The following is a 72089-nucleotide window of genomic DNA, read 5'->3' on the forward strand; positions in this document are numbered from 1 at the left end:
TCTTTGCAGGGAGGGCAATGTAATGGTGCCCAAAGAGAGCCTGCCAACAAATGACTCCTTCCTCCCAGACCTGGACAAGCTAGACGTATGACACACAAACACCATGCACACTACGTCTCTTTCCTAACGTTTAAAAAAGAATAAGATAGCCCAAAAACATCCCCTAGCCTTTAACCCCTTAGCCGATTGCATGTCTGAAGGAACCAGATAGGTGTAAACAATATTGCCGAAACTCCCTGTATCCCGTTGGAAGGCTAGTTGGAGCTGCCTCCATATTACTTACACCGGTCCAATAATTGCTGTTCTTCAAACACCAAAGGGTTTGGGGCTCAGTGCAAGAAAATTGGAGTTGTTGTTGGACCAGGCATAACACTTCTCATTCAAGTGTCTCATTCTGACAGTTAATTTTATTGTCTAGAAGGGGGAGACATTGGCTGAGGTTGATTTGGACCCAACTCCAGTGCCTCACTGTTCCGGTAAGGATTGAAAAACGAAGCATTTTGCCACAGTGCAGGTGCTCTGTGGGAAAAAAAAAAAGGTGATTTATAAGTTCGCATACTATTATGGGTGTAAACCTGTATGACCAGAAATGTGGTCAAAGAGGATCAGACCAAGAAACGAGCGGTTCTCTGTCACTGACACACTTCCTTTTCACCGAACCGAGTTTCCTGTGTAGGGGCGGTTGCCATGGAGACGGCGAACAGCGGCTTGGAGCCTACCGGCTGGAGAGCAATGTGAGGGTATGGTCAGACTTCTTGAGGAGCCACCTGCACCCTCACACAATCTGTCATCCACGAGTACAACCACGATGGGTGAGAGCAAATAGTAACAGACAAAGATGCTCACCCAAAGAGTTGACGAGGTTGAGAACAGATAATGGACTTGAAATATTATTAAGAAAGTCACATACGCTACATTATTCTCAGTGCCTTTCTTAGGGTACATAGTCATATTGTGTGGCTGGGTCGATTCCAATTATTTTACAGAGTACGTTATCCGCCTACCGTAGAGCTAAAAACATTAAAGACAGTGTTGTCCAATCAGACATCAGCCAAGGCGCAAACAAAACCAGCCTCCTGCATATTCCCCCGGCAACAACAGATGTGGCAATTGTACTCAATGCCAGTACACCAAACGTATGACCGGGTCGAGACATACAACTCTACAGTACCATCCATTGTAATTCTCGCAATGTGATCTATGTGATTCGCTGCTGTGATTCGCTGCCTGTGCGGCTTATTTTACGTTGGAGTTACGCACTAGGTGGCAACATTGGTACCAACCTGTATGGTCTACCAGGCTGTCTCCCATTAGCACCACCAGCTGAAGAGAGTTTTCTCCCTAATTGTCTTCCCCATGCATGCCCTATATGAACTTGTCCATTCCCTTTGTGATTATTTTGAAGGTCTTTTAATTTTGTCTAATAAAACGATGTATTGGTAAACGAGCTGTGCGCCTTTTCCTGTTCAATGATGTCCACGCAGAGTGCGTTTCCCATATACCACAGCAGAACTAACTTGGAATTCTTAGGAAAATAACTTCATTTTGGCATTGTGTCGCTAGGGAGGCCCACAATCTGGAAGTGTTTGGCCAGGGGGAGGCTCTGCTTCAGGGCTCAGTGCTGGAGGATCTATATGACAGACTCCACTTCTTCATAGAGGGCTATCTACAGGTAACTGACTGGTGATCCTCTACCATGACTCTCCATTATGGGTTATCACCAACCCTCATTCTGCAAAAGTACAAGACTGGAATATCTAAAAAAGATCCATATCCACCCAAATATACTTTGTTCTTTACAAAGGCCCCATTTGGTACAATCACTCCTTGAATGACTGATTTTCATCAGTTTGTCATCTCTCCTTTCTCCCTTCCTTCTGCCATCCCTCTCCCTCCCAGGGGTTCCAGGTGCTGTGTGACCTGGCCGATGGCTTCTCCGGCCTGGGTTCAAAGGTCACTGAGATGCTGCAGGACTCCTATGGGGGACGGGGCATCCTGAGCTGGGAACTTGCACCTGTTAGTCACCCAGACACAGTGAGTGACAAGAGGGAGGTTGTTTGCAATGTATTTTCAGGCAGTTCCTCAGTTAGCGCTGTTTTTTTCGACAGGGTCAAGTTCATCAGGGCAAACAATGAAAAACGCTTTGCAACGGAAAATGAGCATTTCTTATTGGCCAAGTCCAGGTCATCCCTTCCTGTTTCAATCAGCTTTCTTCCGTTTGGTGCCTAATGAACATGACCCAGATGTTTGGCATGTAATGCCATTGGTCTTATTCTCTGTAAGCTTGCAGATAGAAATGTCATTCATAGAGCTCAGCTGAGATCTGCGGTTGTCTTGTTTTTATTTCACAATTTGCTACAGATTTAATGGCTATAATGTAATAAGGTTGTCCGTCTCATAGAGTAATTGTGTTTTATGCACAACTATTGTCTGGTGTTGTGAACAAGTACAGCTGCCAAAGCGCTTGTATAGTGCTATGACATTGTGTAGCTTTCCTCGGACCCTGATGAAGAAGCTCTACCACCTGTTGAACTACTCCTTAGGCATGGTCCACATGGCCAATAACAGGTGACAGGTGTATAAAATTGAGCACACAGCCATGCTATTTCCATAGACAAACATTGGCAGTAGAATGGCCTTACTGAAAAACTCAGTGACTTTCAATGTGGCACCATCATAGGATACCACATTTACAACAAGTCAGTTTGTTGAATTTCTACCCTGCTAGAGCTGCACCTGTAAGTTCTGTTATTGTGAAGTGGAAACGTCTAGGAGCAATAACGGCTCAGCCGCGAAGTGGTAGGCCACACAAGCTCACAGAATGGGCCCACCGAATGTTGAAGCGCGTACGAATCGTCTCAACACACTACTGAGTTCCAAACTGCCTCTGGAAGCAACGTCAGCACAAGAACTGTTTGTCGGGAGCCGTATGAAATGGGTTTCCATGGCCCGAGCAGCTGTACACAAGCCTAAGATCACAATGTGCATTGCCAAGCGTCAGCTGGAGTGGTGTAAAGCTCGCCACCACTGGACTCTGGAACATTGGAAACGCCTTCTATGGAGTGATGAATCACATTTCACCATCGAAGTCCGACGGACTAATCTGAGTTTGACGGATGACGGGGGAAATGCTACCTGCCCCAATGCATAGTGCCAACTGTAAAGTTTGGTGGATTAGGAATAATGGCCTGGGGCTATTATTCATGGTTCGGGCAAGGCCCCTTAGTGAAAGGAAATCTTAATGCTACTTTGTGGCAACAGTTTGGGGAAGGCCCTTTCCATTTTCAACATGACAATGTCACTGTGGCCAAAGCGAGGCCCATACAGAAATGGTTTGAGATCGGTGTGGATGAACTTGACTGGCCTGCACAAAACCCTGACCCTATCGAACACCTTTGGGATGAATTGGAACGCCGACTGCGAGCCTGGCCCAATGGCCCAACATTCGTGCCTGACGTCAATAATGCTCTTGTGGCTGAATGGAAGCAAGTCCGCGCAGCAAGGTTCCATCATCTAGTGGAAAGCCTTCCCAGAAAAGTGGAGGCTGTTATAGCTGCAAAGGATGGAAGAACTCCATATTAATTTTGGAAATAGATGTTCGTTGAGCAGGTGTGCACATACTTTTGGTCATGTAGTGTATATAGACTCGATTGAGCTGTAGTGCAAATGATTGACATCGCTCTCTCCCCTTGTTGCTTGAGAGGATTTTTTTTGTATGCCACCCCTAAGATGTCCGACAACCCCAGAAATGTGTCTTTTTGTCTCCTCCATCCGTCACTCTGGTACCTCTCCAGCTCTGTGCTAGCTCTGGCCCTGGACTCCCTCACTGTGCCCTACCGGCTGAGGTACAACAGCGCCTCCATGTGGGAATTTGTGGAAGCACTGGCCGTGTCCGGGAGAAAGGAGAGTGCTGGGTGTCTGCCGCCATCACCTCATGTTTCAGCATGATAATGTGCATAGAGTTTTGAAACATGAGCCATTTTGATGATCTGTTTAGATGTTTGTGCGTGGAGTTGTGAAAATGTACCACACTTGTGAAAATTGCACCAAAGTGAAACTTAGCGTAGCCTAGTGGTTAGAGCGTTGGACTAGTAACCGGAAGGTTGCAAGATTGAATCCCCGAGCTGACAAGGTAAAAATCTGTAAGTTGCTAGCTAGCATTAAACTGATCTTATAAAAAACAATAAATCAATCAATCATAATCACTAGTTAACTACACATGGTTGATGATATTTCTAGTTTATCTAGCGTGTCCTGCATAACCTGACTGAGCATACAAGTATCTAAGTATCTGACTGAGCGGTGGTCGGCAGCAGCAGGCTCGTAAGCATGAATTGAAACAGCACTTTCGTGTGTTTTGCTAGCAGCTCTTTGTTGTGCGTCAAGCATTGTGCTGTTTATGACTTCAAGCATGTCAACCCCCGAGATGAGGCTGGTGTAACCGAAGTGAAATGGCTAGCTAGTTAGCACGCGCTAATAGCGTTTCAAACGTCACTCGCTCTGAGACTTGGAGTGGTTGTTCCCCTTGCTCTGCATGGGTAATGCTGCTTCAAGGGTGGCTGTTGTCGTTGTGTTCCTGGTTCGAGCCCAGGGAGGAGCGAGGAGAGGGACGGAAGCTATACTGTTACACTGGCAATACTAAAGTGCCTATAAGAACATCCAATAGTCAAAGGTTAATGAAATACAAATGGTATAGAGGGAAATAGTCCTATACTTCCTATAATAACTACAACCTAAAACTTCTTACCTCGGAATATTGAAGACTCATGTTAAAAGGAACCACCAGCTTTCATATGTTCTCATGTTCTGAGCATGGAACTTAAACGTTAGCTTTCTTACATGGCACATATTGCACTTTTACTTTCTTCTCCAACACTTTGTTTTTCCATTATTTAAACCAAATTGAACATGTTTCATTATTCATTTGATGTATTATATTAAGTTAAAATATGTGTTCATTTAGTATTGTTGTAATTGTCATTATTACAAATACATTTTTTTTATACATCGGCCGATTAATCGGTATCGGCTTTGTTTGCTCTCCAACAACCGGTATCGGTATCGGCGTTGAAAAATCATAATCGGTTGACCTCTAGTATAGAGTTAAAGTGGAGTCGCAATTCAATGGCTCAGACATGAGACGTATGTGGCAGGGACTACAGACAATCACGGACTACAAAAGGAAAACCAGTCGCGTCACCAAGACCAACGTCTTGCTTCCGGACAGGCTAAACACATTCTTTGCACGCTTTGAGGATAACATAGTGCCACCGACGCGGCCTGCTATCAAGGACTGTGGGCTCTCCTTCTCCATGGACGATTTGAGTAAAACATTTAAATGTGTTAACGTTCGCAAGGCTGCCAGCCCAGACGGCATCCCTAGCCGCATCCTCAGAGAATGTGCAGACCAGCTGGCTGGTGTGTTTACAGGCATGTTCAATCTCTACTTATCCCAGTCTGCTGTCCCCACATGCTTCAAGATGGCCACCACTGTTCCTGTACCCAAGAAGGCAAAGGTAACTGAACTCAATGGCTATCGCCCCGTAGCACTCACCTCTGTCATCATGAAGTGCTTTGAGAGACTAGTCAAGGATCATATCACCTCTACCTTACCTGACATCCTAGACCCACTTCAATTTGCTTACCGCCCCAATAGATCCACAGACGATGCAATCGACATCACTGTACTCTGCCCTAACCCATCTGGACAAGAGGAACACCAATGTAAGAATGCTGTTTATTGACTATAGCTCAGCATTCAACACCATAGTACCCTCCAAGCTCATCATTAAACTAGAGGCCCTGGGTCTGAACCCCGCGCTGTGCAACTGGGTCCTAGACTTCCTGACGGGCCACCCCCAGGTGATGAAGGTAGGAAACATCCCCTCTACTCTGCTGATCCCACAAGGTTGCGAGCTGAGCCCCCACCTGAACTCCCTGTTCACCCATGACTGCGTGGCCAAGCACGCCTCCAACTCAATCCTCAAGTTTGCAGACGACACAACAGTAGTAGGCTTGATAACCAACGATGACAAGACAGCCTACAGTGAGGAGGTGAGGGCTCTGGGAGTGCGGTGCCCAGAAAACAACCTCTCATTCAACGTCAACAAAACAAAGGAGATGATTGTGGACTTCAGGAAACAGCAGAGGGCACACCCCCCTATCTACATCAATGGGACCACAGTGGAGAAGGTGGAAAGCTTCAAGTTCCTTGGCGTACACATCAGTGACAAACTGAAATGGACCACCCACACAGACAGTGTGGTGAAGAAAGCGCAACAGAGCCTCTGCAACCTCAGGAGGCTAAAGACATTTGGCTTGTCACCTAAAACCCTCACAAACCTTTACAGATGCACAATTGAAAGCATCCTGTCAGGCTGTATCACTGCCTGGTACGGAAACTGCACCGCCCGCAACCACAAGGCTCTCCAGAGGGTGGTATGGTCTGCAGAACGCATTACCGGGGGCAAACTACCCGCCCTCCAGGATACCTACAGCACCCGATGTCACAGGAAGGCCAAAAAGATCATCAAGGAGATCAACCCGAGCCCAAGCCCAAGCCCGATCCCCAAATCCAATTTATTTATATAGCCCTTCGTACATCAGCTGATATCTCAAAGTGCTGTACAGACACCCAGCCTAAAACCCCAAACAGCAAGCAATGCAGGTGTAGGAGCACTAATCACGTGTATGTGACCAAATTTTTATTTTGGATTTAGGCCTACTATTGGAAACTTGACTTATTTCATCTCTCTCTCTCTCTCTCTCTCTCTCTCTCTCTCTCTCTCTCTCTCTCTCTGTCTCTGTAATGTGCTCTCACACACACACATTTGCATAAAATATGAGATATTTGCACAGCTGTCCTGCCTCATTGCTCCACATACTTTTAAAACCCCAGTGTTGATCAGTGACTGTTCACTCCTTTCAGAGCCACTGCCACGCAGCACAATGATGATGTCACTGATTCTACTGCTGGGAACACTGGGACTCCTTGTTCAGGGTGAGAGACACTTTGACTAACTTTGATTTATTATGGGTTTGGCTTCAGAGATACACATTCGTTAATTTGACAGTTTTGTTTAAAAGGCTTTGCTTTTATGATATGTTTGTTGTTGTGATAACCTTACTAATCAACCTTTCTTCACCTTTGTTTATCTTTCAGAATCATCAGCAGATATAATTCTGACTCAGTCTCCTAAATCTCAGTCTGTTAGTTCAGGAGAGACTGTCTCTATCAGCTGTACAGCCAGTTCAAGTACTCGTAATTATCTCCACTGGTACCTGCAGAAACCTGGAGAAGCTCCTAAACTCCTGGTTCATAGTGCTACAACCCGTCAGTCTGGGATTCCAGGTCGTTTCAGTGGGAGTGGATCTGGTCTTTCTTATACTCATTACACTCTGACCATCAGTGGAGTCCAGGCTGAAGATGCAGGAGATTACTACTGTCAGCAGGGTTTGAGCACTCCGTTCACACAGTGTTAGAGCGTCGTACAAAAACCTCCCTCAGCTAAAGAGGAACAGCTCTGACTCAACAGCTGCAGAGCTACAGAGTCTCCTGTATTCTACAGTACTCTAAACTCCAAATAATCAAAATATGAAACTACGATACAATAATGTAATTGGTTAGACTACGGATTATGATACTGCACGTATCTCTCAATATATTAAGCAAACATTTTCAATCTTTGTTTACACACCAGGACCATTAAGGATACAGAGCTGTAAATAATATTTATTTTAGGACATGTTGAACACAATTCTGAATTAGGTTTAGATTTTGTGCCCATTTCAGTACACAATAGCATGAAAGTTGAACCTGCCCAAACCCAACTTCCCAACTATTCATGGCCTACTCAACTTCTATACCCCTCCAACTCTGAGAGTGAATATTGATTGCATTCAAGAAGTACTATTTTGACATTATGAGAGTGTATATCTGTCACAAGTAAATCTAGTTCACGCAGCCATATAAAGAGCTGAGAGTGAAGTCCACAATTTGCATGTTATGCAAAGTCCAGCGTGAAGTCTGGTTCCCCCAGCCCTAGTCAGACACACACAGCTGCCCTAGTCCCAGAGGGTTTGAAGCTGGGAGATTGTGAGCTGTGGTGGGGTTGAAACTCAGATTTGGATGAGCAGGGTGACACTCCCAGAATACAGCAGTACCATGGCCAGATGTTCACCTGTTCCCAGAGAGTTCCACTGAGCTTGGAGCACATGGCTTCAGTAATGGTAACATCCAGAGTCATATATTTAGAGACTTAGGCCAACTTTTAGAATTTGTAATATTGTTCTAATTAAGAGATAATGCTTGGGAAGCCGGTGTTTGGAGGATATTTTGGCACTAGTGTTGTTAGGGCCGAGATGAAGTTGAGATAACAATGCTGTGTAACTGTAATATTCAGTTACATAGCATTGTTTAAATATCCCCCATGTAATGTTAATGGGGAGCTACTATGCCTGCCACAGAATGTTGAAGTGTCATGTAAATAGATCATAATGCAGAAACCTCAATGTCCTCTCTAATACATGGCTCTGGTAACATCATAAAGACTGGGGAGTCTAGAGAACATGACTTCAGTATCAGTAACATCATAAAGACTGGGGAATCTAGAGAACATGGTTTCAGTATTGGTATCACTGTAGATATCATTTTGACTGGTATTATATTTGGCCCAATCAGCCAAGCTTTCATGGAGAGAGGTTCATTAACTGAAATGTATCAGTAATGTATCAGTAACATCATTTCCTATTGTCCACGATCAGCTCCTGTTTCTTGCTCACATTGAGAGAGAGGTTGTTGTCCTGGCACCACACTGCCAAGTCTCTGACATCCTCCCTATAGGCTGCTTCATCGTTGTCGGTGATCAGGCCTACCACTGTTGTGTCGTCATCAAACTTTTGATAGTGTTGAAGTCATGCCCGGCCATGTAGTCGTGGGTGAACAGGGAGTATAGAAGGGGACTAAGCATGCACCCCCGAGGTGCCCCAGTGTTGAGGATCAGCGTGGAAGATGTGTTGTTGCCTACTCTTACCACCTGTTGGCGGCCAGTCAGGAAGTCCAGGATCCAGTAGCTGAAGGAGGTGTTTACTCACAGGGTGATGAGATTTGTGGGCACTTTGTGGTGTTGAATGCTGTGCTGTAGTCAATGAACAGCATTCTCACATAGGTGTTCCCTTTGTCCAGGTGGGAAAGGGCAGTGTGGAGTGCGATTGAGATTGTGTCATCTGGAATGGGTCTAGGGTTTCTGGCATGATCGTGTTGATGTGAGCCATGACCAGCCTTTCAAAGCACTTCATGGCTACCGACCTGAGTGCTACAGGGCGGGAATCATTCAGAGAGTCTTCCATATTCTAAAGTATTCTAAACTCCAATTCTTTGAAATATGACGCATACTGTACTTTTCTCTCAATATATTCTCCCAAAAAATGTAAATCTTTGTAAACACACTGGGACCACTAAGGATACAAAGCTGTAGAAAATGCTTTCTTTTTAAGGACATGTTAAGCAAAATTCAGAATAGGTTTATATGTATGCTTTGACTTCTCTTCATATTGTAAGAAGCACCCATTTCAGTATGCAATAGCATGAATGTTGACCCTGTCCAAACCCAACCATTTATGCCCTACTCAACTTCTATACCTCTCCAATCTTGACAGAGCGAATACAGTCATATCGTTTCAATTCAAGAAGAACGACTTTGATTTCATCGTGATACAGTATACCTGTCACAAATAAATGTAGATCACATAGCCATATAAAGACCTGAGAGTGAAGTCCCCAACTTGAACATTATGCAAAGTCCAGCGTGAATTCTGGTTCTCCAGCCCTAGTCAGCTCTAGTCAGACACACACAGCTGCCCCAGTCCCAGAGGGTTTGAGGCTGAGAGATTGTGTTCTGTGGTGTGGCTGAAAGTGATATTTGCATGGGCAGGGTTACTGCAACACTCCCAGAATAGAGCAGCACAGTAGCCAGATGTTCCAGTGAGTTTAGAACACATTAATTCAGTATTAGAAACATCATGAAGATCCATGGGTTTATAATGTCTTCAGTATTAGTAACATCATGAAGACCAGTGGATTTAGAGCACATGGTTTCAGTATTAGTAACATCATGAAGACCAGTGAGTTTAGAACATGTCTTTAGTATTAGTAACATCATGAAGACCAGTGAGTTTAGAACATGTCTTTAGTATTAGTAACATCATGAAGACCAGTGAGTTTAGAGCACATGGATTCAGTTTGAGTCGTACTGTAGATATCCTTTTGACTGGTACCAAATTTGGCCAAATCAGCTAAGCGTTCATTGAGAGAGGTTCATTAACTGAAATGTATCAGTAACATTGTGTTTCATGGCGGAGCTCTCCATTCCTTATGAAAACTCAACAAATCATAAAGAAAAATGTCTAATGGTAAAACTCATTAAAGAATGATATCCAGGCACACAATTTAACGTTTTGAACGTCTTTATTAGCTCAACATGTCAGAACCAACAGCATTACAGTAATAAGGTTCAGAACACATGTGATATGAAAGCCAAGCAGATCTATTCAGATGTGTTTTGTTGTTTGTTCCACTATGCTAAAAGCTCCAGCTGGAGGAAGGATTCCCACACAGGATCCAGCCCAGCATTAGATCAGTGTGCTGGTATTGCTGGAACAGTAAGAAGGAGAGGTGCAGAGTAGAAACAGTGGAGTCAGAGGGGGGAGCTCATTAATCAGAACACTGGTCTCTCCTCAGTGTCTCAGAGAGAGGAGACTGGGAGCCCTGGGTGGCCTCACAGGTCACAGAGCCCACCTTCTTCCACTGGTCGACAGGGAGGGTCAGGGTGCTGCTCCAGCTGTAGTGGCCATCCTTCTCCAGGACCCCGGGGCTCCCGGTCACCTCCCAGGTGTTGCTGCTGCTGCCGTCCACCTTCCAGCTCAGCTTCCAGTCTGAGGGGAAGCCCTTGTTGGCTAGGCACATGAGAGTGGCCTTCCCCTGCTGCTGCAGCTCCACACTGGAGGGGGGCAGGACTGTCAGGGTGGGACGAACATCATCTAAAAGACAGGTGGGAAGTTATGGAGAGGGGAACTATCACTCAATCATCAGACTGATATGACACAATAATGATGCAGCAGTTTTACATCTTAGCTGTAAATTACATTTTTTTCCATCAGTAGGTTTCTGTTCCTCATACAGGCAGTCAGTTTATCACACTTCCCTTTGAGTAGCTACTGAAGCATATTATAACTACATGAGATGACTGAAAATACAATCAACTATCTTCAAAATTGTACTATTTAAAATGTGAAATATTCCTCCCTTACTGTAATGGAATAAACTCATAGGAATCAAACTGCATTTCATTATTAATTATTATGATTATTATTTTAAAGAACATTTCACAGAATGTATGAACAATTATTAAATTATGAATTAAATTACAATTGGTTGATAATATGCCTGTGCTGAAGAAATAAATTCCAGTTGACTGTAAACATCTAACAATGAAATACATTTAATTTAAAAGTCACACTAAAACATTTAAGTTTTAATTTATCGAAAGAAAATTAATAAAGTTATGTGTAATTTACAAGATATTGTATCAAATTGAAAATAAACCTATATTCATATGAACAGCAGAAAAGCTGTACTTCACAAGATAGCAAGTCTTTTCAATAGATAGCAAATCTAAGCAATACCTTGCAGCTGAATGCTGAAGGAGTGAATTAAGTTGAATATAACCATCTTACAACAATTATATACATTTAAAAGACACATTTAAATAAAATGAATAGTGATATTATTTACGAGACTAGGTCTGTTAACCAAAAATAATAGCTTAATATTTGAGGTTTAACCAAAAGATATTTTCACACAAATGGGGACTCTTATGAAGAGAATAACTCTAACCAAAAACATAACTATGCATAGCATTTATTTCCATTTTAATCTTAGTTTCTTCTCTCACAAGATCATCAGTGCATCTATATGCAAGGTCAGAACATTTTCTATATTAGAGGTAGGTAAACTTACTTCCAACATCCAGTCTAGTGCCTCCACCAAAAGTTAACCACAGTGATACAATCTCATTCAGCGGCCGTACAAAAACCTCTGACACTATAGAGACACTGCTTTTGCTCTTTGTAAAGCTACATTAATCTAAACCACTCTTATTTCAACAGTATCTCTGTTCCAAATGAATACACACCCTGTTTGATATATTACATCTTGAATAGGCATTTTGATTTAACTAAGTTTACTTTAAGGAAAATAAATTCTCAAAATATAAATATAAATTTCTACTTTCTATTTAAGGGAGTTGTAATATTGTTAAGAAAATGAATTGGGATTTTGATATCAGAGGTCAAGATCAAGAACTGAATACTTACTGCCAACACTCAGTTTGGTCCCTCCACCGAAAGTCCACCACAGTGATAGATTCTGATTGACTGGCTGTACAAAAACCTCTAGACAGACACAGAGGGGAATGGTAACAGAGACATGGAACTGATGCCCCCTACTGGTCCACTCTGGAACTCCAGTAGACTGGACACATTCACTTTACCCATTGAACTATCTACATACTGAAAACGGCTGTGGACAGTGTTGACACAAAGTTCCTTCAGAAACTATTCACACCCTTTGACTTTTCCACATGTTGTTGTCTAACAGCCTGAATTGAATGGGGACTTTTTAAGATAGTTACAGAGTGTGATGGCTGTGACAGGAGAAAACTGAGCATGGATCAACAACATGATACGGTAGTTACTCCTCAATACAGTACTAACCTGTGCGGAATACAAATATTCCAAAACATTCCTCCTGTTTGGAATAAGGCACTAAAGTAAAACTGCAAAAATGTGGCAGAGAAATTAACTTTATGTCCTGAATACAAAGTGTTATGTTTAGGACAAATCAAATAAAACACATTACTGAGTACCACTCTTCATATTTTCAAGCATAGTGGAGGCTCCATATTATGGGTATGCTTGTCATCGGCAAGGACTCTGGAGTTTTTTGGAGGGATAAAGGAAATGGAATGGAGCTAAGCACAGGCACAATCTTAGAAGAAAAGTTGGTTCAGTCTGCTTTCCACCAGAAACTGTGAGACAAATTCATCTTTCAGCAGGACAGCAACTTAAAACATAAGACCAAATATACACTGGAGTTCCTTACAAGACAACATTGAATGTTTCTGAGTTGCCTTTAAGTAGTTACAGTTTTGATCGTTGACAAAAAATATGACAAATAAATCCATTAGAATCCCATCTTGTTACACAACAAAATGTGGGAAAAGTCACAAATTCCACATTTTTTACATCATTATGAATAAAAATATCTGCCAGCGGCATTTTGCGGAAGAGTCACACTGTCTGGAACATTCTCCCTAGTAAGTGGTACCTGCTCCATGTGTACATGTGTACATGATTTGTGGCAAATCTGTTTTAATCATGTCTTTGGTTACTTTCACGTGGGTCAAACAAAAACACCCTAATGATTGGCAGACAATAGAGCCTCCCACAACGCAGGTGATGGCTGCAAGTTGCAACTGGTGAGGAGGAACTGCAGAAACTTGCAGTCAACTACAGTCAAAACTTCATGACCTTTGATCACATGGTTTTTGTAAAGGTCATGCAGTTGTTATGTAGGCTCAAGTCAGAATATGAGAACATATGAGAACTCATAGTTGCTTCCCACTCTTTATGCAAATGACCAGATATTGTCAATAGCTTCCAAATTAACACAACATAAGATAGCAGTCATGGTAGATTTAGGCTAGAATCTGTGTCAGGTAGGAAATTAGAAGTGCAATCATCCCACTGGGCAGATGTCATTTCAATGTCTGTTCCACATGTGTTCAACATAATTTCATTGAAATGACGTGGAAACGTGGCGTAGCGGTCTAAGGCACTGCATCGCAGTGATTGAGGCGTCATTACAGACCTGAGGTTGATCCCAGGTTGTGTCACAGCTGGCCATGACCGGGACACCCATGAAGCATCGCACAATTGGGCCAGCGTCTTCCGGGTTAGGTAAGAGTTTGGCCGGCCTGGATTTCCTTGTCCCATCAAGCCCTAGCGACTTCTTGTGGTGGAAAAAGCGCCTGCAAGCTGATCTCGGTTGCCAGCTGGACAGTGTTTCCTCCAACACATTGCTGTGGCTGGCTTCCGAGTTTAGCGAGCAGTGTGTCAAGAAGCAGTGCGGCTTTCCAGGATTATGTTTCGTAGGACGCATGGCTCTCGACCTTCACCTCTCCTGAGTCCATAGAGGAGTTGCTGTGATGAGACAAGACTGTAATTATACATTGGGGAGAAAAGGGGGTAAATCTACAACAACAAAAAACACACACACAGCTCATCAGGAGGAATCTGACCAGAGGTAGTAAACCCACACCTTTCACTTACTATCACTCTATGACATGAGATCAAGAGAAGAGAAAAACTTGTGAGGATTTCATGCACTCTGTTTACTAGTGTAGAGACTGTTTTAACAGTATACATTTTTTTTAGAAACAAATAATTAAATGTCTAAAGTCTACTGTCTTCCAGATATCTCTTAGATCTCTTATCTTTCATCGACCACGGAGCACCTGAACTCCTCCAGCACCTCCAGCATGGACCCCACCTCCCTGGATTCAGGTCGCCTGATTTCAAACATCGTCCTGGGGCTGTGCTGTGTGCTGGGCCTCCCTGGTAACATAGCTGTTCTGGTGGTCAAACTGAGCAGCGTGGCCCAATACCCCAACTTTACCGTGTGTCTCATGCTGAACCTGGCGTCCTCCGACATCTTGTACATGGCCACGATACATGTGTGTATCTATACTCTCCTGCCTGGCTGGATTCTGGGCCGCATGCAAGCTGCCTGTATAGCCTGTACTTTCTATGTATCTATAGGGTAGCCTAGATTTGTTCCTTTGGTGATCTAACCCCCATTCAAGCTTGACCTCCATTGGTAAAATCCATCTTTCCCATGCATGAATAAATTGATTTTGTTTTAATTAATAAATAGATGTTTTATTTCTCTTACAGTAGGCTACATAGAGGCTACTTCTGCTTTTGTTCAGAGGACCTGCAACTTGTTCAATTACTTCATCACACTTGTTAAGTTGCCTTAAAATCTTGACAGGTATTTTACTATTGAGCACAATGGAAAAACACAGATGTATGCAACATTTCAAACATTGCACCACTCTGATGCCCATCATGGGTTCAACTCTGTCCATTTCATTCTAAACCACAACAAGAAGTGAGACAACTTGTCAACACGGCCAAACAAAATGTTTCTGGACCAAATGAAGGTAGAACTTGTGGTATGTCAGATGTAACACATTTAGTACACAGACAGACAGCGTTATCCTCCCCCTAAGCACCATGTCTTTTGGTTCAAAATTAGAGAAAAGGCTGAATCATCAACATAAATTGATGCTGTAAACCATGTATTCAACAGCATAGGCTATATTTCTATACGAAAGAGAAACCTTCAACACCTCTTACATGAGGTATGACTGCTATGACTGTCAGTCCTCCCTCCTATCTTTAGTCCCCAGTGTCTTTAGTATGACTGCTATGACTGTCAGTCCTCCCTCCTATCTTTAGTCCCCAGTGTAGATGCAAGGTTTGACACACCATGAGATTAACATGATACTGTAGTTTAAAACATATTTTGAAACAATAAACAGTTTTTTGGGGTTATGATAGGATGGTGAAAAGCATGATCTGACGCACACCCCCAAAATGTTTCAATAGGTGCTGACTAATGGGAAGTAAACTGGATAAAAATAAATAAAGTTGTACACTACATATGCTCCTAACAACTGAATGGGTACGTGTTATTTCTTACATTAGTACCCCAGGTCATCTTAGGTTTCATTACATACAGTCGAGAAGAACTACTGAATATGAGATCAGCGTCAACTCACCATCAGTACGACCAAGAATATGTTTTCCGCGACGCGGATCCTGTGTTCTGCCTTACAAACAGGACAACGGAATGGATCGCAAGAGGGAAACGTAGCGGTCTTCTGGTCAGACTCCGAACAAGGGCACATCGCGCACCACTCCCCAGCATTCTTCTTGCCAATGTCCAGTCTCTTGACAACAAGGTTGACGAAATCCGAGCAAGGGTAGCATTCCAGAGGGACATCAGAGACTGCATCGTTCTCTGCTTCACGGAAACATGGCTTACTGGGAAGACGCTATCCGATGCGGTGCAGCCAACGGGTTTCTCCACGCATCGCGCCGACAGAAACAAACATCTTTCTGGTAAGAAGAGTGGCGGGGGCGTATGCCTCATGACTAACGAGACATGGTGTGATGAAGGAAACATACAGGAACTCAAATTTAACTCTGATTTAGAATTCCTCACAATCAAATGTAGACCGCATTATCTTCCAAGAGAATTCTCTTCGATTATAATCACAGCCGTATATATCCCCCCCCAAGCAGACACATCGATGGCTCTGAACGAACTTTATTTAACTCTTTGCAAACTGGAAACCATTTATCCGGAGGCTGCATTCATTGTAGCTGGGGATTTTAACAAAGCATATCGATTGCGCAACCAGGGGTGGTAAAACCTTGGATCATTGTTACTCTAACTTCCACGACGCATATAAGGTCCTGCCCCGCCCCCCTTTCGGAAAAGCTGACCACGACTCCATTTTGTTGATCCCTGCCTACAGGCAGAAACTCAAACAAGAGGCTCCCACGCTGAGGTCTGTCCAACGCTGGTCAGACCAAGCTGACTCCACACTCCAAGACTGCTTCCATTACGTGGACTGGGACATGTTTTGTATTGCGTCAGATAAAAATATTGACGAATACGCTGATTCGGTGTGCGAGTTCATTAGAACGTGCGTCAAAGATGTCGTTCCCATAGCAACGATAAAAACATTCCCTAACCAGAAACCGTGGATTGATGGCAGCATTCGCGTGAAACTGAAAGCGCGAACCACTGCTTTTAATCAGGGCAAGGTGTCTGGCAACATGACCGAATACAAACAGTGCAGCTATTCCCTCCGCAAGGCTATTAAACAAGCTAAGCGTCAGTACAGAGACAAAGTGGAATCTCAATTCAACGGCTCAGACACAAGAGGCATGTGGCAGGGTCTACAGTCAATCACGGACTACAAGAAGAAACCCAGCCCAGTCACGGACGAGGATGTCTTGCTCCCAGGCAGACTAAATAACTTTTTTGCCCGCTTTGAGGACAATACAGTGCCACTGACACAGCCTGCAACGAAAACATGAGGTCTCTCCTTCACTGCAGCCGAGGTGAGTAAGACATTTAAACGTGTTAACCCTCGCAAGGCTGCAGGCCCAGACGGCATCCCCAGCCGCGCCCTCAGAGCATGCGCAGACCAGCTGGCCGGTGTGTTTACGGACATATTCAATCAATCCCTATACCAGTCTGCTGTTCCCACATGCTTCAAGAGGGCCACCATTGTTCCTGTTCCCAAGAAAGCTAAGGTAACTGAGCTAAACGACTACCGCCCCGTAGCACTCACTTCCGTCATCATGAAGTGCTTTGAGAGACCATATCACCTCCACCCTACCTGACACCCTAGACCCACTCCAATTTGCTTTACCGCCCAAATAGGTCCACAGACAATGCAATCTCAACCACACTGCACACTGCCCTAACCCACCTGGACAAGAGGAATACCTATGTGAGAATGCTGTTCATCATACCCTCCAAGCTCGTCATCAAGCTCGAGACCCTGGGTCTCGACCCCGCCCTGTGCAACTGGGTACTGGACTTCCTGACGGGCCGCCCCCCAGGTGGTGAGGGTAGGCAACAACATCTCCTCCCCGCTGATCCTCAACACGGGGGCCCCACAAGGGTGCATTCTGAGCCCTCTCCTGTACTCCCTGTTCACCCACGACTGCGTGGCCACGCACGCCTCCAACTCAATCATCAAGTTTGCGGACGACACAACAGTGGTAGGCTTGATTACCAACAACGACGAGACGGCCTACAGGGAGGAGGTGAGGGCCCTCGGAGTGTGGTGTCAGGAAAATAACCTCACACTCAACGTCAACAAAACTAAGGAGATGATTGTGGACTTCAGGAAACAGCAGAGGGAACACCCCCCCTATCCACATCGATGGAACAGTAGTGGAGAGGGTAGCAAGTTTTAAGTTCCTCGGCATACACATCACAGACAAACTGAATTGGTCCACTCACACTGACAGCGTCGTGAAGAAGGCGCAGCAGCGCCTCTTCAACCTCAGGAGGCTGAAGAAATTCGGCTTGTCACCAAAAGCACTCACAAACTTCTACAGATGCACAATCGAGAGCATCCTGGTGGGCTGTATCACCGCCTGGTACGGCAACTGCTCCACCCTCAACCGTAAGGCTCTCCAGAGGGTAGTGAGGTCTGCACAACGCATCACCGGGGGCAAACTACCTGCCCTCCAGGACACCTACACCACCCGATGTTACAGGAAGGCCATAAAGATCATCAAGGACATCAACCACCCGAACCACTGCCTGTTCACCCCGCTATCATCCAGAAGGCGAGGTCAGTACAGGTGCATCAAAGCTGGGACCGAGAGACTGAAAAACAGCTTCTATCTCAAGGCCATCAGACTGTTAAACAGCCACCACTAACATTGAGTGGCTGCTGCCAACACACTGTCATTGACACTGACCAAACTCCAGCCACTTTAATAATGGGAATTGATGGGAAATGATGTAAATATATCACTAGCCACTTTAAACAATGCTACCTTATATAATGTTACTTACCCTACATTATTCATCTCATATGCATACGTATATACTGTACTCTACATCATCGACTGCATCCTTATGTAATACATGTATCACTAGCCACTTTAACTATGCCACTTTGTTTACTTTGTCTACATACTCATCTCATATGTATATACTGTACTCGATACCATCTACTGTATGCTGCTCTGTACCATCACTCATTCATATATCCTTATGTACATATTCTTTATCCCCTTACACTGTGTATAAGACAGTAGTTTTGGAATTGTTAGTTAGATTACTTGTTGGTTATCACTGCATTGTCGGAACTAGAAGCGCAAGCATTTCGCTACACTCGCATTAACATCTGCTAACCATGTGTATGTGACAAATAAAATTTGATTTGATTTGGTATATAGAGTGTGTAACTTTAATTTCATACGGATCTGGGGGAGCTTGTACAGAGCACCACTACTGTCCATCTTGAGAAGGTCTGAAACATACAGAGGCAGTAATTCTACTGTTAAACTTAATTGACCTTCTGAGCCTGAAAACCACTGTTGATGGACATAAACCACTGTGTAAGTGGGTCAAAGTAGGCCTCATTTAAGATATAGTTGTTATATTGTGTGGTTTATGATTTCAGTATTCTCAAATGTAATATACAGTAGGCCTGTTGACTTCTTTTGTATGTGTGGTGTATTTGCGTAAAATATTGGGGTTTTGCATATCTGTCCTGCCTCATTGCTCCACATACTTTTAAAACCCCAGTGTTGATCAGTGACTGTTCACTCCTTTCAGAGCCACTGACACGCAGCACAATGATGATGTCACTGATTCTACTGCTGGGGACACTGGGGCTTCTTGTTCAGGGTGAGAGACACTTTAACTAACTGATTCATGATGGTTTGGGCTTCAGATTGAAACTTTGTGAAATTTGAAGATTTTAATACAAAACAATCTGGTTTTGCCTGATATGTTTCATGTTATAATGTGTAAGATTATAAATGTCTATTTGTTGTGATTAATAATCAACCTTTCTTTACTTTTGTTTGTGTTTCAGACTCATCAGCAGATATAATTCTGACTCAGTCTCCTAAATCTCAGTCTGTTAGTCCAGGAGAGGTTGTCTCTCTCAGCTGTACAGCCAGTTCAAGTACTGGTAATGCGCTTAGCTGGTACCTGCAGAAACCTGGAGAAGCTCCTAAACTCCTGGTTCATAGTGCTACAACCCGTCAGTCTGGGATTCCAGGTCGTTTCAGTGGGAGTGGATCTGGTAGTTCTTATACTCATTACACTCTGACCATCAGTGGAGTCCAGGCTGAAGATGCAGGAGATTACTACTGTCAGCAGGGTTGGAGCACTCCGTTCACACAGTGTTAGAGCGTCGTACAAAAACCTCCCTCAGCTAAAGAGGAACTGCTCTGACTCAACAGCTGCGGAGCTACGGCGTCTCCCGTATTCTAAAGTATTTTAAAGACCAATTATTTGAAAAATGACGCATACTGTACATATCTCTCTATATATTCTCCAAATATGTTAAATCTTTGCAAACACACTGGGACCAATAAGGATACAGAGCTGTAGAAAATGCTTTCTTTTGAAGGACAAGTTAAGCAAAGTTAAGAACAGGTTTACATTTACGCTTCGATTTCTCTTCATATTGTAAGAAGAACTCATTTCAGTACACAACAGCATGAGTGTTGACCCCGTCTGAACCAAACTATTCATGCGCTACTCAACTTCTATACGCCTCCAAACTTGAATGAGTGAATACAGTCATATCATTTGCATTCAAGAAATACTACTTTGACATCATTATGATACAGTATATCACATGGTTTCAGTATTAGTAACATCATGAAGACCAGTGAGTTTAGAGCACTTGGCTTCAGTATTAGTAACATTATGACGACCAGTGAGTTTAGAGCACTTGGCTTCAGTATTAGTAACATCATGAAGACCAGTGAGTTTAGAGAACTTGGCTTCAGTATTAGTAACATCATGAAGACCAGTGAGTTTAGAGTACATGTATTCAGTATTAGTAACATCATGAAGACCAGTGAGTTTAGAGTACATGGCTTCAGTATTAGTATCACTGTAGATATCCTTTTGACTGGTATTATATTTGGCCCAATTAGCTAAGCGTTCATTCCGAGAGGTTCATTAACTGAAATGTATCAGTAACATTATTTTTCACGATACCTCTCGATACCTACTCTCCTGGACGACTGGACTCTGCAAGCTAGCCACCATCACTCCAGGTGCTCTACCTGCAGATGTGGAACCGGATGGGACGCAAGGGGGAGGTTGCACTGCTCCTGGCCCTGTGGGGGCTTGCATGCGGCCTGACTGGCCCCGCTGTGACCACTCGCGAAATGGGTGATGAATGCTGCCAAGACACGTGCTGGGGTTCATGATCCCATTCTCTGTGCTGGTCACATCCTACTGCTGCCTCCACGGACTGGTGAACCAAGTTGACGCAGCAGATCACAAGTGTTGTGGTTGCATTCTACATCCTCTGCATCCCTGTGATCCATAAGCGTGGTGGACATTGCCGGAGTGGTGCTGTGTCTGTCTGAAGTCGGTCTCTGCAGATTTGACTAAAGGGATGTGGCAGGCATGCCAACCCAAAACTCTAACCCTCACCCTACCCATAACCAAACCCCTTATCCCTAACAGTAACATATTAATAATTTCTTAGGGCTGTGATCCCGCTTACGGGATCGATATGACAACAGCCAGCTAAAGTGCAGGGCGCCAAATTCAAAACAACAGAAATCCCATCATTACAATTCCTCAAACATAGAAGTATTTCACACCATTTTAAAGATGCACTTCTTGTTAATCCCACCACAGTGTCCAATTTCAAATAGGCTGTACAGTGAAATCACCACAAATGATTATGTTAGGTCAGAGCCAAGTCACAGAAAAACACAGCCATTTTTCCAGCCAAAGAGAAGAGTCACAAAAATCAGAAATAGAGATACAATTAATCACTAACCTTTGATGATCTTCATCAGATGACACTCATAGGACTTCATGTTACACAATACATGTATGTTTTGTTCGATGAAGTTCATATTTATATAAAAAAATCTCAGTAGACTTTGGCGCGTTATGTTTAGAAGTTCCAAAAACATCCGGTGATTTTGCAGAGAGCCACATGAATTTCCAGAAATCCTCAAAATAAACATTGATAAAAGATACAAGTGTTATTCACAGAATTAAAGATAGCCTTCTCCTTAATGCAACTGCTGTGTCAGATTTTTTTTAAACGTTACGGATAAAGCACACCATGCAATAATCTGAGTACGGCGCTCAGAGACCAAACAAGACAAAAAGATATCCGGCATATTGTGGGGTCAACATAAGTCAGAAATAGCATTATAAATATTAATTTACCTTTGATGATCTTCATCAGAATGCACTCCCAGGAATCCCAGTTCCACAATAAATGTTTGATTTGTTCGATAAAGTTTATCATTTATGTCCAAATTCCTCCTTGTTGTTAGCGCGTACAGCCCAGTAATCCATCTTCAAATAATTCCGTTACAGTCCGTAGAAACATGTCAAACGACGTATAGAATCAATCTTTAGGATGTCTTTAAACATAAATCTTCAATAATGTTCCAACCGGAGAATTCCTTTGTCTTCAGAAATGGAATGGATCGCGAGCTACCTCTCATGTGAACGAGCGTCACGAGCTTGTGGCACTCTGCTAGACCACTGACTCAAAGAGCACTTAAGAGGCCCTCCTTTACAGTAGAAACCTCAAACAAGTTTCTAAAGACTGTTGACATCTAGTGGAAGCCTTAGGAAGTGCAACAGGACCAATATCCCACTGTATCTTCAATAGGGAATGAGTTGAAAAACGACCAACCTCAGATTTCCCACTTCCGGGTTGGATATTTTCTCAGGTTTTTGCCTGCCATATGAGTTCTGTTATACACACAGACATCATTCAAACAGAATGATTCAATTCAGAGTGTTTTCTATCCAAATATACTAATAATATCATATATTAGCAACTGGGACTTAGTAGCAGGCAGTTTACTCTGGGCACCTTATTCATCCAAGCTACTCAATACTGCCCCCAGCCATAATACGTTTTAAGGTACTCACAAAATAGAAAAAACATTTTATCTGGATTCAGCTGGTCAGTCTATGTCATGGAAAGAGCAGGTGTCCTTAATGTTTTGTACGCTCAATGTATACCAGTGTTGCAGTTGCACTAATAACACTTACATTGTTATCCCAGAAAATCTCAAGTGTTATTACATACCTCTGGGAAGAACTATTGGATGTAAAAGCGATGTCAATTTAACCATCATTACGACCAGGAAAACGACTTTCCCGAAGTGGATCCTTTGTTCGGACCTCCACCCTGGACATGCGATCTTATCCCAGCGGCCGACCCAAAAAACGCGGTCGCGGCAGGAGAGGAAGACGGAACGGCCTACTGGTCAGACTCAGAAGGTGAGCACACCATTCACCGCTTCCGAGCATATTTCAATGTCCAATCTCTAGACAACAAGGTGGATGAAATTAGGGCACGAGTTGCTTTCCAGAGAGACATCAGAGATACCCTAGACCCACTCCAATTTGCCTACAGGGAGGGGGTGAGGGCCCTTGGAGTGTGTCTGTGTGTGTGTGTGGGGGGGGGGGGGGGGGCAGCTCATCGGGAGGAATCTGACCAGAGGTAGTAAACCCACACCTTTCACTTACTATCAATCTATGACATGAGATCAAGAGAAGAGAAAAATTTTTTTTTTTTTTTTTGTTACAATGTGTAGTTTGTCTATGATGTTAGTATTCTCCGATTTGATATACAGTAAGCATACTTCTGGAAACTGGTGACTAATTTTATCTGTGTGTGTGTGTGTGCGTGCAAATGCACGCATTTGCGTAAAATACATTTGCATAGCTGTCCTGCCTCATTGCTCCACATACTTTTAAAACCCCAGTGTTGATCAGTGACTGTTCACTCCTTTCAGAGCCACTGACACGCAGCATAATGATGATGTCACTGATTCTACTGCTGGGAACACTGGGGCTCCTTGTTCAGGGTGAGAGACACTGACTAACTTTGATTCATGATGGGTTTGGCTTCAGAATTAAACTTAATTTGTGAATATTGAAGATATTAATAAAAACAAATCTGATTTTGCCTGATATGTTTCATGATAGAATGTGGAAGATTATAAATGTCTGTTTGTTGTGATAACCTTACTAACCATCCTTTCTTCACTTTTCTTTTCTTTTTCAGAATCATCAGCAGCTATCATTCTGACTCAGTCTCCTAAATCTCAGTCTGTTCGCCCAGGAGAGGTTGTCACTATCAGCTGTACAGCCAGTTCAAATACTGGTAATAATCTCCAGTGGTACCTGCAGAAACCTGGAGAAGCTCCTAAACTCCTGGTGTATCATGGTACAAACCGTCAGTCTGGGATTCCAGGTCGTTTCAGTGGGAGTGGATCTGGTAGTTCTTATACTCATTACACTCTGACCATCAGTGGAGTCCAGGCTGAAGATGCAGGAGATTACTACTGTCAGCAGGGTGGCAGCACTCCTTTCACACAGTGTTAGAGCGTCGTACAAAAACCTCCTCAGCTAAAGAGGAACTGCTCTGTCTCATTAGCTGCAGAGCTACAGAGTCTCCCATATTGTAAAGTATTCTAAACACAAATTCTTCTAAATATGACACACACTGTACATATCTCTCAATATATTCTGCAAAAATGATAAATCTTTGTAAAAACACTAGGACCACTAAGGATACAGAGCTGTAGAAAATGCTTTCTTTTGAAGGACATGTTAAGCAAAATTAAAAATAGGTTTAGATTATTTTTTTAACGCTTTGATTTCTATTCAAATTGTAAGAAGCACCAATTTCAGTACGCAATAGCAAGAATGTTGACCCTGTCCGAACCCAACTATTCATGCCCTACTCAACTTATATACTGCTCCAACCTTGACAGAGTGAATACAGTCATATCGTTTGCATTCAAGAAGTACTAGTTTGATATCATTATGATACAATATATATATTTTTTGTATAATATATATATATATATTCATAGGGGACAATGCACATAAATCAACATCAATCTTACAATAATGCCACATCCAGGTAAATGTTAGGTTAGCGAAAAGCTAATTTGCACCTTTAGTCCCAGGGCAGGTAAGGGCAATCACACAGCCACAATACAAATACTTAATTAAACAATACAAAGTACAAATACATTACATCCAATAATATATAATTCTAACAACAACAAATTATTCGTAATAAAAACACTATCATCAACTGTCGTCTTACATATAAAGAACTGCAGATAACTCTTGTAAAGGTTTGGAAAGATTTGAGCCATGTTTTCAATTTAAATTTGAAAGTACAATAATCAGTGCAGCTTCTCATGTCCATGGGCATTGCATTCCAGTATATTGTATCTCTAACAGAAAAGGCAGATTGAGAGAATATACTGTGTCAAAAAGGGACAAATGCAATCCCCTGTAGTCACTGCCCTTGTTATCTTGGAGCTGCCTTCCTTGAGCATGAAATGCCAGCATAGGGGTGGAGGGGCAACACCATGCAGGATCGTAAAGACAAGGCTTGCATCTACATACTGCTTAAACCTATCCAGACTGAAATAATCATGTTTGTGAATGATGTGATAATGGTGGTAACTGTTTGGGTTGGTATCAAACATCTTAAGTGTTTGTTTGCAGAGTGATTCAATTGATTTCAGAATAGAAGCTCCTGCTTGTGAGGCAATATCTCAGATGTGAGAAGATCATAGCAAGCATATATATAGTTAGGCGGCCTCCAGAATAAGTTAAAGTTTTATAAACCTAGTGTTGGATAATCCAAACTTGACTGTGTTAACCAACCTTCTTCATGTATCTTAAAGTTGGACTCCAAAATGACGCCGATATACCTGAAGAGAGACACACCGTTCAGATTCTCCCCATTAACAAGAACAGCTTGTTGGGAAGAATCAATGGATTTTTTTTTGAGATAAGTACAGAAAAACAGTCTTGTCGATATTTAAATTCAGGTAATAATCAGTCATCCACTTAGAAACGTATAACATAGCTTCAGTTAACTTGTAAACCATTTTTGGAGTGTACATACATGAATGTATCGTCTTCATACATATGCATGTTAACTTGTGGGCAAGTAAGTGGGAGATCATTTATATAGAGGAGGGCCAAAGTGCAGCGTGGTACTTATCCATAATATTTATAATGAAGAATGAATAGGGGAACAAAAACAACAAAACGACAAACGAACAGTTCTGACAGGTGCAACAAACCAGAAAATAATCACCCACAACTCAAAGTGGGAAAACAGGCTACCTAAGTATGGTTCTTGATCAGAGACAACGATTGTCAGCTGCCTCTGATTGGGAACCATACCAGGCCAAACACATAGAAATAGAAAACATAGAACACGAAACATAGAATACCCACCCACATCACACCCTGACCAAACTAAAAATAGAAACATACAAAGCAATCTACGGTCAGGGCGTGACAGATGGTAAACAGAAGGGGGCCTAATATTGACCCTTGTGAGACCCCAATGTTATAGTAAAGAAAGTCTGACAGTGTCCCCCAGACGAACCTTTTGACTTCTGTTTGTCAGATAGGAATACATCTAACATATATCTTTCACAAATAAATGTAGTTTACGTAGCCATAAAAGATCTGCGAGTGAAGTCCCCAACTTGAACATCATGCAAAGTCTATTGTGAAGTCTGGTTCCTCAGCCATAGTCAGACACACACACCTGCCCCAGTCCCAGAGGGTTTGAGGCTGGGAGATTGTGTTCTGTGGGGAGGCTGAAAGAGATATTTGCATGGGCAGGGTTACTGCAACACTCCCAGAATAGAGCAGCACAGTAGCCAGATGTTCACCTGTCCCAGATAGTTCCAGAGTTTAGAGCACATGGTTTCAGTATTAGTAACATCATGAAGACTAGTGGATTTAGAGCACATGGTTTCAGTATGAGTAACATCATGAAGACCAGTGTGTTTAGAGCACATGGCTTCAGTACTAGTAACATCACGAAGACCAGTGAGTTTAGAACACTTTGCTTCAGTATTACATTTACATTTACATTTAAGTCATTTAGCAGACGCTCTTATCCAGAGCGACTTACAAAAGACCAGTGTGTTTAGAGCACATGGCTTCAGTATTAGTAACATCATGAAGACCAGTGAGTTTAGAACATGTCTTTAGTATTAGTAGCATCATGAAGACCAGTGAGTTTAGAACATGTCTTTAGTATTAGTAACATCATAAAGACCAGTGGGTTTATAATATGTATTTAGTATTAGTAACATAATGAAGACCAGTGAGTTTAGAACATGTCTTTAGTATTAGTAACATCATAAAGACCAGTGGGTTTATAATATGTATTTAGTATTAGTAACATAATGAAGACCAGTGAGTTTAGAACATGTCTTTACATTTACATTTACATTTAAGTCATTTAGCAGACGCTCTTCAGTGAGTTTAGAACACATGGATTCAGTTTGAGTCGTACTGTAGATATCCGTTTGACTGGTACCAAACTTGGCCCAATCAGCTAAGCGTTCATTGAGAGAGGTTCATTATCTGAAATGTATCAGTAACATTGTGTTTCATGGCAGAGCTCTCCATTCCTTATGAAAACTAAACAAATCATAAAGAAAAATGTCTAATGGTAAAACTCATTAAAGAATGATATCCAGGCACACAATTTAAAATTTTGAACGTCTTTATTATCTCAACATGTCAGAACCAACAGCATTACAGTAATTAGGTTCAGAACACATGTGATATGAAAGCCAAGCAGATCTACTTGACATCAGAATCAGACATCTATTCTGTTCTTTGTTCCACTATGCTAAAAGCTCCAGCTGGAGGAAGGATTCCCACACAGGATCCAGCCCAGCATTAGATCAGTGTGCTGGTATTGCTGGAACAGTAAGAAGGAGAGGTGCAGAGTAGAAACAGTGCAGTCAGAGGGGGGAGCTCATTAATCAGAACACTGGTCTCTCTTCAGTGTCTCAGAGAGCGGAGACTGGGAGCCCTGGGTGGCCTCACAGGTCACAGAGCCCACCTTCTTCCACTGGTCGATAGGGAGGGTCAGGGTGCTGCTCCAGCTGTAGTGGCCGTCCTTCTCCAGGACCCCGGGGCTCCCGATCACCTCCCAGGTGTTGCTGCTGCTGCCATCCACCTTCCAGCTCAGCTTCCAGTCTGAGGGGAAGCCCTTGTTGGCCAGGCACATGAGAGTGGCCTTCCCCTGCTGCAGCTCCACACCGGAGGGGGACAGGACTGTCAGGGTGGGACGAACGTCACCTAGGAGACAGGTGGGAATTTAGGGCAAGGGGAACTATCAATCACCAGAATGATACAACAATAATGATGCAGCCGTTTTACATCTTAGCTATAAATGAAGGCCTTCTCCATCAGTATCTGTTCATCAAACAAACAGACAGTTAGTTTCACTGTCATTCTTTCACTTCCCTTTGAGTAGCTACTGAAGCTTATTATAACTACACCAGATGACTGAAAATACATTAAACTATCTTCAAAATGTTGTTATTTAAAATATGAAATATGTTAGCATACTTCCTTTATTATAATGGAATAAAATCCTATGAATCAAACTGCATTTCATTATTAATTAATATGATTGTTTTGAAGAACGTTCAACAGAATGTATGAAAAATTCTTAAATTAAAAATGTATTTAAAATCTTTTGATAAAATGCCTGTGCTGAGGAAGTCAATTCCAGTTGACTGTAAACATCTAACAGTATGATACATTTAATTAAAAGACTCACTAAAACATTTAAAAGTTTAAATTTAAATCAATTCATTATAGTTATGTGTAATTTACAGGACAATCTATCACAAAATGAAAATAATATATTGATATGAACAGCAGAACAGCCTGACTTCGCAAGACATCAAGACTTTACAACAGACAGCAAATAGCAAATAAAAAAACATATAAAATAGCAGAGATCGAGTAAGATGTCAAAAAAGGAAATAGGAAAATTATAGCAAAACTAAAGCAATACTTTGCAGCTGGATGCTGAAGGAGTACATTTATGTTGAATATAACCATCTTACAACAATTATATAAATTTAAAAGTCATTCTAGAATCAAATGAATACTGATATGATTTACGAGACAGGGTCTTTTAATCCAAAATTTTAGCTTAATTTTTGAGGTCTAACGAAAAGGTATATTAAGTTATTCACACAAATTGTGACTCATGATCATGCATATTATTTATTACATTTTTAATCTTAGTTTCTTGTCTCACAAGATCATCAGTGCATCTATATGCAAGGTCAGAACATTTTCTTGAATTAGTAATTAGAGGCACTGTAGGTAAACTTACTTCCAAACTCCAGTCTAGTGCCTCCACCAAAAGTGTACCACAGTGATACAATCTCATTCAGCGGCCGTACAAAAACCTCTGACACTATAGAGACACTGCTTTTGTTCTTTGTAAAGCTACATTCATCTAAACCACTCTGATTTGAACAGTATCCCTGTTTCAAATGAATACACACCTTGTTTGATATATTACATCTTGAATAGGCATTTTAATTTAACTAAATTTACAAATATGGAAAATAAATGCAACGAAAATTCTCCAAAAATAAATATACATTTCTACTTAAGGGAGTTGTAATAGTGTAACGATCCTGGGTTTATGAGCGCGGAAATCGACTCTGCCGCATGAGCATGCTTTTGCGGCACAGTAGATAGCGCGCCGGACCTCGGGCTCGAAGGTCGAGGGTTCGAGACCTGCTCCCTGCTGTTTCATTACAATACTGTTAAGAAAATGTATTTGATTTTGATATCAAAGGTTAAGATCTAGAACTGAAAAGGATCTAGAACTGAATACTTACTGCCAACACCCAGTTTGGTCCCTCCACCGAAAGTGGTCTGATTGACTGGCTGTACAAAAACCTCCAGACAGCCACAGAGGGGAATGATAAGAGACATGTAACTGATGCCCCCTACTGGTACACTCTGGAACTCCAGTACATTTACATTTTACATTTAAGTCATTTAGCAGACGCTCTTATCCAGAGCGACTTACAAATTGGTGCATTCACCTTATGACATCCAGTGGAACAACCACTTTACAATAGTGCATCTAAATATTTTAAGGGGGGGGTGAGAAGGATTACTTTATCCTATCCTAGGTATTCCTTAAAGAGGTGGGGTTTCAGGTGTCTCCGGAAGGTGGTGATTGACTCCGCTGTCCTGGCGTCGTGAGGGAGTTTGTTCCACCATTGGGGAGCCAGAGCAGCGAACAGTTTTGACTGAGCTGAGCGGGAACTGTACTTCCTCAGTGGTAGGGAGGCGAGCAGGCCAGAGGTGGATGAACGCAGTGCCCTTATTTGGGTGTAGGGCCTGATCAGAGCCTGGAGGTACTGAGGTGCCGTTCCCCTCACAGCTCCGTAGGCAAGCACCATGGTCTTGTAGCGGATGCGAGCTTCAACTGGAAGCCAGTGGAGAGAGCGGAGGAGCGGGGTGACGTGAGAGAACTTGGGAAGGTTGAACACTAGACGGGCTGCGGCGTTCTGGATGAGTTGTAGGGGTTTAATGGCACAGGCAGGGAGCCCAGCCAACAGCGAGTTGCAGTAATCCAGACGGGAGATGACAAGTGCCTGGATTAGGACCTGCGCCGCTTCCTGTGTGAGGCAGGGTCGTACTCTGCGGATGTTGTAGAGCATGAACCTACAGGAACGGGCCACCGCCTTGATGTTAGTTGAGAACGACAGTTTGTTGTCCAGGATCACGCCAAGGTTCTTAGCGCTCTGGGAGGAGGACACAATGGAGTTGTCAACCGTGATGGCGAGATCATGGAACGGGCAGTCCTTCCCCGGGAGGAAGAGCAGCTCCGTCTTGCCGAAGTTCAGCTTGAGGTGGTGATCCGTCATCCACACTGATATGTCTGCCAGACATGCAGAGATGCGATTCGCCACCTGGTCATCAGAAGGGGGAAAGGAGAAGATTAATTGTGTGTCGTCTGCATAGCAATGATAGGAGAGACCATGTGAGGTTATGACAGAGCCAAGTGACTTGGTGTATAGCGAGAATAGGAGAGGGCCTAGAACAGAGCCCTGGGGACACCAGTGGTGAGAGCGCGTGGTGAGGAGACAGATTCTCGCCACGCCACCTGGTAGGAGCGACCTGTCAGGTAGGACGCAATCCAAGCGTGGGCCGCGCCGGAGATGCCCAACTCGGAGAGGGTGGAGAGGAGGATCTGATGGTTCACAGTATCGAAGGCAGCCGATAGGTGTAGAAGGATGAGAGCAGAGGAGAGAGAGTTAGCTTTAGCGGTGCGGAGCGCCTCCGTGATACAGAGAAGAGCAGTCTCAGTTGAATGACTAGTCTTGAAACCTGACTGATTTGGATCAAGAAGGTCATTCTGAGAGAGTTAGCGGGAGAGCTGACCAAGGACGGCACGTTCAAGAGTTTTGGAGAGAAAAGAAAGAAGGGATACTGGTCTGTAGTTGTTGACATTGGAGGGATCGAGTGTAGGTTTTTTCAGAAGGGGTGCAACTCTCGCTCTCTTGAAGACGGAAGGGACGTAGCCAGCGGTCAGGGATAAGTTGATGAGCGAGGTGAGGTAAGGGAGAAGGTCTCCGGAAATGGTCTGGAGAAGAGAGGAGGGGATAGGGTCGAGCGGGCAGGTTGTTGGGCGGCCGGCCGTCACAAGACGCGAGATTTCATCTGGAGAGAGAGGGGAGAAAGAGGTCAGAGCACAGGGTAGGGCAGTGTGAGCAGAACCAGCGTGTTGTTTGACTTAGCAAACGAGGATCGGATGTCGTCGATCTTCTTTTCAAAATGGTTGACGAAGTCATCTGCAGAGAGGGAGGAGGGGGGGGGGGGGGGATTCAGGAGGGAGGAGAAGGTGGCAAAGAGCTTCCTAGGGTTAGAGGCAGATGCTTGGAATTTAGAGTGGTAGAAAGTGGCTTTAGCAGCAGAGACAGAGGAGGAAAATGTAGAGAGGAGGGAGTGAAAGGATGCCAGGTCCGCAGGGAGGCGAGTTTTCCTCCATTTCCGCTCGGCCTTCCGGAGCCCTGTTCTGTGAGCTCGCAATGAGTCGTCAAGCCACGGAGCGGGAGGGGGAGGACCGAGCCGGCCTAGTCCAGTAGACTGGACACATTCACGTTCCCCATTAAACTTCCAACAGTATGAAAACTGTGACTTCAGAACGTTTTCACAGCCTTCACAGACATTGCATACCCCCTTTGACCATAGTGAAGTTATTAACTACACTTTGGATGGTATATATTGTTTCAGGATAAATGAAACGGAATAGAGCTTAGCACAAACAAAATCCTAGAAGAAAACCTGGTTCAGTCTGCTTTCCAACAGACACTGGGAGACAAATTCATCTTTCAGCAGGAAAATAGCAAAACACAAGTCCAAATATATCATGCCAAGTCCAAATATATGCACACATGACTGTAAGTCGCTTTGGATAAAAGCGTCTGCTAAATGGCATATATTATTATTATCAAATCAAAGTTTTTTTGTCACGTGCGCTGAATACAGCAGGTGTAGACCTTACATTGAAATGCTTACTTACAGGCTCTAACCAATAGTGCAAAAAAGGTATTAGGTGAACAATAGGTAGGTAAAGAAATAAAACAACAGTAAAAAGACAGGCTATATACAGTAGCGAGGCTATAAAAGTAGCGAGGCTACATACAGACACCAGTCAGGCTGATTGAGGAAGTATGTACATGTAGATATGGTTAAAGTGACTATGCATATATGATGAACAGAGTAGCAGTAGCGTAAAAGAGGGGTTGGCGGGTGGAGGGTGGGACACAATGCAGATAGCTATGTGTGGGAGCAATGGTATACACTGGAGTTTCTTGCCAAGTTGAATGTTTCTGAGTGTCCTACATGTTGTTACAGTTTTGACTTAAATCTGATTGAAAATCTACGGCAAGACTTGAAAATGGCTGTCTAGCTTTGATCAACAACCAACTTGACAGAGCTTGAAGAATTTGTGAAATAATAATGTGCACATATTGTAAAATCCAGGTGTGCAAAACTCTTAGAGACTTACCCAGAAAGACTCACAGCTGTAATCACTGCCAAAAGCCAAAGGCATGTATAGACTCAGTGATATAAATACTTATGTAATCAAGATAAGAGCATTTGCTAAATGTGTCTGCTAAGTGACTAAATGTAATAATCATTTAAATTTTTCATAGATGTTTTACAAATGTTAGAATTCTTCTTCCATTTTGACATTACAGTATTTTGTGTAGATCAAGGACCAAAATGACAATACATTTTTTTTTATACCACTGCATTGTTGAGTACATGTTTCTGATTGGCTTGAAGGGCATTCTAGAGCTTGCATTATTTAATTGATTACGCCCGAGAAACCGGTGTTTGGAGGATATATTGTCACTGGTGTTGTTAGGCCCTAGGCGATGTCGAGGGCTGGCAAACTGTGCCAATATATCCTCCAAACACAGACTTTGAGGGCATTATCACTTTTATACAATGGGTTACCAACATTTATTCATACTATTTCATCCTTTCATGAGATGTAGTCTCGACACAAATCTGAGGTTGCTACCCAAAGGGGATGTGGTCATTTGTTCTATTTGGTTCGGTTGCCAGAGACACGACCCAGTCGTTCAGTCTTTTTATTCTCTATCTATGGACGTGGCCCAGTCGTTTATACTAAATGTTCCATTGCAATACTGTCTGGCAACATACTTATTCCTTGCATGCTAGCTAGCCAACTACGGCTAACTTAAGTTGCGTCAAACATTGCAGCCAGAATAACAACAAAAATGCATTTGCATTTGTTTAAACTGTTTTCTAGTGACATTTATTTGGAGACATCCATAACAATGAGGTGTGATATAGCCTGGCAAAGAGAATGTGCCCCCTCATCAGGACACTGTTGTTCAGAGGAGCTAGCCAACAACACAGCTAACACAATCACTTCAAACTGAAGCTGGAAAGACTGCAAACTAGCCACATTTTTTCAAATGACATTTCTTTGTATATATCTATAAAAATGATGCCAGCTGATCCATGATTTAGGGTGGCTGAGAAACGCTTCCTGTCTGTCTCGTCCCGACACGTCCATTACTATGTGACAGCTGGAGATCGAATTTGAAAATGAAATGTTAGTCTGAAGTAAATGTGAGATAAAGTCTAGATAATTTTTATAGTGGTGGTCAAGTTTATAAATTCGCTGGCTGGGCTGATGAGATAACAATAAGGCACCTCAGGGGTTTGTGGTATATGGCCAATATACCACAGCTAAGGGCTGTACTCCGCATTGTGTCGTGGTTATAAGAACAGTCCTTATCCTTGGTAAATTGGCCATATACCACACCCCCTCATGCGTTATTGCTTAAATAATGCACGGTGTATCAGCACAGCAGAATTCAATGGTTATAGTTAATTCTTACAATTTCTATTGAGCTACTTTTGAAAGCAAACGTTGAATTAAAAACATTATTGGCATTGTTGAAATCGATTTTCATAATAGCAAACTAGGACTGATGGTTTGGTTTGTTGGCTTGTTTGCTTGGTTACCAAGGCAACTACTGTAGCTATCTAGCTAGCTGCTTCAGTGGATGTTAAACACATTTCTGCCTGCAAATGAACACATTTCTAGCGACAAATGTGTTGAATTATAGCCACGGTATAAAAGGGATAATCAATTCGGGCGTTGAGTCTCCGTTACTTAATCCCACCTTGTAGCACAACAAAATGTGGAAAAAGTCACACAAGTCCACATTTGATCATAATGATTTATAAAAAGATCTTGTTGTGGTTCATTCTTTATTATCAAATGAGGAGAGACACACTTATCACACAAGTCAGAGTTATACATAAACTAAATCTTTATTCACTTATTAATAAGGAAAGCAGATCACACCACACACACAAGTGAATGATGTGTTCTCTGCAATAATGAGGCCGGTCAACCCAACACTCTTGGCTGTTGCCCTGACACAAAGCGTCGTCCGGGTTTGGCTGGGGTAGGCCATCGTTGTAAATAAGAATCTGACTTGCCTAGTTAAATAAAGGTTAAATAATGTTTTCTTAAATAAAACATTCTACTGGATATCCTTCAAAGCTCCTCATGTTGGACAGTAGTGGAGCTCTGTCGCCCTCCTCAGACCACGGTGTGTAATGGCAGTCTGTGTATGCGTAGAATTGTTGGGAGCACATGTAGTGTGTGCATCTTTTTTTTGTTTATTTTCATACGGTTTACTTTCCGTTAGTCAGCACCTCTACAAAGATTGTTTTGCTTTTTACCATCCAATCATAAAACCCCCCCATAAAAAACAACAACATTATTATAGTTAAACTATGTTTAAAACTACAGCATCATGTCGATCTCATGGACAGTCGATCATTACATCTACACTTACATCTACTTACATCTATATCAGACATACCTCATATCAGAGGTGTTTGTATTTTAACAGGATGCCCGTTAGCTGTTGCAAAAGCAGAAGCTACTCTTCTTGGGGTCCACATGAAACATGACATAATACAGAACATTAATAGACAAGAACAGCTCAAAGACGGAACTACGTTTACAACTTGGTATGTGTGTGTGTCAGAGCTCTGTGTAAGTTGATGAAGTAAACCATTTGGAATTTTCAACACATTAATGTTTCTTATACAAAGAAGAAGTAATGCAGATAGTCTCTCCTCAACTCTTAGCCAAGAGAGACTGGCATGCATAGTATTTACAGTGCCTTCGGAAAGAATTCAGACCCCTTGACTTTTTCCATGTTTTGTTACATTACATCCTTCTTCTAAAATTGATTAAATATATATTTTTTTCTCAGCAATCTACCCCATGACAAATCAAAACAGGTTTTTAGAATTTGTATACATTTATTAAAACAAAAAACAGAAATACCTTATTTACATAAGTATTCACACTCTTTGCTATGAGACTCGAAATTGAGCTGAGGTGCATCCTGTTTCCATTGATCATCCTTGAGATGTTTCTACAACTTGATTGGAGTCCATCTGTGGTAAATTCAATTGATTGGACATGATTTGGAAAGGCACACACCTGTCTATTTAAGATCCCACAGTTGACAGTGCATGTCAGAGCAAAAACCAAGCCTTGAGGTCGAAGTACCAAGACAGGAATGTGTTGTGGTCTGGGGAAGGGTACCAAAACATTTCTGCAGCATTGAAGGTCCCTAAGAACACAGTGGCCTCCATCATTTTTTAATTGAAAAAGTTTTCAGCCACCATGACTATTCCTAGTGCTATTTAAACTGAGCAATCGGGGGGAGAAGGGCCTTGGTCAGGGAAGTGACCAAGAACCCAATGGTCACTCTGACAGAGCTCTAGAGTTCCGCTGTGGAGGTGAGAGAACCTTCCAGAAGGACCACCATCTCTGCAGCACTCCACCAATCAGGCCGTTATGGTTCAGTGACGGAAGCATCACAGTAAAAGGCACATCCCTACGGTGAAGCATGGTGGTGGCGGCATCATGGTGTGTGGATGATTTTCAGTTACAAGAACTGGGAGACTAGTCAGGATCGACGCAAAGATGAACGGAGCAAAGCACAGAGAGATCCTTGATGAAAATCTGCTCCAGGGTGCTCAGGACCTCATGCTGGGAAGAAGGTTCACCTTCTTCCCAGCAACAAACCTAAGCACACAGCCAAGACAACAAACCTAAGCACACAGCCAAGACAACGCAGGAGTGGCTTCGGGACAAGTCTCTGAATTTCCTTGAGTGGCCTAGCCAGATCCCGTACTTGTACCTGATCGAACATCCCTGGAGAGACCTGAAAATAGCTGTGCAGCAACGCTCCTCATCCAACCTGACCGTGCTTGAGAGGAACTGCAGAGAGGAATGGGAGAAACTACCCGAATACAGGTGTGACATGCTTATAGCGTCTTACCCAAGAAGACTCTAGACTGTAATTGCTGCCAAAGGTGCTTCAACAAAGTACTGAGTAAATAGTCTGAATACTTATATAAATGTGATATTTCCAATTGTTTTCTAATACACTTGCAAACATTTTCTTAAACTGCAATCCCGTTAACGGGATCAATATGACAACAGCCAGTGAAAGTGCAGGGCGCCAAATTCAAACAACAGAAATCTCAAAATTAAAATTCCTCAAGCATACAAGTATTTCACACCATTTTAAAGATACACTTCTTGTTAATCTCACAACAGTGTCCGATTTAAAAAAGGATTTACAGCGAAAGCACCAATAACGATTATGTTAGGTCACCGCAAAATCACAGAAAAACACAGCCATTTTTCCAAAGACATGAGTCACAAAAATCAGAAATAGAGATAAAATTAATCACTAACCTTTGATGATCTTCATCAGATGACACTCATAGGAGTTCATGTTACATAATACATATATGTTTTGTTTGATAAAGTTCATATTGATATCCAAAAACCTCAGTTTACATTGGCGCCATGTTCAGAAATGCCTCCAAAATATCCGGAGAAATTGCATAGAGCCACATCAAATAACATAAAAACTCATCATAAACTTTTCTGAAAGATACATGTTTTTACATAGAATTAACGATACACTTGTTCTTAATGCAACCGCTGTGTTAGATTTCAAATAAGCTTTATGGCAAAAGCACAATATTCAATAATCTGAGAACAGCGTTCAGCCACAAAAGCAAGCTATACGGTTACCCGCCAAATAGTGAAATCAACAAAAGTCATAAATAGCGTTATAAATCTTCACTTACTTTTGCAGATCTTCATCGGAATGCACTCCCAGGACTCCCACTTCCACAAGAAATGTTAGTTTTGTTCGGTAATGTCCATAATTTATGTCCAAATAGCTATTTTTGTTCGTGCATTTGGTAAACAAATCCAAAGTCATGAAGCGCGTTCACTAAAAGCAGACAAAATGTTAAAATGTTCCATAACAGTTAGTAGAAACATGTCAAACTATGTATTCAATCAATCTTTAGGATGTTTTTAACATAAATCTTCAATAATGTTCCAACCGGGGAATTCCATTGTCTTCAGAAGTACGATGGAACAGAGCTCACTCTCGCATGAACGTGCATGGTCAGTGCATGTTGAAGTCATGGCAGACCTTACTCATTCCCTTCTGCTTCGGCCCCACCTCACAGTAGAAGCATCAGACAAGGTTCTAAAGACTGTTGACATCTAGTGGAAGCCGTAGGAAGTGCAAACAGACCCATAACCCACTGTGTATTCGATAGGCGATGAGTTGAAAACCTACAAAGCTCAGATATCCCACTTCCTGGTTGGATTTTTCTCTCAGGTTTTTGCCTGCCATATGAGTTCTGATATACTCAGACATTATTCAAACAGTTTTAGAAACTTCAGAGTGTTTTCTATCCAATAATAATAATACTATGCATATATTAGTAATTGGGACTGAGGAGCAGGCAGTTTACTCTGGGCACCTTTTCATCCAAGCTACTCAATACTGCCCCTGCAGCCATAAGAAGTTAAATGGTTTTTGCTTTGTCATTATGGGGTATTGTGTGTAGATTGATGAGGAAAACAATTCACTCAGTTTTAGAATAAGGCTGTAATGTAACAAATTGTGGAAAAAGTCAAGAGGTCTGAATACGTTCCGAATGAGCTGCATATCATCGCTCTGATTGAAATTAAGATCAAGACGTGCTGCTCTGTTCTGGGCCAGCACCTAGGTCTTTCCTTGCAGCAGTCGACCACATGACGAGACACTAATCAAGATAAGACAAAACTAGTGTCTGCTGGACTTGCTTTTTGGAATGTGGTGTCAAAAAAGCAGAGCATCTCTTTATTACGGACAACCTCTCCCCATCTTTACAACCATTGAATATATATGTTTTGGCCATGACAGTTTTCAAACTAAGGTAACACCAAGTAATTTAGTCTCCTCAACAGCCACACCATTCATTTACAGATTCATCTGAGGTCTAGAGCTTAGGGAATAATTTGTACCAAATACATTGCTCTTAGTTTTAGAGATGTTCAGGACCAGTTTATTACTGGCCACCCAATCCAAAACAGACTGCAACCCTTTGTTAAGGGTTTCAGTGACTTCATTAGCTGTGGTTGCTGATGCGTATATGGTTGAATCATCAGCATACATGGACACTCATGCCTTGTTTAATGCCAGTGGCAGGTCATTGGTAAAAATGGAAAAGAGTAGAGGAACTAGAGAGCTGCCCTGCGGTACACCACACTTGACATGTTTGACATTAGAGAATCTTCCATTAAAGAAAATCATCTGAGTACTATTAGATAGATAGCGATGAATCCATGATATGGCAGAGGTTGAAAAGCCATAACACATATATTTTCTCAAAACCAGGTTATCATCAATAATATTTCATTTTCATAATTAAGCAGATACTTTTATCCAGAGCGACTTACAGTAGTGAGTGTACAGATTTTTGTACTGGTCCCCGATGGGAATCAAACCCACAACGCTGGTGTTGCAAGCAACATGCTCTACCTACTGAGCCATAAGGGACCAGTCTGTCACTTTCAAATTCGGGCTGCTAGATTTTGTACTCCGTCTTGCAGCTGTGCTGTGCGCTGGGCCTTCCTGTTAACATAGCTCGCCTGGTGGTCATCCTGCGCCACTCATCCCATTGCCCTAACTTCACCCTGTGCCTCATGCTGAACCCAGCGTCCCCCGACATCCTGTTCCTAGCCACGGTGCCGGTGCGGATCTATACATTCCTGCACGGCTGGACTCTGCGCAGTGTCCCCTGTAATCTAGCCATTTTCCACTCTAATCGGCATCCAGCGCCATCTCCACATGCTCTACCCACAGAAGTGGAGCCAAGGGGAGGCGGCGCTGTTCCTGGCCCTGTGGTGGCTCGCCTGCATCCTGACTTCCCCCGATGTGGCCACTCACAAAGTAGACGATGGCAAGCTCAAGTGCAGGTGACACACAGGCTCCGATGCTGAAAGAGCAGTTGTCCTTGTCTTGGAGACCCTACTGAAGTTCGTGGTCCCATTCTCTATGTGGTCATGTCCTACATCTGCCTCCACCGGCGGTTGAACTGCCCAATTGAGGCGTCGGCAGTGCTGCTGTGCCACAGGAGCGCAGCAGCACATGTCGTCCGGAGCTTTACGTTTATCAACAGCTGCCTGGACCCCTTCTTGTACGTCTTCATCTCACAAAGGAGGCCAAGTAATCGTCTGAGCACAGGATGCAGGTACTCCCAAAACGAAATATACATTTGTAAGGTGTTGGGTTGCTGACTCTGGGTCTGTATAGCCTGTACCTTTATTTTATTTTTAATAATTTGTTTTACTCACTTTTTCTCCCCAATTACATGTTATCCAAATGTTTAGTAGTTACTGTCTTGTCTCATCACTCCGAAACACAACCCAACCAAGCCACACTGCTTCTTAACACAGCACACATCCAACCCAGAAGCCAGCCACACCAATGTGTAAGAGGAAACACCATACACCTAGCAACCTGGTTAGCGTGCACTGCGCCCAACCCGCCAGAGTTGCTAGTGCACGATGAGACAAGGATATCCCTGCCGGCCAAACCCTCCCTAACCCGGATAACGCTAGGCCAATTGTGCGCCACCCCATGGGCCTCCCGGTCATGACAGAGCCTGGGCTCGAGCCCAGAGACTCTGGTGGCACAGCTCCCGGGTGGCGCATTGCCTTAAACCACTGCGCCATCCGGGAGGCTAACCTGTACTTTCTATGTATCCATCTGGTAGCCTAGATTTGTTCCTTTGGTGACCTATCGCCCTTCAAGGTTGACCTCCATTGGTCAAATCCATATTCTATTGCTCCTCAGCTCTCCTATACATAAAGAAATGGATTTGGATTTCATGAATAAATATTTGTTTTATTTATCTTGAAGTAGTCTACAGGTAGGCTAGTTCTGCTTTGGTTCAGAGGAGCTCTAACTTCCCAGAGTGTTGGACTATTTCATCATACTGTCACGCCCTGACCATAGAGAGCTGTTTATTCTCTATGTTGGTTAGGTCGGGGTGTGATTAAGAGTTATCTTGGGGAATTATATCTATGTTGGCCTGATATGGTTCCCAATCAGAGGCAGCTGTTTATCGTTGTCTCTGATTGGGGATCATGTTTAGGTAGCCATTTCCCCATTGTATTTGTGGGATCTTGACTATGTTTGTGTGTAGTTGCTTTCTGCACTGCATGTAGCTTCACGTTTCGTTTATTCGCTTTATTATTTTTGTGCTTTAAGTTTCTCTGCTTTAAGTTTCTCTTCCAAATAAAAGCATGGAAACATACCACGCTGCATCTTGGTCCACTCCTTATAACGATCGTGACACATACAGTACTGTGTGCCTCATTCTACATCAAGATCTTGACAGGTACATAATCAGTGAGCACAATGGAAAAACACACTAGATGTATGCAACAACATTTCTGCCTAAATAGATCAATAAAAGCATGAATTTCAAACCTTGCACCACTCTGATGCCCAACATGGGTTCAACCATGTTCGTTTCAGTTTAAGCCACAACAAGAAGTGAGACGACTCGCCAACACTGTATTTCAGATGTAAAAACACCTGATACATGGACAAACAACTTTATCCCCATCCAAAGGATTATGCCTTTCCTTTCAAAATGAGAAAAAAGGCTAAATCCTCAATATTGATACTATAAACCTTGTATTCAACACTATAAGCTATATGTTTTATATGAAAGAGAAGCCCTCAACACCTCTGATATGACTTATATGGCTCTGTCAGTACACCCTCCTCCCTCTGCCACCTATCATTAGTCCCCAGTGTAGATGCAAGGATTGACCATACATGAGAACGACACAATACAAAACATATTTTGAAACTAGAACCATTTTGATTATGATAGGGTTACGCACACCACAAAATGTTTTGTAGATGTGCTGACTGTATGAAGAAAACTGTATAAAACGAAAGAATGAAAGATGTACACTACATATGCTCCCAACAATTTAATGGGTATGTGTAGTCTGTGACTTTCTTTTTATACGGATCTGGAGGACCTTGAACTTAAAGTTAAACACCCGCTCTACACATCACACAAACGGCCATTACGCAGTGTGGTCAGAGGAGGGTGACAGAGCACCACTACTCTCCATCTTGAGAAGGTTTGAAACGTACAAAGGCAGTAATTCTACTGTTAAACTTAATTGACCTTCTGAGGCAGACAACCACTGTTGATGGACATAAACCACTGTGTAAGTGGGTCAAACTAGGCCTCATTTAAGATATAGTTGTTACATTGTGTGGTTTATGATTTTAGTTTTCTCAAATATGATATACACTAGGCCTACTTTTGGAATCTGCTGACGTCATTTATCGGTGTGTGTACACGTGCACGGTGCATGTATGTGCGTAAAATATGAAAGCTTTGCATATCAGTCCTGCCTCATTGCTCCACATACTTTTAAAACCCCAGTGTTGATCAGTGACTGTTCACTCCTTCAGAGCCACTGACACGCAGCATAATGATGATGTCACTGATTCTACTGCTGGGGACACTGGGGCTCCTTGTTCAGGGTGAGAAACACTTTGACTAACTTTGAATCATTATGGATTTGGCTTCAGAGTTACACTTCATTCTTTTATTTGACTGTTTTTTTATTTAACATTTTGCTTAAAAGGCTATGCTTTACGATATGCTTGTTGTTGTGATAACCTTATTAATCAACCTTTTTCCACTTTGTTTTATCTTTCAGAATCATCAGCAGATATAATTCTGACTCAGTCTCCTAAATCTCAGTCTGTTAGTCCAGGAGAGACTGTCTCTATCAGCTGTACAGCCAGTTCAAGTACCAGCAATGTGCTTAGCTGGTACCTGCAGAAACCTGGAGAAGCTCCTAAACTCCTGGTTTATTATGCTACAAACCGTCAGTCTGGGATTCCAGGTCGTTTCAGTGGGAGTGGATCTGGTAGTTCTTATACTCATTACACTCTGACCATCAGTGGAGTCCAGGAAGAAGATGCAGGAGATTACTACTGTCAGCAGGGTCAGAGCTTTCCATTCACACAGTGTTAGAGCGTCGTACAAAAACCTCCCTCAGCTAAAGAGGAACGGAGTCTCCCTTATTCTAAAGTATTCTAAACACCAATTCTTCAAAATATGACACTACAATAATGTAATTGTTTAGGCTTGTCTATGGATTATGATACTGTACATAACTCTCAAAATATTCTGCAAATGTTAAATCTTTGTTTAACACACTGGGACCACTAAGGATACAGTTGTAGAAAAGGCTTTCTTTTGAAAGACGTTGAACAAAATTCAGAAGAGGTTTAGATTTTTTTTCAAGCTTTGATTCATCTTCATATTGTAAGAAGCACTCATTTCATTACGCAATAGCATGAATGTTGATCCAGTCCGAACCCAACTATTTATGCCCTACTCAACTTCGAATACCCCTCCAACCTTGAGTGAATACAGTCATATCGATTCTATTCAAGAAGTACTACTTTAATAAGATTATTATACATGTCACAAATGTAGTCTACATACTGTATACAAAGCCATAAAAAGACTGCGAATTACCCGATTTAAAACGTTATGCAAAGTCCAGTGTAAAGTCTGCTTCCCCAGCCCATGTTCTGTTCTTTAGTCAGACACACAGCTGCCCCAGTCCCAGAGTATTTGAGGCTGAGTGATTGTGAGCTCTGGTTGAGTTGAAACTCAGATTTACATGGGCAGGGTGACCGCAGCACTCCCAGAATACAGCAGTAACATGGCCAGATGTTCACCTGTTCCCAGAAAGTTCCATTGAACTTAGAGCACATGGCTTCAGTATTGGTAACATCCAGAGTCATATATTTAGAGACTTAGGCCAACTTTTAGAGTTTGTAATATTGTTCTAATTCTAGACATTCAGTTACACAGCATCGTTGTAATGTTAATGGGGATCTACTATGCCTGCCACAGAATGTTGAAGTGTCATGTAAACACATCATAATGCAGAAACCTCCATATCCTCTCTAATACATGGCTCTGGTAACATAAAGACTGATGAGTTAGGAACATGGCTTCAGTATTAGTATCACTGTAGATATAATTTTGACTGGTACCAAATGTGGCCCAATCAGCCAAACATTCATTGAGAAAGGCTGATGAGTAAAATGTATTTGTAAAATCTCTTTCCAGGGCAGAGAGCTCAACATTCTTTATTCAAATGCAATAAATCTAAAGTATATATATATATATATCCAGGCAAACAATTTAAAATATTGAACGTCTTTATTATCTCAACATGTCAGAACCAACAGCATTACAGTAATTATGTTCAGAACACATGTGTGGCAGGTAGCCTAGTGGGTTGAGCGTTGGACTTTAAACCGAAAGGTTGCAAGATCAAATCCCTAAGCTGACAAGGTATAAATATGTCGTTCTGCCCCTTAACAAGGCAGATAACCCACTGTTCCTAGGCTGTCATTGAAAATAAGAATTTGTTCTTAACTGACTTTCCTAGTGAAAGCCAAACAGATCTATCATTGTTGTTTGTTCCATAATGCTACACAAGTGCACTAGTATTGCTGGAACAGTAAGAAGACTAGGGTCAGGGTAGGGAACTCCTTCAGAACACTGTTCTCTCCTCAGAGAGCAGAGACTGGGAGCTCTGGGTGGCCTCACAGGTCACAGAGCCCACCTTCTTCCACTGGTCAACTGGGGAGGGTCAGAGTGCTGCTCCAGCTGTAGTCGCCGTCCTTCTCCAGGACGCCGGGGTTCCCGGTCACCTCCGAGGTGTTACTGCTGCTAACTTCCAACTTCCAGCTCAGCTTCCAGTCTGAGGGGGAGCCCTTGATGGGCAGGCACATGAGTGGCCTTCACCTGCTGCAGCTCCACACTGGAGGGGGGCAGGACTGTCAGGGTGGGAAGAACATCACCTAGGAGACAGGTGGGAAGTTAGGGCAAGGGAACTATCAATCACAAGACTGATACGACAATAATGATGCAGTTTTACATCTTAGCTGTAAATGAAGGCCTTGTTTCTGTTCCTCAAACAAACAGACAGTTAGTTTCACTGTCACTCTCACTTCCCTTTGACTAGCTACTGAAGCTTATTATAACTACACCAGATGACTGAAAATACATTAAACTATTTAAAATATGTTAGCATACTTTCTTTATTATAATGGAATAAAATCCTATGAATCAAACTGCATTTCATTATTAATTCATATGATTGTTTTGAAGAACGTATGAAAAATTATTTATTAATTTATTTAAAACTGGTTGATAAAATGCCTGTGCTGAGGAAGTAAATTCCAGTTGACTGTAAACATCTAACAATATTATACATTTAATTTAAAAGACTCACTAAAATGTTTTAGAAAATTAAGTGTAATTTACAAGACATTCTATCACAAATTGAAAATAAACGTATATTGATATGAACTGCAGAACAGGCTTTCTTCGCAAGACAGCAAGACGTTAACAGATAGCAAATAACACTTAACATAGCATATAAAATGGCAAATTAGATCAAATAAAATAGCAAAACAGGAAATAGATAGCGAAACTAAGCCATACTTTGCAGCTGAATGCTGAAGGAGAAAATGTGAGTTGAATATAACCATCTTTCAACAATTATATACACTTAAAAGACACATTACAATATAATGAATACTGAGACGATTTACGAGACAGGGTCTTTGAACCAAAACTAATTGCTCGAGGTCCAAAGAAAAGGTAAATTCAGCTATTCACAAAAATTGTGACTCATGATCATGCATTGTATTTATTTAATTGTGAATCTTAGTTTCTGGTCTCATATGATCATCGATGCATCTATACAGTATGCAAGGTCAGAAATGTCCCTGTCCCAACACGCTCTAGCGACTCCTTGTAGTGGGCCAGGAGCCTGCAAGCTGACCCTGGTCGCCAGCTGGAAGGTGTTTCCTCCAACACATTGGTACGGCTGGCTTCCCGCTTAAGTGAGCAGGCGAGACGCAGTGTGGCTTGACAGGGGGGGGGGTGTTTTGGAGGAAGCATGTCTCTCGACATACGCTTCTCCCGAGTCCGTAGAGGAGTTGTAGCGATGGGAAAAGATGAACTACAAATTGGGGAGAAAAATTAGTAAATGTGCAACAAAAAACTCCCACAGCTCATCAGGAGGAATCTGACTAGAGGTAGTAATCCCACACCTTTCACATATTATCACTCTATGACATGAGCTCATGAGAAGAGAAACTCAAGCAGACATCTTTAGTGAAGAAACTGTTAACAGTATCCATTATTTTTGAGAAACAAAGAATTAGATGTCTAAAGTCTACTGTCTTCTAGATAGCTCTTAGATCTCTTATTTTTCATCAACCATGGAACACCTGAACTCCAACACCTACAGCATGGGCCCAACCTTCCCACATGTAGGCCCCTTGTTTTCGAAAATCGTCCTGGGGCTGTGCGCTGGGCCTCCCTGGTAACATGCAGTTGAAGTCGGAAGTTTACATACACCTTAGCCAAATACATTTAAACTCCTTTTTTTTCACAATTCCTGACATTTAATCCTAGTAAATATTCCCTGTTTTTTGTAAATTAGGATCACCACTTTATTTTAAGAATGTGAAACGTCAATAGGAGAGAGAATGATTTATTTCAGCTTAAATTCATTTAATCACATTCCCAGTGGGTCAGAAGTTTACATACACTCAATTAGTATTTAGTAGCATTGCCATTAAATTGTTTAACTTGGGTCAAACGTGTCGGGTAGCCTTCCACAAGCTTCCCACAATAAGTTGGCTGAATTTTGGCCCATTCCTCCTGGCAGAGCTGGTGTCTGAGTCAGGTTTGTAGGCCTGCTTGCTCGCACATGCTTTTACAGTTCTGCCCACAAATGTTCTATAGGATTGAGGTCAGGGCTTTGTGATGGCCACTCCAATACCTTGGCTTTGTTGTCCTTAAGCCATTTTGCCACAACTTTGGAAGTATGCTTGGGGTCATTGTTAATTTGGAAGACCCATTTGCTACCAAGCTTTAACTTCCTGACTGATGTCTTGAGGAGATGTTGCTTCAATATATCCACATAATGTTCCTGCCTCATGATGCCATCTATTTTGTGAAGTGCACCAATCCCTCCTGCAGCAAAGCACCCCCACAGCATGCTGTTTTTCAGCTTGCAAGCCTCCCCCTTTTTCCTCCAAACATTATGAGGGTCATTATGGCCAAACAGTTCTATTTTTGTTTCATCAGACTAGAGGACATTTCTCCAAAAAGTACCATCTTTGTCCCCATGTGTAGATGCAAACCCTAGTCTGGCTGTCTTTCTGGCGGTTTCGGAGCAGTGGCTTCTTCCTTGCTGAGAGGCCTTTCAGGTTATGTCGATATAGGACTCGTTTTACTGTTGATATAAATCATTTTGTACCCATTTCCTCCAGCATCTTCACAAGGTCCTTTGCTGTTGTTCTGGGATTGACTTGCACCTTTCGCACCAAAGAACATTCATCTCTAGGAGAACGAGTCTCCTTCCTGAGCAGTAGGATGGCTGCGTGGTCCCATGTTTATACCTGCGTACTATTGATTGTACAGATGAACGTGGTACCTTCAGGCATTTGGAAATTGCTCCCGAGGATGAACCAGACTTGTGTAGGTCTACAATTAATTTTTTGAGGTTTTAGCTGATTTCTTTAGATTTCTCCATGATGTCAAGCAAAGAGGCACCAAGTCTGAAGGTAGGCCTTGAAATACATCCACAGGTAGAACTTGGCATATTGTCATGGATTTCCTCCTCTTCGTCTGAGGAGTAAGGATCGGACCAAAAATCAGCATGGTAAGTGTCCATATTGATTTATTCAAAAACACAACTGAACACTGGAACAAAATAATAAACGTGAAGAAACGAAACAGTCCCGCGTGGCGACTGACACGGAAGACAAACACCCACAAAAACACAGGTAGAAAAAGGCTACCTAAGAATGATTCTCAATCAGAGACAACTAACGACACCTGCCTCTGATTGAGAACCATACTTGGCTGAACACAGAAAACCAACATAGAAAAACAAACAGACTGCCCAGCCCAACTCACGCCCTGACCATACTAAACAAAGACAAAAACAAAAGGAACAAAGGAACAAAGGTCAGAACGTGACACATATATGTCAGATGCAACACATTTGCTACATGGACAGGCAAATTTATCCCCACCCAAAGGATCATACCTTTCGGTTCAAAACAAGAAAAAGGCTAAATCCTAAATAGTGATACTGTAAACCATGTATTCAACACTATAGGCTATATTTCTATATGAATGAGAAGCCCTCAACACCTCTGATACCAGATATGACTGATATGAGTCAGTCTTCCCTCCTCCCTCTGCCACTAATCTTTAGTCCCCAGTGTAGATGCCAAGAATGACAGTCCATGAGATTGACGTGGCACGTTAGTTTAAAACATATTTTGAAACTATAACAGTTTTTTTGTGGTTACGATAGGGGTAATGAAACCACGAGCTGAAGCACATCCCAGTAATGCTTGAATAGGTGCTGACTAATGGAAAGTAAACTGTATAAAAGTAATGAAAGAAAGTTGCACACTATATATGCTCCTAACAATTGAATGGTTCTATAGAGTGTGTGACTTTTTTTATACGGTTCTGGGGACCTTTAACTTAAATTAAAACACCCACTTTACCCGTCTCTCAAACTGCCATTACACACTGTGGTGAGAGGAGAGAGACAGAGCTCCACTAATGTCCACCATTAAAAGGTTTGAAGGACATAATGTAGAGGCAGCAATTCTACTGTTAAGCTTGGTTTACCTTCTCCCGGGACTGACAACCACTGTTGAGGGACATCAAAGACTGTGTGGGCGAGTCAAACCAGGCCCCATTTAGAAATAGTTGTTACAATGTGTGGTATGTCTATGATTTTTGTATTCTCAGATTTGATATACAGTAAGCATACTTCTGGAAACTGGTGACTAATTTTATCGGTGTGTGTGTGTGTGTGTGTATGCACGCATTTGCGTAAAATACATTTGCATATCTGTCCTGCCTCATTGCTCCACATACTTTTAAAACCCCAGTGTTGATCAGTGACTGTTCACTCCTTTCAGAGCCACTGACACGCAGCACAATGATGATGTCACTGATTCTACTGCTGGGGACACTGGGGCTCCTTGTTCAGGGTGAGATACACTTTGACTAACATGGATTCATAATGTGTTTGGCTTCAGAGTTACACTTCTTTCGTTATTTTAACTTGTCAGAATTAAAAAAAAACATGTTAACATTTAACTTGATAGGCTATGCTTTACAATATGTTTGTTGTTGTGATAACCTTACTGTAACGCTCAATTATTGAATAGGTGTGGAGTCAGGAGCAGAGAGCAAAAGGATGCGGGAAAAACACGCTTTAATGTCCAGATTAAATCACATGAACAAAAATAGAAATAAATAATGTGAAAAAATAAAGGACAGCGAGAAACCTGAATGCAAACACTAACCACTCTAACACATACAGATGAACAAGGCCGCTCAAACAGAAGCAGGCTGAACGAACTTAAATAACCCCACCCTAACAACCAAACAAGAAACAGGTGAAACCAATTAGACAAAACCAAATGAACACAGAACAAAGGATCGGTGGCAGCTACGACGACCGCCGAGCGCCACCCGAACTAGAAGGGGAGTCACCTCCTGTAATATTCATGACAGTAACCCTCCCCTGACGCGCAGCTCCCGCAGCGCGCCGACGCCGGCCTCGGGGACGACCCGGGGGCCGAGGCGCCGGGCGATCCGGATGGAGGCGATGGAACTCTCTCAACATAGATGGATCCAGAATATCCCCCACCGGGACCCAGCACCTCTCCTCCGGACCGTACCCCTCCCAGTCAACGAGGTACTGCAAGCCCCTCACCCGGCATCTCGAGTCCAGAATAGCTCGTATCGTGTACGCCGGGGACCCCTCGATGTCCAGAGGGGGCGGAGGGAACCTCACCTTCCTGCATGGGACCAGCTACCACCGGCCTGAGAAGAGACACATGAAACGAGGGGTTAATGCGATAATACGCAGGAAGTAATAATCGATAACAAACCTGGTTTATTCTCCTCAGGACTTTAAATGGCCCTACACACTGCGGACCCAGCTTCCGGCAGGGCAAGCGGAGGGGCAGGTTTCGGGTCGAGAGCCAGACCCTGTCCCCTGGTGCAAACACGGGGGACTCACTGCGGTGACGGTCAGCGCTCTTCTTCTGCCGTCCACTCGCTTGGCGTAATGACTATTGGACGGCCCTCCAGGTCTCCTTAGAGTGCTGCACCCACTCCTCCACCGCAGGAGCCTCAGTCTGGCTCGGATGCCATGGTGCCAGGACCGGCTGGTACCCCAACACACACTCAAATGGTGACATGTTGGTCGAGGAGTGGCTTAGTGAGTTCTGGGCCATTTCTGCCCAGGGGATGTATCTCGCCCACTCCCCTGGCCGGTCCTGGCAATACGACCGCAGAAACCTACCCACCTCCTGGTTCACTCTCTCCACCTGCCCATTACTCTCCAGGTGATACCCTGAGGTCAGGCTGACCGAGACCCCCAGATGTTCCATAAATGCCCTCCACACACGGGAGGTAAACTGGGGACCCCGATCACAAACTATATCCTCAGGCACCCCGTAGTACCGGAAGACATGGGTGAAAAGGGCTTCCGCAGTCTGCAGGGCCGTAGGGACACCGGGCAATGGGATAAGAGGGCAGGACATAGAGAACCGATCCACAACGACCAGGATCGTTGTGTTCCCCTGAGAGGGGGGAAGGTCGGTAAGAAAATCCACCGATAGATGGGTCCACGGCCGTTGTGGAACGGGGAGGGGTTGTAATTTCCCTCGTGGCAGGTGCCTAGGACCCTTACTCTGGGTGCACACCGAACAGGAGGAGACATAGAATCGCACAAGCCTTACCAAGGTGGGCCACCAGTACTTCCTCCTAAGACCTCGCACTGTCCTAGAAATACCTGGGTGACCCGACGAGGGTAGACTATGAGCCCATCAAATAAATGTATCACGAACAGCGAGCGGCACCTACCTACGACCCTCCGGACATTGTGGAGGCGCAGGTTCCTCCCTCAGCGCCCACTCGATGTCCACGTCCACCTCCCATACTACTGGTGCCACCAGCTTAGCTGCCGGAATGATGGGAGTAGGATCGATGGACCGGTCCTCAGTGTCATAGAGTCGGGACATACGAGATAGTAAAACGAAATCTGGTGAAATACATGGCCCACCTTGCCTGACGAGGATTCAGTCTCCTTGCTGATTGGATATACTCCAGGTTACGGTGGTCAGTCCAGATAAGGAAAGGGTGCTTAGCCCCCTCAAGCCAGTGTCTCCACACTTTCAAAGCCTTAACCATAGCCAACAACTCCCTGTCCCCCACATCATAATTCCGCTCCGCTGGCCCGAGCTTCTTCGAAAAAAAGGCACAGGGGCGGAGCTTCGGTGGCGCACCAGAGCGCTGTGAGAGCACCGCTCCAACCCCAGCCTCGGATGCGTCCACCTCTACCATGAACGCCAAAGAAGGGTCCGGATGCGCCAACACCGGCGCCTCCATGAACAGCGCCTTCAACCTACGGAAAGCTCCGTCCGCCTCTGCTGACCACTGCAAATGCACCGCCCCCCCATTCAGCAGTGAGGTAATAGGAGCTGCTACCTGACCAAAACCCCGGATAAACCTCCGGTAGTAATTGGCAAACCCTAAGAACCGCTGCACCTCCTTTACCGTGGTCGGAGTCGGCCAATTACGTACACGGCCTTGACGCGGTCACCCTCCATTACCACCCCCGAGCTGGAAATGTGATAACCCAGGAAGGAAACGGCTCATTTGGAAAACTCACATTTCTCCGCCTTCAAGTACAGGTCATGCTGCAGCAGTCGTCCAAGAACCTTGCGCACCAGAGACACATGCGCAGTGCGTGTAGCGGAGTAGATCAAAATATTGTCAATATACACTACCACACCCTGTCCATGCAAGTCTCTGAGAATCTCATCCACGAAGGATTGAAAGATAGCTGGAGCATTCTTCAACCCGTATGGCATGACGAGGTACTCATAATGGCCAGATGTAGTGCTAAATGCAGTTTTCCACTCATCTCCCTCCCGAATACGCACCAGATTATACGCACTCCTGAGATCCAGTTTCGTGAAGAACTGCGCTCCGTGAAATGATTCCACTGCCGTAGCAATGAGAGGTAGTGGGAAACTAAAACCCATCATGATGGAACTTAGACCTCGATAATCAATACACGGATGCAAACCACCATCCTTTTTCTTCACAAAAAAGAAACTCGAGGAGACGGGTGACATGGAAGGCCGAATGTACCCCTGTCCCAGAGCTTCGGTGACATATGTTTCCATAGCCAACATCTCCTCCTGGGGTAAAGGATACACATGACTCCTGGGGAGTGCAGTGTTTACCTGGAGATTTATCACGCAATCCCCCTGTCGATGGGGTGGTAATTGGGTCGCTTTCTTTTTACTGAAAGCGATAACCAAATCGGCATACTCAGCAGGAATGAGCACGGTGGAAACCTGGTCTGGACTCTCCACCGTTGTCGCACCGATGGAAACCCCTACACACGTGCCTGAAAACTCATCAGACCACCCCTGGAGAGTTCCCTGTTTCCACGTAATCGTCGGATTGTGAATAGCCAGCCAGGGAATCCCCAGCACCACCGGAAACGCAGGTGAATCGATAAGGAACAGACTAATTCGCTCCTTATGATTCCTCTGTGTAATCATCTCCAAAGGAATTGTGGCTTCCCTGACCAGCCCTGACCCTAATGGTCGAATATCTAAAGAGTGCCGGGAAAAGGGGGTTCTACTTTTACTAACAGAATCCTCAACCTCTGAGCGAGTCCGCGATCTATAAAGTTCACAGCTGCACCTGAATCTACTAGCGCCTTATGCTGGAGAGAGGGAAAAAATTTAAGGAAACAAATTAATAAAAACATGTGACCAACAGGAAACTCTGGGAGAGTGTGGTGCTTACTCACCTGGGGTGACCGAGGAGTGTTCTGCCTGCCTTCTCAACTCCCAGATGAGCTCCTCCAGCACCGACCTGAAGTGTGCCCTCTCCGGCCACAACTGGTACAGGAGGAGCCTCCTCCTCCGATCTCCATAGATGCGGCCCCTCCTAGCTCCATCGGGATAGGAGCGGGAGGTTCAGGAGGTGGAATTAACAGAACGTCCGTGAGCAGCTAGCAGATGGTCTAACCGGATCGACAGGTCTATCAGTTCATCCAGGCTAAGCGTAGTGTCCCGACAAGCCAGCTCCCTGCGGACGTCCTCTCTCAGGCTACACCTGTAATGGTCTATCAGGGCCCTGTCGTTCCACCCTGCTCCAGCGGCCAAGGTCCGGAAATCCAGTGCGAAGTCCTGCTCGCTCCTCGTCCCCTGCCTGAGATGGAACAACCTCTCACCCACCGCTTGGCCCTCCCGAAGGTGATCGAACACGGCCCGGAAACGGCGGGTGAACTCCGGGTAGTTGCCCCTCGCTGAGTCGGGCCCGTTCCAGACAGCAATGGCCCACTCCAGGGCTCTACCCGTAAGGCAAGTGACGAGGACACTCACGCTCTCCTCGTCCGAGGGAGCCGGCCGAACGGTGGCCAGGTAGAGGTCTAGTTGAAGCAAGAATCCCTGGCACCACGCCGCTACTCCATCGTTCTCCCTCGGAGGCGTAATGCTCAGAGCGCTGGAACCAGATCCCGCTGGGGGAGATGGTAGATTTGCTGATGGGAGGGTAGGTGGGGTAGTAGGGAGACCACTCCTCTCCCAGCGATCCATCCTCTCCATCATTTGATCCATCGCTGATCCGATGGAGGATGGACGTGTGGTGAAGGACTCTCTCCTCCATCGTGGGAAGAGGGGTGGTCGCTGATCCTGCTGACTCCATCATAAGGTGTGGGCTTCTGTAACGCTCAATGATTGAATAGGTGTGGAGTCAGGCGCAGAGAGCAAAAGGATGCAGGAAAAACACGCTTTAATGTCCAGAATAAATCACAGGAACAAAATAGAAATAAATCATGTGAAACCATAAAGGATGGCGAGAAACCCGAATGCAAACACTAACCACTCTAACACATACAGATGAACAAGCCCGCACAAACAGAAGCGGGCTGAACGAACTTAAATAACCCCACCCTAACAACCAAACAAGAAACAGGTGAAACCAATTAGACAAAACCAAACGAACACAGAACAAAGGATCGGTGGCAGCTAGTAGACCGGCGACGACGACCGCCGAGCGCCACCCGAACTAGAAGGGGAGTCACCTTCGGTAATATTCATGACACTTACTAATCAACCTTTCTTCACTTTTGTTTATCTTTCAGAATCATCAGCAGATATCATTCTGACTCAGTCTCCTAAATCTCAGTCTGTTAGTCCATGAGAGGTTGTCTCTATCAGCTGTACAGCCAGTTCAAGTACTATTAATTATCTCCACTGGTACCTGCAGACACCTGGAGAAGCTCCTAAACTCCTGGTTTATTATGCAACAAACCGTCAGTCTGGGATTCCAGGTCGTTTCAGTGGGAGTGGATCTGGTAGTTCTTATACTCATTACACTCTGATCATCAGTGGAGTCCAGGCTGAAGATGCAGGAGATTACTACTGTCAGCAGAGTAACAGCTTTCCATTCACACAGTGTTAGAGCGTCGTACAAAAACCACCTTCAGCTAAAGAGGAACTGCTCTGACTCAACAACTGCAGAGCTACAGAGTCTCCCGTATTCTAAAAGTCGTCTAAACACCAATTCATCACAATATGACACTACAATAATGTAATTGGTTCGACGTGTCTATGGACTATGATACTGTACATATCTCTCAATATATTCTTCAAAAATGTTAAATCTTTTTTTAACACACTAGGACCACTAAGGATACAGAGCTGTAGAAAATGCTTTATTTTGAAGGACATGTTGAACAAAATTCAGAATAGTTTTAGATGTTTTTTTACGCTTTGATTTATCTTGATATTGTAAAAAGCACTCATTTCATTACACAATAGCATGAATGTTGATCCTGTCCGAACCCAACTATGCCCTACTCAACTTCTTTACCCCTCCAACCACAAAGGAGCGAATACAGTCATATCGATTCCATTCAAGAAGTACTACTTTAATAAGATTATTAACATGTCACATACTGTATACAAAGCCATAAAAAGAATGCCAATTCCCCGAACGTTATTCAAGTCCAGTGTAAAGTCTGCTTCCCCAGTCCATGTTCAGTTCTTTAGTCAGACACACAGCTGCCCCAGTCCCAGAGGATTTGAGGCTGAGTGAATGTGAACTCTGGTTGGGTTGAAACTCAGATTTACATGGGCAGGGTGACCACAACACTCCCAGAATACAGCAGTACCATGGCCAGATGTTCACCTGTTCCCAGAGAGTTCCATTCAGCCTGGAGCACATGGCTTCATAATTGGTAACATCCATAGTCAAATATTTGGAGAGTTAGGCCAACTTTAAGAGTTTGTAATCTTGTTCTAATTCTAGACATTCAGTTCCACAGCATTGTTGTAATGTTAATGGGGATCTACTATGCCTGCCATAGAATGTTGAAGTGTCATGTAAATACATCATAATGCAGAAACCCCAATATCCTGTCTAATACATGGTTCTGGTAACATAAAGACTGATGAGTTAGGAACATGGCTTCAGTATTAGTATCCCTGTAGATATCCTTTTGACTGGTACCAAATGTGGCCCAATCAGCCAAACATTCAATGAGAAAGGCTGATGAGTAAAATGTATTTGTAAAATCTCTTTCCAGGGCAGAGAGCTCAACATTCTTTATTCAAATGCAATAAATCGAAAGTATATATATCCAGGCAAACAATTTAAAATATTGAACGTCTTTATTATCTAAACATGTCAGAACCAACAGCATTACAGTAATTATGTTCAGAACACATGTGTGGCAGGTAGCCTAGTGGGTTGAGTGTTGGACTTTAAACCGAAAGGTTGCAAGATCAAATCCCTAAGCTGACAAGGTAAAAATATGTCGTTCTGCATTTACAATACATTTACATTTAAGTCATTTAGCAGACGCTCTTATCCAGAGCGACTTACAAATTGGTGCATTCACCTTATGACATCCAGTGGAACAGTCACTTTACAATAGTGCATCTAAATCTTAAGGGGGGTGAGAGGGATTACTTATCCTATCCTAGGTATTCCTTAAAGAGGTGGGGTTTCAGGTGTCTCCGGAAGGTGGTGATTGACTCCGCTGTCCTGGCGTCGTGAGGGAGTTTGTTCCACCATTGGGGGGCCAGAGCAGCGAACAGTTTTGACTGGGCTGAGCGGGAGCTGTACTTCCTCAGTGGTAGGGAGGCGAGCAGGCCAGAGGTGGATGAACGCAGTGCCCTTGTTTGGGTGTAGGGCCTGATCAGAGCCTGGAGGTACTGAGGTGCCGTTCCCCTCACAGCTCCGTAGGCAAGCACCATGGTCTTGTAGCGGATGCGAGCTTCAACTGGAAGCCAGTGGAGAGAACGGAGGAGCGGGGTGACGTGAGAGAACTTGGGAAGGTTGAACACAGACGGGCTGCGGTGTTCTGGATGAGTTGAAGGGGTTTAATGGCACAGGCAGGGAGCCCAGCCAACAGCGAGTTGCAGTAATCCAGACGGGAGATGACAAGTGCCTGGATTAGGACCTGCGCCGCTTCCTGTGTGAGGCAGGGTCGTACTCTGCGGATGTTGTAGAGCATGAACCTACAGGAACGGGCCACCGCCTTGATGTTGGTTGAGAACGACAGGGTGTTGTCCAGGATCACGCCAAGGTTCTTGGCGCTCTGGGAGGAGGACACAATGGAGTTGTCAACCGTGATGGCGAGATCATGGAACGGGCAGTCCTTCCCCGGGAGGAAGAGCAGCTCCGTCTTGCCGAGGTTCAGCTTGAGGTGGTGATCCGTCATCCACACTGATATGTCTGCCAGACATGCAGAGATGCGATTCGCCACCTGGTCATCAGAAGGGGGAAAGGAGAAGATTAATTGTGTGTCGTCTGCATAGCAATGATAGGAGAGACCATGTGAGGTTATGACAGAGCCAAGTGACTTGGTGTATAGCGAGAATAGGAGAGGGCCAAGAACAGAGCCCTGGGGGACACCAGTGGTGAGAGCGCGTGGTGAGGAGACAGATTCTCGCCACGCCACCTGGTAGGAGCGACCTGTCAGGTAGGACGCAATCCAAGCGTGGGCCGCGCCGGAGATGCCCAACTCGGAGAGGGTGGAGAGGAGGATCTGATGGTTCACAGTATCGAAGGCAGCCGATAGATCTAGAAGGATGAGAGCAGAGGAGAGAGAGTTAGCTTTAGCAGTGCGGAGCACCTCCGTGATACAGAGAAGAGCAGTCTCAGTTGAATGACTAGTCTTGAAACCTGACTGATTTGGATCAAGAAGGTCATTCAGAGAGAGATAGCGGGAGAGCTGGCCAAGGACGGCACGTTCAAGAGTTTTGGAGAGAAAAGAAAGAAGGGATACTGGTCTGTAATTGTTGACATCGGAGGGATCGAGTGTAGGTTTTTTCAGAAGGGGTGCAACTCTCGCTCTCTTGAAGACGGAAGGGACGTAGCCAGCGGTCAGGGATGAGTTGATGAGCGAGGTGGGTAAGGGAGAAGGTCTCCGGAAATGGTCTGGAGAAGAGAGGAGGGGATAGGGTCAAGCGGGCAGGTTGTTGGGCGGCCGGCCGTCACAAGACGCGAGATTTCATCTGGAGAGAGAGGGGAGAAAGAGGTCAGAGCACAGGGTAGGGCAGTGTGAGCAGAACCAGCGGTGTCGTTTGACTTAGCAAACGAGGATCGGATGTCGTCGACCTTCTTTTCAAAATGGTTGACGAAGTCATCTGCAGAGAGGGAGGAGGGGGAGGGGGAGGAGGATTCAGGAGGGAGGAGAAGGTGGCAAAGAGCTTCCTAGGGTTAGAGGCAGATGCTTGGAATTTAGCGTGGTAGAAAGTGGCTTTAGCAGCAGAGACAGAGGAGGAAAATGTAGAGAGGAGGGAGTGAAAGGATGCCAGGTCCGCAGGGAGGCGAGTTTTCCTCCATTTCCGCTCGGCTGCCCGGAGCCCTGTTCTGTGAGCTCGCAATGAGTTATCGAGCCACGGAGCGGGAGGGGAGGACCGAGCCGGCCTGGAGGATAGGGGACATAGAGAGTCAAAGGATGCAGAGAGGGAGGAGAGGAGGGTTGAGGAGGCAGAATCAGGAGATAGGTTGGAGAAGGTTTGAGCGGAGGGAAGAGATGATAGGATGGAAGAGGAGAGAGTAGTGGGGGAGAGAGAGCGATGGTTGGGACGGCGCGATACCATCCGAGTAGGGGCAGTGTGGGAGGTGTTGGATGAGAGCGAGAGGGAAAAGGATACAAGGTAGTGGTCGGAGACTTGGAGGGGAGTTGCAATGAGGTTAGTGGAAGAACAGCATCTAGTAAAGATGAGGTCGAGCTTATTGCCTGCCTTGTGAGTAGGGGGGGAAGGTGAGAGGGTGAGGTCAAAAGAGGAGAGGAGTGGAAAGAAGGAGGCAGAGAGGAAAGAGTCAAAGGTAGATGTGGGGAGGTTAAAGTCGCCCAGAACATTGAGAGGTGAGCCGTCCTCAGGAAAGGAGCTTATCAAGGCATCAAGCTCATTGATGAACTCTCCGAGGGAACCTGGAGGGCGATAAATGATAAGGATGTTAAGCTTGAAAGGGCTGGTAACTGTGACAGCATGGAATTCAAAGGAGGCGATAGACAGATGGGTAAGGGGAGAAAGAGAGAATGACCACTTGGGAGAGATGAGGATCCCGGTGCCACCACCCCGCTGACCAGAAACTCTCGGGGTGTGCGAGAACACGTGGGCGGACGAAGAGAGAGCAGTAGGAGTAGCAGTGTTGTCTTTGGTGATCCATGTTTCCGTCAGTGCCAAGAAGTCGAGGGACTGGAGGGAGGCATAGGCTGAGATGAACTCTGCCTTGTTGACCGCAGATTGGCAGTTCCAGAGGCTACCGGAGACCTGGAACTCCACGTGGGTCGTGCGCGCTGGGACCACCAGAGTAGGGTGGAGCGTTTGTATGGTCTGTGCAGAGAGGAGAGAACAGGGATAAACAGACACATAGTTGACAGGATACAGAAGAGGCTACGCTAATGCAAAGGAGATTGGAATGACAAGTGGACTACACGTCTCGAATGTTCAGAAAGTTAAGCTACGTAGCAAGAATCTTATTGACTAAAATGATTTAAATGATACAGTACTGCTGAAGTAGGCTAGCTGGCAGTGGCTGCGTTGTTGACACTACACTAATCAAGTCGTTCCGTTGAGTGTAATAGTTTCTGCCCCTGAACAAGGCAGATAACCCACTGTTCCTAGGCTGTCATTGAAAATAAGAATTTGTTCTTAACTGACTTGCCTAGTGAAAGCCAAACAGATCTCTCATTGTTGTTTGTTCCATAATGGTACAAGAGCCAGGTGGAGGAAGATTTCCCATACAGGGTCCAGCCCAGCATTAGACAAGTGTGCTCGTATTGCTGGAACAGTAAGAAGATGTGGAGTCAGAGTGGGGAACTCCTTCAAGACACTGATATCTCCTCACAGAGCGGAGACTGGGATCTCTGGGTGGCCTTACAGGTCACAGAGCCCACCTTCTTCCACTGGTCAACAGGGAGGGTCAGGGTGCTGCTCCAGCTGTAGTGGCCGTCCTTCTCCAGGATGCCGGGGTTCCCGGTCACCTCCCAGGTGTTACTGCTGCTGACTTCCAACTTCCAGCTCAGCTTCCAGTCTGAGGGGGAGCCCTTGATGGCCAGGCACATGAGTGGCCTTCCCCTGCTGCAGCTCCACACTTGAGGGGGGCAGGACTGTCAGAGTGGGAAGAACATCACCTTGGAGACAGGTGGGAAGTTAGGGCAAGGGAACTATCAATCACAAGACTGATACGACAATAATGATGCAGTTTTACATCTTAGCTGTAAATGAAGGCCTTGTCCATCAGTAGGTTTCTGTTCCTCAAACAAACAGACAGTTAGTTTCACCGTCACTCTTTCACTTCCCTTTGACGAGCTACTGAAGCTTATTATAACTACATGAGATGACTGAAAATACATTAAACTATCTTCAAAATGTTACTATTTAAAATATGTTAGCATACTTCCTTTATTATAATGGAATAAAATCCTATGAATCAAACTGCATTTCATTATTAATTCAGATGATTGTTTTGAAGAACATATGAAATTATGAATTTATGAATTTATTTAAAACCGGTTGATAAAATGCCTGTGCTGAGGAAGTAAATTCCAGTTGACTGTAAACATCTAACAATATTATACATTTAATTTAAGACTCACTAAAATGTTTTAGAAAATTAATAGTGTAATTTACAAGACATTCTATCACAAATTGAAAATAAACATATTGATATGAACAGCAGAACAGGCTTTCTTCGCAAGACAGCAAGACTTTAACAGATAGCAAATAACACTTAACATAGCATATAAAATAGCAAAACAGGAAATAGATAGCGAAACTAAGCAATACTTTGCAGCTGAATGCTGAAGGAGAAAATGTATGTTGAATATAACCATCTTTCAACAATTATACACACTTAAAAGACACATTACAATATAATGAATACTGAGACGATTTACGAGACAGGGTCTTTGAACCAAAACTAATTGCTCGAGGTCCAAAGAAAAGGTAAATTCAGCTATTCACAAAAATTGTGACTCATGATCATGCATTGTATTTATTTAATTGTGAATCTTAGTTTCTGGTCTCATATGATCATCGATGCATCTATACAGTATGCAAGGTCAGAAATGTCCTTGTCCCAACATGCACCAATGGTGGAACAAACTCCCTCACGACGCCAGGACAGCGGAGTCAATCACCACCTTCCGGAGACACCTGAAACCCCATCTCTTTAAGGAATACCTAGGATAGGATAAAGTAATCCTTCTCACCCCCCTCCCCCCCCTTAAAATATTTAGATGCACTATTGTAAAGTGGCTGTTCCACTGGATGTCATAAGGTGAATGCACCAATTTGTAAGTCGCTCTGGATAAGAGCGTCTGCTAAATGACTTAAATGTAAATGTAAATGTCTCTAGCGACTCCTTGTAGTGGGCCAGGAGCCTGCAAAAATGACCAGCATGGTCCAATAATAATAAGGCAGAGCAGTTGAAACTGGAGCAGAAGCACGGCCAGGTGGACTGGGGACAGCAAGGAGTCATCATGTCAGGTAGTCCTGAGGCATGGTCCTAGGGCTCAGGTCCTCCGAGAGAGAGAAAGAAAGAAAGAATTAGAGAGAGCACACTTAAATTCACACAGGACATCGAATAGGACAGGAGAAGTACTCCAAATATGACAAGGAAGGGAAGGATATAACCCCACCCACTTTGCCAAAGCACAGCCCCCACACCACGAGAGGGATATCTTCAACCACCAACTTACCATCCTGAAACAAAGGCTGAGTATAGCCCACAAAGATCTCCGCCATGGCACAACCCAAGGGGGGGGGGCGCCAACCCAGACAGGATGACCACATCTGTGAATCAACCCACTCAGGTGACGCACCCCTTCCAGGGACGGCATGAGAGAGCCCCAGCAAGCCAGTGCTATTATCATTGCGTTTACTTGATAGCTACCTACACAAATAGCTAGCTAGAACAAAGTGTTAATAAGATAAATTCATTTAAAAAGATTAAAAGCAATAGGGTTAGAGGCAGAGAATCCCAGTGGAAAGAGGGGAACAGGCCAGGCAGAGACAGCAAGGGCGGTTCGTTGCTCCAGAGTCTTTCCGTTCACCTTCCCACTCCTGGGCCAGACTACACTCAATCATATGACCCACTGAAGAGATGAGTCTTCAGTAAAGACTTAAAGGTTGAGACCGAGTTTGCGTCTCTGACATGGGTAGGCAGACCGTTCCATAAAAATGGAGCTCTATAGGAGAAAGCCCTGCCTCCAGCTGTTTGCTTAGAAATTCTAGGGACAATTAGGAGGCCTGCGTCTTGTGACCATAGCGTACGTGTAGGTATGTACGGCAGGACCAGATCAGAGAGATAGGTAGGAGCAAGCCCATGTAATGCTTTGTAGGTTAGCAGTAAAACCTTGAAATCAGCCCTTGCTTTGACAGGAAGCCAGTGTAGAGAGGCTAGCACTGAGAGAGGCTAGTAATATGATCAATTTTTTTGGTTCGAGTCAGGATTCTAGCAGCCGTATTTAGCACCAACTGAAGTTTATTTAGTGCTTTATCCGGGTAGCCGGAAAGTAGAGCATTGCAGTAGTCTAACCTAGAAGTGATAAAAGCATGGATTAATTTTTCTGCATCATTTTTGGACAGAAAGTTTCTGATTTTTGCAATGTTACGTAGAAGGAAAAAAGCTGTCCTTGAAATGGTCTTGATATGTTCTTCAAAAGAGAGATCAGGGTCCAGAGTAACGCCGAGGTCCTTCACAGTACAACCATTAAGATTAATTGTCAGATTCAACAGAAGATCTCTTTGTTTCTTGGGACCTAGAACAAGCATCTTTGTTTTGTCCGAGTTTAAAAGTAGAAAGTTTGCAGACATCCACTTCCTTATGTCTGAAACACATGCTTCTTAGCGAGGGCAATTTTGGATCACCACTTTATTTTAAGAATGTGAATTGTCAATAGGAGAGAGAATGATTTATTTCAGCTTAAATTAATTTAATCACATTCCCAGTGGGTCATAAGTTTACATACACTCAATTAGTATTTAGTAGCATTGCCATTAAATTGTTTAACTTGGGTCAAACGTGTCAGGTAGCCTTCCACAAGCTTCCCACAATAAGTTGGCTGAATTCTGGCCCATTCCTCCTGGCAGAGCTGGTGTCTTAGTCAGATTTGTAGGCCTGCTTGCTCGCACATGCTTTTACAGTTCTGCCCACAAATGTTCTATAGGATTGAGGTCAGGGCTTTGTGATGGCCACTCCAATACCTTGGCTTTGTTGTCCTTAAGCCATTTTGCCACAACTTTGGAAGTATGCTTGGAGTCATTGTCCATTTGGAAGACCCATTTGCGACCAAGCTTTAACTTCCTGACTGAGGTCTTGAGGAGATGTTGCTTCAATATATCCACATAATGTTCCTGCCTCATGATGCCATCTATTTTGTGAAGTGCACCAATCCCTCCTGCAGCAAAGCACCCCCACAACATGCTGTTTTTCAGCTTGCAAGCCTCCCCCTTTTTCCTCCAAACATAATGAGGGTCATTATGGCCAAACAGTTCTATTTTTGTTTCATCAGACCAGAGGACATTTCTCCAAAAAGTACCATTTGTCCCCATGTGCAGATGCAAACCCTGGCCTGGCTGTCTTAATGGCGGTTTCGGAGCAGTGGCTTCTTCTTTGCTGAGAGGCCTTTCAGGTTATGTCGATATACGACTTGTTTTACTGTAGATATAGATCATTTTGTACCCATTTCATCCAGCATCTTCACAAGGTCCTTTGCTGTTGTTCTGGGATTGACTTGTACCTTTCGCACCAAAGAAAATTCATCTCTTGGAGACAGAACACGTCTCCTTCCTGAGCAGTAGGACGGCTGGGTGGTCCCATGTTTATACCTGCGTACTATTGATTGTACAGATGAACGTGGTACCTTCAGGCGTTTGGAAATTACTCCCGAAGATGAACCAGACTTGTGGAGGTCTACAATTTATTTTCTGAGGTTTTAGCTGATTTCTTTAGATTTCCCATGATGTCAAGCAAAGAGGCACCAAGTCTGAAGGTAGGCCTTGAAATACATCCACAGGTACACCTCCAATTGACTCAAATGATGTCAATTAGCCTATCAGAAGCTTCTAAAGCCATGACATAATTCAGTAATTTTCCAAGCTGTTTAATGGCACAGTCAACTTAGTGTAATGTAAACTTCTGAACCACTGGAAATGTAATACAGTGAATTATAAGTGAAATAATCGGTCTGTAAACAATTGTTGGAAAAATGACTTGTGTCATGCACAAAGTAGATGTCCTAACAGACTTGCCAAAACTATAGTTTGTTCACAAGAAATTTGTGGAGTGATTGTAAAACAAGTTTTAATGACTACGACCTAACTTCCGACTTAAACTTTAGCTGTTCTGGTGGTCATCCTGCGCAGCTCTTCCCAACACCCCAAATTTACCCTGTATCTCATGCTGAACCTGGCGTCCTCCGACATATTGAACAGATGAACCTGGCGTCCTCCGACATCTTGTACAGATGAACCTGGTACCTGCGATACCGGTGTGGATCTATACTCTCCTGCCTGGCTGGATTCTGGACCGCCTGCAAGCTGTCTGTATAGCCTGTACTTTCTATGTATCTATAGGGTAGCCTAGATTTGTTCCTTTGGTGATCTAACCCCCATTCAAGCTTGACCTCCATTGGTCAAATCCTAAATTATATTGCTTCTCATATTTCCCATGCATGAATAAATAGATTTAGTTTTAACTTCTTGCGTCGAGCCATCCCGGATCCGGTATCGTGACTACAGCCTCAAGCTCATTAGCATAACACAACGTTAACTATTCATGAAAATCGCAAATGAAATGAAATTAATCTATTTGCTCTCAAACTTAGCCTTTTGTTAACACTGTCATCTCAGATTTTCAAAATATGCTTTTGAACCATAGCTAAACAAGCATTTGTGTAACAGTATTGATAGCCTAGCATAGGATTATGCCTAGCTTTCAGCATGCAACATTTTCACAAAAAAACAGAAAAGGATTCAAATAAAATCATTTACCTTTGAAGAACTTCAGATGTTTTCAATGAGGAGACTCAGTTAGATAGCAAATGTTCTGTTTTTACAAAAAAATATTATTTGTGTTGACAAATCGTTCCGTTTTCTTCATCATTCTTCATCACGTTTGGGTAAGAAAAAAAAGTTACGTCATTAAAACACAAACTTTTTTCCAAATTAACTCCATAATATCGACAGAAACATGGCAAACCGATGTTTAGAATCAATCCTCAAGGTGTTTTTCACATATCTATCGACGATAAAATCCTTCGTGGCAGTTGACTTTCTCTTCTGAAGAAATGGAACGCGCATGGACCTACAGATTACGCAATAATTTCGACACAGGACACCGGGCGGACACCAGGTAAATGTAGTCTCTTATGGTCAATCTTCCAATGATATGCCTACAAACACATCACAATGCTGCAGACACCTTGGAGAAACGACACAAAGGGCAGGCTCATTCTTGGCGCATTGACAGCCATATAAGGAGACATTGGAACACAGCGCCTTCAGAATCTGGGGCATTTCCAGTGTGAAACTTCATCTTGGTTTCGCCTGTAGCATTAGTTCTGGGGCACTCACAATATTTGGAAAAGTCAGAGTTTTGTCTTTCCAAAGCTGTCAATACCATGCATACTCGAGCATCTTTTCGTGACAAAATATCTTGTTTAAAACGGGAACGTTTTTTTATCCATAAATTAAAAGAGCGCCCCCTAATTAATAAATAGATGTTTTATTTCTCTTACAGTATGCAACTTCTGCTTTCGTTCAGAGGAGCTCAAACTTCCCATAATGTGTTAAATGACTTCATCACACTTGTTAACTTGCCTCATTCTGTCAAAATCTTGACAGGTATTTTAGCATTGAGCACAATGGAAAAACACATTAGATGTATGCAACACCATTTCTGCCTAAATAGAGCAAGAAAAACATGCCAAACAAAATGTTTCTATGCTAAATTAAAGGTAGAACTTGGCATATTGTCATGGATTTCCTCCTCTTCGTCTGAGGAGTAAGGATCGGACCAAAAATCAGCATGGTAAGTGTCCATATTGATTTATTCAAAAACACAACTGAAAACTGGAACAAAATAATAAACTTGAAGAAACGAAACAGTCCCACGTGGCGACTGACACGGAAGACAAACACCCACAAAAACACAGGTAGAAAAAGGCTACCTAAGAATGATTCTCAATCAGAGACAACTAACGACACCTGCCTCTGATTGAGAACCATACTTGGCTGAACACAGAAAACCAACATAGAAAAACAAACAGACTGCCCAGCCCAACTCACGCCGTGACCATACTAAACAAAGACAAAAACAAAAGGAACAAAGGAACAAAGGTCAGAACGTGACACATATATGTCAGATGCAATACATTTGCTACATGGACAGGCAAATTTATCACCACCCAAAGGATCATACCTTTCGGTTCAAAACAAGAAAAAGGCTAAATCCTAAATAGTGATACTGTAAACCATGTATTCAACACTATAGGCTATATTTCTATATGAATGAGAAGTCCTCAACACCTCTGATACCAGATATGACTGATATGAGTCAGTCTTCCCTCCTCCCTCTGCCACTAATCTTTAGTCCCCAGTGTAGATGCCAAGAATGACAGTCCATGAGATTGACGTGGCACGTTAGTTTAAAACATATTTTGAAACTATAACAGTTTTTTTTGTGGTTACGATAGGGGTAATGAAACCACGAGCTGAAGCACATCCCAGTAATGCTTGAATAGGTGCTGACTAATGGAAAGTAAACTGTATAAAAGTAATGAAAGAAGGTTGCACACTATATATGCTCCTAACAATTGAATGGTTCTATAGAGTGTGTGACTTTTTTTATACGGTTCTGGGGACCTTTAACTTAAATTAAAACACCCACTTTACCCGTCTCTCAAACTGCCATTACACACTGTGGTGAGAGGAGAGAGACAGAGCTCCACTACTGTCCACCATGAAAAGGTTTGAAGGACATAATGTAGAGGCAGCAATTCTACTGTTAAGCTTGGTTTACCTTCTCCCGGGACTGACAACCACTGTTGAGGAACATCAAAGACTCTGTGGACGAGTCAAACTAGGCCCCATTTAAGAAATAGTTGTTACAATGTGTGGTTTGTCTATGATTTTAGTATTCTCAGATTTGAAATACAGTAAGCATACTTTTGGAAACTGCTGACTTGTTTTATCTGTGTGTGTGTGTGTGTGTGTGTGTGTGTGTGTGTGTGTGTGTGTGTGTGTGTGTGTGTGTGTGTGTGTGTGTGTGTGTGTGTGTGTGTGTGTGTGTGTGTGTGTGTGTGTGTGTGTGTGTGTGTGTGTGTGTGTGTGTGTGTGTGTGCGTGTGTGTGCGCGCGTGCATTTGTGTAAAATATGAGACATTTGCATAGCTGTCCTGCCTCATTGCTCCACATACTTTTAAAACCCCAGTGTTGATCAGTGACAGTTCACTCCTTTCAGAGCCACTGACACACAACACAATGATGATGTCACTGATTCTACTGCTGGGAACACTGGGACTCCTTGTTCAGGGTTAGAGACACTTTGACCAACTTTTATTCATTATGGATTTGGATTCAGATTTACACTTCATTTGTTAATTTAACATGATAGAATTAAAAAAAAACATTTTAACATTTAGCTTGATATGCTATGCTTTACAATAGCATTGTTGTTGTGATAATCTTACAAATCAGCCTTTCTTGAATTTTGTTTTATTTTTCAGAATCATCAGCAGATATAATTCTGACTCAGTCTCCTAAATCTCAGTCTGTTAGTCCAGGAGAGGTTGTCTCTATCAGCTGTACAGCCAGTTCAAGTACTCGTAATAATCTCCACTGGTACCTGCAGAAACCTGGAGAAGCTCCTAAACTCCTGGTTTATTACGCAACAAGCCGTCAGTCTGGGATTCCAGGTCGTTTCAGTGGGAGTGGATCTGGTAGTTCTTATACTCATTACACTCTGACCATCAGTGGAGTCCAGGCTGAAGATGCAGGATATTACTACTGTCAGCAGAGTAACAGCTTTCCATTCACACAGTGTTAGAGCGTCGTACAAAAACCTCCCTCAGCTAAAGAGGAACTGCTCAGTCTCATTAGCTGCAGAGCTTCGGAGTCTCCCATATTCTAATAACAAATTCTTTGAAATATGACACAGCAATACAATAATGTAATTGGTTAGACTGTCTACGGACTATGATAGTGTACATATCTCTCAATATATTCTGCAAAAATGTTAAATCATTGTTAACATACTGGGACCACTAAGGGTATCGAGCTGTAGAAAATGCATTATTTTGAAGGACATGTTGAACAAAATTCAGAATAGGTTTTGATTTTTTTAAAGCTTTGATTTAAATTCATAGCTTTATAAAGACCTGAGAGTGAAGTCCCCAACTTGAACGTTATGCAAAGTCCAGCGTGAATTCTGTTTCCCCAGCCCTCGTCAGCCCAAGTCAGACTCACAAAGCTGCCCCAGTCCCAGAGGGTTTGAGGCTGGGAGATTGTGAGCTGTGGTATCGTAATATTTGCATGGGCAGGGTTACATCATGAAGACCAGTGGATTTAGAACACATGTCTTCAGTATTAGTAACATCATGAAGACCAGTGGGTTTAGAGCACATGGCTTCAGTATCAGTAACATCATGAAGACCAGTGGGTTTAGAGCACATGTCTTCAGTATCAGTAACATCATGAAGACCAGTGGGTTTAGAGCACATGGCTTCAGTATCAGTAACATCATGAAGACCAGTGGATTTAGAACACATAGCTTCAGTATTAGTAACATCATGAAGACCAGTGGGTTTAGAGTTCATGGTTTCAGTATTAGTAACATCATGAAGACCAGTGGGTTTAGAGTTCATGGTTTCAGTATTAGTAACATCATGAAGACCAGTGGGTTTAGAGTTCATGGTTTCAGTTTTAGTAACATCATGAAGACCAGTGAGTTTCTCTTAGGGGTTCCAATGTATCATTGGATCCCCTAAGAGAATACTTTCTAAAGCTTTAGGAATAACATTACATCGTTAAGCCATTGAGAAGTAGAGGGGGACTGAGCAGACTTCCACTGGAGAAGAATTCCACGGTGAGCTAATAAGGATGTAAAAAGCAACAACATCGCCAGAACAAGTCTCCTGGAATACCAAAAACAGCTATCAAGGTACATTGCTGCAGGTTCATTTCAAGCACCCCAGATAAAGTTTTTAAAAATGAATCCCAGTAATTTTGTAGTTTAAAGCATTGAATGAACATGTGACTAAGGTCATATGGTGAGACATGACATCTATCACACTCATCATTTACATTTGGATATATTTCAGACAATCTGGATTTGAAAAAATGCACTCTATGTAAAACCTTACATTGTATGAGACCAAGATGAGCTCAAGATGCAATGGAGCATTCCCTATCAATAGCCTCGTCCCACCACTCCTGTGTAAATTCAACACCCATTTCCCATTGCCAAGCAAATTTTGTTTTGTTGGTGGAGTGTTTGTCCAATGACAAAATACACAGATAGATCTGAGAAATGACTGCTTTCTGTCGAGGTAATAGAGTCAATATACCATCCCAGGATTAGCAAGGGGGTGGAGCAGGGAAGCCAGAAAATTGGGAGGAGACACAATGCCTAATTTGAAGGTAACAGAAAAAGTGAGATGGAGGCAAAAAGTATTTAGAGGCCAGGTTGGGAAAACTAGAAAAAAATAAATGTACATATAAGTCTTGGAAGGACTTTATTACCTTTCCTCGTCCAGTGAAAGAAAGCATTATCTATTAGAGAAGCGGGGAATAAGTGATTCCTGTCAATAGTAGATGCAGAGGAGATTTTAAAATACAGTTGAAACTGGTACCAAATCTTAAGTGTGGAAAGCACTACAGGTTTGCAAGTATAGAGAGAGGGGGATGTTGGTAGAGAAAAGCAGAGTAATGCAAGAAGAGAAGCAAAAATACAAGAATGCGCCTTTAGGTGGCACCATGAGGTATCTGGAGCATGTAACCAGAAATAGTATAAAACGCTGGGTAGTGCCAGGCCTCCACTAAACTTGAATCTCTGAAGTAAAGATCTATTGACTCTGGGTACCCTTCCTCCCCAGATAAATGTGGTAACCGCCTGATTGATTGACTTTAAAATAAAATAAAACACTTTGGTAAAAACAATGGGATAGATTGAAATAGAATTTGGGTAAACTGTTCATTTTTACAGCATTAATCCTTCCTATAAGTGATCGTGGTAAGCTTCCCCATCTCTGAAAATCAGTTTTCATTTGCGCAAGAAGGGGAGGAAAGTTTGCAGAACAAAAGAGCATATAATGAATTTCAATCCAAGGTATTTGAAACCAGAGTGGCTAACCGGAAAGAGCAAATCTATCTGCTGGAGCTGCAGCGCTGCTGGATTGACTGGGAAGCACTCACTTTTCTGGAGATTCAGGATGTAACCGGAGAAGGAGGCGAAGTTCTCCAGAATAGAAAGGATAGAAGGCAAACAGGTTACAGGGTTATTTACATAGAGTAACAAATCATCTGCATATAATGATAACCTATGTTCAACTCCTTCCCGTGTTACACCTTGGAAAGAGGAAGATGTCCGTAAAGCTACTGAAAGGGTCTTAATGGCGACGGCAAATAATAAAGGGGACAGTGGGCAACCTTGGTGTGTCCCACGTTCCAGAGCAAAATAATCCGAACGGGTGTCATTGGTACAGACACTGGCCTGGGGAAATGTATACAAGAAACAGATCCATGAGCTACATTTTTCCCCAAATCCATTTTTTTTAAGAACAGCAAATAGGTACTCCCTTTCAATTCTGTCGAATGGACGTCTAGGGAGATTACCACCTCAGGGGAGTTGGAGAATTGTTTAGAATAAATCATGTTAAACTGTGTCCGAATGTTAAAAAATGAATATCTGTCCTTTATAAAGATGATTTGTTCCTGTGATATGAGTCCTGGTAAGACTACTTCCAGACTGGAGTCGGAGCCATTACCATTACCGACTGGAGTCGACACCCTTTCCATTCACGTCTGCCATCGCGGTTGAAACTTTAGTTACAGATCTTCTGCTCCTCAAGTCGTGTGACATTTGCGTCAAAAAGGTCATTTATGAACTCACCAATCAAATCTGATATGTAAGAAAGTAGAATGCAAAGTACAAATTTGGCAAAATTAACGCCTTGTCTACGAGATTCTTCTCCATTCACATGCTAAACCGCAATGTCGATTTTTCGAACAAATATTATATTTGTTCGAAAAAGTATCAATGGATTATCTCACAAAAATATTTCACACATTACAGAAAACTTACAAGAGTAATGAAAATTAATCATTTTGTTTAACTATACATAAACTGTACGTTGAGCAGAGGATCCAATGAATGGATGGCCCAACTATGTAATGGCACATTTAGTTTGACATTAGCACTATAAACATGTCTTAATAATTATTCATTATGCAGGCTCAACTCTCAGCTCTTCCTGTGGTGGTTACTGACAGGATACACCCCTGTAGAAGACAGGAAAGCAGAACAAAATGCAGGTTAACCATATGTTTTCCAATCACGGAGGTATTGGAGAAGACATTAAATGCAATATTTACTCACTTATTCATGAACCAGATTGGCGAAGTTATTCTTCAGCTTTTCTTGCTCTTTCATATCTGTCAGTGTCTTGACTCTCTCGGGGTTGTGATTCCTTTGCGCTTTTTCAATCAGGAGGTCAAGGTATTTGGCTGCGCTCATTGGATTTGGTCTCAGAGCGATCTGATCCAGTTTTTGAACAATGCTGTGTATTTTAAGATTTAAGATGGAGCTGGCAAGGAGTTGCAGCTGAAGTTCCTTCAAAAAGATGATGAGGAACATCTTTGCTGTCAGCGATTGCCATTCCAATTCTTCATACTTTCTCTTTAGGTCTAGGTACGTTGATTCACCTTCTTCTGTTTTAAAGACATAAATAAACTTCTCTTTACAATGATCGTTCCAGCTGCAATTCTTGATGCAGACGGTGCATCTGTCTTGCTGCATGCGTGTACACCCAACATATTCTGTGCAAGGGTGATGGCAAGTTTCCCTGCAAGAATTACAATTTGTTGCCTCCTTGTTTACGGCACATTTCTCCTTCAGACTTACATCTAAAAGAATGGAGAAGTTTCTGTTGGCTTCCATGTCCTCTTGATGTTGTTCTAATTGGTCGCTGACCCTCCTCAGTGCTTCTACCCGCTGCATTGCAACTTGTAGCTGCTTTGTTAATATCTGGACTTCCATTTCCAGTTGTTTGCGTTTCTCTAAAACTTGACGTGTTAATACCAAGCTTTTTGCTTCCATTGTACATAGTGATTCAAAAAACATGGCCATGTTTTTCATGCTCATTTTCCAAGATGATTGACACACCTCATCATTTTCCTCCTCCTCTTCATCCTCTTCATCGTTATGTTCTTCATCATCTTCATCCATTTGTAAACCAGAAAACACATTGTTGAATTTGAAGTAAACAGGTGTACCAAGTTCATTTCTGACACATGGAACTTCTGCCATTACCAGTGCTTGAAGGACTAAAGGCTCCCCACTATCTGCAAAAGTACTGAGTGCCACAATGTTATTTTCTATGTCCTTTCCAAAAATTGAGAGGACAGAATCAAAAATGTACCGCTGTGTAGGTGTGAGGCGCACTT

The 72089-nt window shown here is 43.3% G+C and overlaps 1 protein-coding gene, 1 pseudogene and 5 gene segments (V, D, J or C); 2 read left to right on the plus strand and 5 right to left on the minus strand.

The window, feature by feature from the left end:
* Nucleotides 1–10446: 10446 nt before the first annotated feature.
* Nucleotides 10447–12529, minus strand: LOC124011971. The segment is given in 2 exon segments: nt 10447–11037; nt 12373–12529. A coding segment is annotated over 1 exon segment (252 nt).
* Nucleotides 12530–19481: 6952 nt separating this feature from the next.
* On the plus strand, nt 19482–20098 carry LOC124013389. The segment is given in 2 exon segments: nt 19482–19573; nt 19764–20098. Coding segments are annotated over 2 exon segments (372 nt in total).
* A 3571-nt stretch (nt 20099–23669) lies between these two features.
* On the plus strand, nt 23670–24289 carry LOC124012571. The segment is given in 2 exon segments: nt 23670–23769; nt 23970–24289. Coding segments are annotated over 2 exon segments (372 nt in total).
* Nucleotides 24290–27449: 3160 nt separating this feature from the next.
* On the minus strand, nt 27450–29687 carry LOC124012572. The segment is given in 2 exon segments: nt 27450–28051; nt 29623–29687. A coding segment is annotated over 1 exon segment (252 nt).
* A 14406-nt stretch (nt 29688–44093) lies between these two features.
* LOC124012216 lies at nt 44094–45636 on the minus strand (annotated as a pseudogene).
* A 13374-nt stretch (nt 45637–59010) lies between these two features.
* Nucleotides 59011–59746, minus strand: LOC124012573. The segment is given in 1 exon segment: nt 59011–59746. A coding segment is annotated over 1 exon segment (240 nt).
* Nucleotides 59747–67816: 8070 nt separating this feature from the next.
* The window catches only part of LOC124012569, an 11313-nt gene continuing 7040 nt past the window's right edge, over nt 67817–72089 (minus strand). Inside the window, exons 2-3 of the mRNA XM_046326344.1 lie at nt 71023–72089; nt 67817–70925 (exon numbers count right to left, since the gene is read on the minus strand). The exon at nt 71023–72089 is cut by the window's right edge and continues 548 nt beyond it. Of these exons, the coding sequence (XP_046182300.1) occupies nt 71023–72089 (1067 nt within the window). The 3' untranslated portion in view covers nt 67817–70925. The remainder of the gene's footprint in view (nt 70926–71022) is intronic.

The sequence above is a fragment of the Oncorhynchus gorbuscha genome, linkage group LG24 (genome assembly GCF_021184085.1).
Source record: "Oncorhynchus gorbuscha isolate QuinsamMale2020 ecotype Even-year linkage group LG24, OgorEven_v1.0, whole genome shotgun sequence".
NCBI classification, from domain to species: domain Eukaryota; kingdom Metazoa; phylum Chordata; class Actinopteri; order Salmoniformes; family Salmonidae; genus Oncorhynchus; species Oncorhynchus gorbuscha.